This window comes from Apodemus sylvaticus, chromosome 7, assembly GCF_947179515.1.
Source record: "Apodemus sylvaticus chromosome 7, mApoSyl1.1, whole genome shotgun sequence".
Classification (NCBI taxonomy): domain Eukaryota; kingdom Metazoa; phylum Chordata; class Mammalia; order Rodentia; family Muridae; genus Apodemus; species Apodemus sylvaticus.
In genome coordinates, this window is record NC_067478.1 from 89,763,545 (window position 1) to 89,835,633 (window position 72,089).

At 36.8% G+C, this 72,089-nt stretch overlaps 2 protein-coding genes and 1 non-coding gene across 3 annotated transcripts; all 3 read left to right on the plus strand.

Annotated features, from left to right (window-relative positions):
• The first annotated feature begins 18,531 nt into the window (after positions 1 to 18,531).
• LOC127689749 (olfactory receptor 958) lies at positions 18,532 to 19,470 on the plus strand. The gene has a single exon (XM_052189367.1). The coding sequence runs from the start codon at positions 18,532 to 18,534 to the stop codon at positions 19,468 to 19,470; it is 939 nt and encodes a 312-aa protein (XP_052045327.1).
• Positions 19,471 to 31,873: 12,403 nt separating this feature from the next.
• On the plus strand, positions 31,874 to 32,000 carry LOC127690389 (small nucleolar RNA SNORA17). Its single transcript, XR_007979102.1, has one exon. It is a non-coding gene; the product is annotated as a small nucleolar RNA SNORA17 (small nucleolar RNA).
• Positions 32,001 to 52,620: 20,620 nt separating this feature from the next.
• Positions 52,621 to 53,556, plus strand: LOC127689967 (olfactory receptor 150-like). Its single transcript, XM_052189541.1, has one exon. It carries the CDS (start codon positions 52,621 to 52,623, stop codon positions 53,554 to 53,556), a length of 936 nt encoding a protein of 311 aa, XP_052045501.1.
• Positions 53,557 to 72,089: the final 18,533 nt, after the last annotated feature.

Sequence of the window (72,089 nt, forward strand, 5' to 3'; positions counted from 1 at the left end):
CTCCATGTAGAATATGAGCTGCTTCTTTATGCAAACAAACCACTCTAGAAAGATCTTTAAAAACAATATATTTTTCAGATACTAAAACAGGAAATATTGTCAATGAAAACTCTATTAAGTATAAAGAACTATGCTGACATATATGTAGTCCTCTACCTACAAAGGGAAAACATTAACTAGTGAATTTCCCACCAGAACTACTCTCATCTCATATCTTTAATTCACCCCAAAATCACCTTTCTTACTCTCTCTATTTTTATTTTTTATTTTTACCATATGTTTATTTACCTAAATATCATATCACAAGACTTTTATGTTATTATATTGAAATTTTCTTTCTTTGATGTACTATTCTTTCTTTGATTTAGTGTTCCTCTTTGGATTTCTATATAGTTATGTATGTCTGGAAATATTTTCTATTACCAAAGTATGGTAGCCCAAAATAAAGGTATGCTAACTTTGTCTCTGTGTAGTATCCTGCTATGTGTCTGCCAGTATTTGTTCATTTTACTCATACATAAAGAAGTTCCTAAAATCTGAGTCCTTTTTTAAATTGCTATACTATTTTGATAAGTTAGTTATGCTTATCCTGTGTGCACATAAAACATGGGGAGACAACCTCCAACCTCTTCTTACTCAATTGCTTCCATCAGGGAAGAAGTAAAATTGGTCATTTTACTTCATTTGGACTTTCCAATAATTTACACTGGAATGAGATTTAGGTATAGGTAATTCATTTGGAAGATTCTTTCAGGAAGTAGAGCAATAGAGTGGCAATGTAAGATAAGATGAGATAAGTAAATGTCTGTGGCTTAACACTGTGGGGAACTAGCTCTCGAGTCCATTGGGAATCTGCTGAGAGATGGTCTGGAATAACCGGCAAGTTGTTCCACTAGTCCAAATTTTCTAGTGAGTGTTAATTATGTGACATTTTAAATTGTATATGTACTTGGAGTGATAATTATGTGACATTTTAAGTTGTTTATGGACTGAAAAAAACTTCCTTTGTCAGAAACTGTTCTCAGGTAAATGGTGTGGGGGCCCCTCAGTACACATAGATACTGTTTTTCATTTTGCTCTGAATCGGCTAAAGCAATGCAGATATATTCTAGGGAAGTGCTTCCTAATGCAGGTGGCAGGACTACAACAGGCTAACTGCATTAGTTACTTTTTGTTGCTGTGCCAAAGCTCCATGACCAAAATTGACATCTGAAAGTGTTTACATTGGCTTATGATTGCAACAGGGTAAGAGTCCTTTAGGGCAAGAATGCATAGCAGCAAGTGCCAGTCATGGCCCCAGAAGCAATTAGCTGAAAATTCATACTTTCAGCTCTACCTGGAAACCAGAGAGAGTGACATGGAAGTAAGGCAGGAGATCTGTGCCTAATGATGTATGTCTTCTAGTAAATATCCACATCTCAAAGGGTTCAGGTCTCTCCAGTTAGCACCACCAAGAGGAAATCAAGTGTTTAAGTATGTGATCCTATAGGGGACAGTTCTCATTCAAGTCACTACATTTCATTCCCTGTCTTCGAAAAGATCATGGCGCTACAAAACAGCAAAAGATACTTAGCCCATCTTTAAAGCTCCCCATAGTCTTTCACAATCTCCACGCTATTTCAAGATCCAAAGCTCCTCTTAAGGTAAAAGGCAATCTCTTAACTCTGTGCCCTTGTTTTAAAAAGTTGCAAAGCAAATTATATACTTCCTACATAAATAACACAGAATATACATTTCTATCCCAAAGGGAAAAATAGCCATACTGAGGAAATACTGGACCCAAATAAAACTGAAACCAACAAGGTAAATATTAAAGCTCAATTTCTCTTGTCTGAGACTTTGGTTTCAAAAGGCTTAGATTGGTTTGCTTCTTCAATTCTATGGCCTGCAACATATATTAACCATTTGGGTGGTGCAGCTCTCTGTATCTAACTCTGATTGGTTCATGACTCATGGCTTTTGGGGTCACTACTACAATCCAGGTTTTGTTCTTACAGCTTCACATGATTTCCTCTCAGGGACTTCTTATTGATGTCCCTGCAACCTTGTCATGTAGAGTCTGTCCTTAGCAGCTCTCTGGAACTCCAGAGGAAGAGATCAAGACTCTCTTACTCATCATTGCATTTTTCATGCCATTTGTGTCATTACTATGAAGACAACATGCTAAATTCAGCTGTGATATTAAGATGGATCCTTGTTCTCTTCAACCTCATTAGTAGAAACTTTCAAATTTTAGAGAAATTGCTTTCTAAGCCCAAACTGCTTCTTAGAATTTCCTTTTGTACAAGCTGTAAGATTACCTGAGTGGGGTCTTGTCTTCAAATGATTCTATTTAAAGTGTGTCTTCCAATCCTTCCCATGAAGAACAGGGGGCAATAATGGTGCTAATCTCCCTAACAATTACAGCTTCTCTTTCAGCAGAGCCTTGGTTCCAGCATTGAATTTCTTAGTGCTCTTCTGTCTCTAAACTGTACAAATTATATTTTATTTTGCTTCTGTTACATTTTTTTGGTTGTAGACCTAAATAAAAATTATAAGTTGTAACTATTCCATGAACTCAATGTTACAGTGTCTTCAACTTTCCTCTGCAATACATACATACACACATACAGAGAGAGACAGAGAGAGAGAGAGGCGGGGGGAGAGGGAGTGAGAGAGTCATGGACACACACACAAACAAAAAGAAAAACAAAAATGTATCAGTCACATTTTCATTTTACTTCGAGAAATTTCTGAAGACATGTACAGAGGGAAGCCTGAGTCTTTGTCAAAATAGCCTAGTAATTTCCTGTCCCTCAGTTGCAAATAGAGATTGCCCCACCCTTTCTCAAGCTTCATGAACTAGCCCTCAATTTCTTCCACTACTCTCAGCACCACTGTGTTCCAGGCTCATACTCAAACAGACTGTTATGTTCATTTTATAGTATTCAATTACTTTTCTAGTCCAAAGTTTCAAGGTGTCCTACTTTCATATAAAAACAGCAAAAAAAAAAAATCACCACACAAAAATAAAAACCCAGCATGGCTAAGTTACTCACAGCAATACCCCATTTGTCTGGTACAACCTTCTGTATTAGTTATTTTGTTCTTTGACAAAACACCATACCTGAAAACAGAATATACAAAAAGGAGTTCATTTTGGCTTAGTTCCAGAGCAATACATTTGTAATGGGAGAGAGGCATGCCAGCAAGTAACAGACATGGCAGAAGGAGCAAGAAGTTGAGTAACCACATCTCCACTAATACTCAAAAGACAGAGAAAATGAACTGGAAATGAAGCAAAACTTTAAACTCTCAAAAACCCTTTCCTGGTGACATACTTCCTTCAGCATGACTCTGTAGTCCAAAGGTTCTTTAACTTCAAACAAAGCCAACAATATGTAAGCAACTGTTCAATGCATAGAAAATGGAAGACAGTTCTCACTCAAACCATTATAGTAACTGACCTCTTTCTGACTGGAATAGAGGCCTACTCCAAAGATTTCTTATCTGGACTGTAATCCTACTCAAAAGTCCCTGGTTTGGGAAACCAAGGGTCTTTAAACAGAATTTGCTATTGTCCTGTTGAATGGTCACATTGCCAAATTGTCTTCTTAATATTTATTCTTATATCCATTTACCTGAGCTACTCTCCATGTTGGTCAGATATGCATCTTTTTGTCAGGGACCAGAAGTCTGTGGTGAAAGGAACAAATTGTCAAAGGACTGACAATAAAAGATTGAGTATTCCTAATAAGGCAAAATTTTCTAACCTATCGCTATGACCAACAATGATTAGGAAACATTATAAATGATGAGTGAGAAAGAGTGTAAAGGCTGGAGGATCTGGAAGAAAGGTGTGAAATTTAATTTTCTGGACATGACAAGGCCATCACACTTATAACATTAGAATTGTGTGTTCACTTGCACAGCCAAAATTTAGCATAAACTGTGAAGGTCCTTCAGTGTCCACCACTTACTGAAGAGCTATTGATAGTTAATATGTCATGGAGGAGAAGGAGAATTTTTTTACTTTAAATAAGTGACTACTGGTAGATTTTCCATGCTCTGGGGTAGGGCCCACAACTCTTTGCATTTGGACATCACTAATTAGGTTCAGTGTATCATAAAGGAAAAGAAGACTAGAAAAAGTAGAGTGGGAGAAAATATTTACCCACTATACATCACCATTTAGAATAGACAAAGAACTAAAAATGTATAACTACTAAGAAAGCAAATGCTATAATAAAGTATTGATATTAACTGTGATACACAATTTAGACTTGGTTAGAAAGAAAGGACACACAATTTGTTATGTAGAGATAGGGATGTATATGTGGGAAGAGTTGGAAGAGGATGACGAGCATGTTCAAAACATATGCAAACATTCTCAAAGAATTAGTACGTTAAAAAAAGACTCATACGTATAAAAATGTGATAGAATCTAACATGTGGAAAATAAACACTTTAAAATATGTTTAACATTACTAACCATTAATGAAATGCAAACCAAGAGTGCTTTATGATTCCATCTTACCTCAACTAGAATGGTTTTAGAAAATAAATGGTATTTAACGCTGGTGAGAATTTGACCAAAAAGGAACCTTTATATATATAGTTTATTGGAGCATAAATTTATTCACTCACTATGGAAACCAGTGTGGAGTTGCCACAAAAGGTGAAAAATATATGTATCATTTGATGCACCTCTACCACTCTTGGGCATATACCCAAAGGAGTTTATACTTTATGATGAAGATACATACAGCCCATAGTCACTTTGTTCCATTTGCAGTATCTAAGAAATTAAGTCATACTGCATGGTTACCAACAAATAAGTGGAAAACAAAAATGTAAAAAATTCACATAGTAGAATTATATCAGGCACTAAAGAAAAATCAAATTATGAAAATTTCAGATAAATGTATGGAACTGAAAACAATTATACTGAATGAAATAATATAGGCCCAGAAAAATAATTGCTGAATGTTTGCTCTCAGATAACCACCATTGCTTTAATCATAGAATTCCAATTTGATTTATTGAACTGGGATGTTAGTAGAGACCAGGAAGATAGCCAGAGAAGACAGAAGATGTTATGATAGTGGAGGTGCTGAAAATGTGGGGAACTGAAAAGAGAAGGAGAACTATTTGAGTGTAACATTTAATCAGGGAAAAGTTTAAAGGAATCGAAGAGAGGAGAATGAGTGGGGAGAACTAAGGGTGTGAGAATAAAATATTGACACATTACTATATAATTCATTTAAAAAGACATTAAAAAGAATTTGTACAGAAGATTTCTACATAGTAGATAACATCAGTTCTTGGAGTCACGGGTAAGCAAATGAAATCCCAGTACTGGTATACAGTAACTTCCTATGAGTTATTGGTCAGTGAGGTCCTAGAGTTTAAAGAACAACACAGGTTATTGGCATTGTTCTTGGCTGTCCAGAAGAAGTAAATGGAAGACTCTGTTGATGAAAACATACCTTGGTTATGGACAAAAATAGACCTGGAACTGGCCTGGAAGGTTCTTCTTGTTAGTTAGTATATAATGCTAGAAGCTACCAAAGGTTGTTAAGGGAGGGAATTCATCAATGATTTCACCCAGATATAAACGTTTGATGATACAATAGCAACCAGTCAGGCACAATGTGTTTATTGGTATGTAATGCTGAGACTGTTACAGTGGTAACCAACCGTTCTTTGTTTAGATTTCAGGGCCACTTCACACAAAGAAAATCATGTCTACTGCTGTAAATCTGAAGGCATAATTGTAAATCACAGCTGAGTGTGAGAACAAGAAATATAGATTCTATTTTGAGAATTTCAAAGAAGATAGAATTTTAAGAGTATGAAATCAAATTTGAGAACCAGAGAACTATGGGCAACCTCAGCCTATCAGACCCTTAAGGTTCTTAGTGCTTATGTTCTACTTAAGCCTCAGCAAAGTAGCAGGGGGCTCCCAACACAGTAAGGGTAATCACTGCCTCACTTGTTGAAATGTCAATCTCATTAATAACAATTTCAGACTCATATTCAGAATAATGTTTGCCCAGGTATCTAAAAACTTTATGACTCAATAACTGACACACTCAGTTAACTATCCTAAATAATGCTGTATATTGTGAAGCATTTACATTCAATTAATCATAAAATATTTGATTAGATTATTATCACATATATTACATATACATACAAAATATTAGAAAGAAGCAAAATTGGGTGAGCTTTTTTCATTGTATTTCTACTAATTTTGCTTCAGGTAAGGACAGTGAAATGCCAAACTTAGGAGCATATAATCCAATAAAAGTAATAGAAATTAATTTTGCAATTGTGTATTTTATGTCACCAGGACATACATTGGTCTTAGAGTTAAAATTAGCAAATTATAAGCAGTATATAAAAATCCTTAACCAAAAACCAACCAACCAACCAACAACAAAACATAGTAAAGAAACTTTTCATTTGCCCAAATTTCTCATTAAATATTAGAAAAGGCAGTGTGTTCACTAGTAACTGCTATTACAGATTAAGAATCTTTCAAAGTGACCTATTATAGCAAAACTGTAAGATTAAGTTTTACACTAAGATTAATAGGATTTAAATCATGTGAGTAAGCCTTGTTAAAATAAGCTTATTTAAAATTAAAAATGTATATAGAAAAGAATAAGCTAAAGCTACCATCAAAAAACACTAAGATAACACAAAAATGGTATTTTATTTTGATTTGGCTAAGAATACAATGAAATCAGTGCTATAATGAGTCTTCTGTATGCATATTTTATTTACTGTAACACTAAACCTGTGATGTCAGTGGCTACTATCTCCCTGTTTCTCAGCTTTTGACTGACAGGCTGGGCGGCATGCTCAGCATCACTCATATGGTGCTGCTCTCAATGACCACGAGCTTGTCCTCTCTGCTACAATGGAGGACATGTGTGTCCTGAAATAATGTCTATTGCTCTCATTTGTTAGCCTTCAGAAGATGGGCCTTCGTTTTAATTAGGTAACCAAAAGTTCGTCACAGAAATTTCTCTCACCACTTTCACCAACTTGCAGTGTCTCTCAAAGGGATTCACAGAAGATAACTTTTTGAAAATAATTAATCTCCAGAGTGTCATACCTGAGATGTGCCTAGTGCTCATTATAAGTTTAACTTTTTCCCCACTAGTTTTGATTCTCATGTGTCAAGGAGTCATGGGGCAAGGACGATTAATCAGCGTGGGGGTTGGTTTTAAGTAAGGCAAATGCTTGTTAAAGTGTTTATGCCTTAGTTACTTTCTGGAATGTGTCTCAAAGGAAAATTTTTTTGAATGTAACATGCACATCCAAACACACAGCTTCCTCCACCCCACTAATTAGTGGAATTTTAATGGGAAATTAGTAGGATTATAATGCTCATTCAATTTTGCTTCAATCTGTTATATATAAGTACAAATATAGCTTTATAAATAACATGTTTATGATTAATTAAATTTAAATGTTTTATCATATATGTATATCATTAAAACAGAGAAGTAGCATTTTGATTATAATGTATAGCCATTGTTTTATATGTGATAAATCAATGGAATACTGAGATGTCAAACAATGTACAAAACACAGAAAACATGAGAGAAAAATGAGGAACGTGCATATCTCAGGAGGCTTAGTATGCAAACAAGTTTATTGACTCCTATTTTTTCTGCATTTCTATAATGAGGCTGGTTGTTTCTAAACTACTGTATTAGAAATGATTACTAATATTTCCCTTTAAAGGAACTAATGATAAAATTTTCTCTTGCAACTTACTATACTACTGAATAGTTTTTATCTGCAATTAAAAATATTTAGTGATCAGTTAGAATTTTTAGCACAGCTCCAAATTGTTGAGTAGTCTCCATGTTTGTCTCCTCTCACCACTTAAGAAGAATCAGCAGCATTTATCAATCACATTTCAGTAGACAGAATCGGCTTTGGCCAGCACATCTCATAACGAAAAATTAAGACTAGACAGTTTAACTATGCAACAGGATCAGGGTAAGAATTTTGAGACTTGAGAAGGCCCAACTTAAAAACCATGGCACTATATCTGGTTTAAATTAAGCAGCTAGCTGATAATTTATAGTAGTGCATGCTTTTAAAGCATATTCTATCACTATCCACTTCTGAAAATACAAGGTTAGATCTAGTTCACATTGATAGATGTTTTCATGTAAATAAGGCACATTTATTATTTTATATATGTTCACAAACAACACACACATAGGTTTACAAACAAAATAATCAATGTAAATAAAAAATCATATTCTTGAAACCCAATAGAAGAGAAACTACTTTTCTCTTTTTCTCAGATTCTTATTAAAACATAAATAAAGGTTGGCTAAACTAATGCATTAGATCTTTAAGATGGGTAGGAAACTTCTGACGCTTTAGATCTCTAAGTGGAACACAGAACTCCTTCATGGGTTCATAAGATTATGCAGTCATTTCACGGTGTAAAGATTCCCCTCATCTTTAGAAAGTGCTTTTTGAATTAGCCGTAATGGAGCTCCTTTCTAGTTGAAATTCCTGTTTAAGAGTCAAGGATTTTACAAAAGACAATTATAGTGCAGCGCAATAAGAGAAAGATTTTTAATACCTTCAAATCATTCAGGACCCATGATAAAAATCTGTCTTGTGATAGACTGATAAACACTATGTTCTTTCTGAAGTTGTTAGAGACAAGTAGCATTTTAATATTATCCGAAGCAATTTTTTATGTATAATAAATCAGTAGGACACTGAAAGGTCAAACTATTTCTCTATCTCTCTATTTCAATCTCTATCTCTATCTATCTATCTATCTATCTATCTATCTATCTATCTATCTATCTATCTATCTAATATACCTCTCTATCTGTAACATAAAAAATGTGAGAGAAAGAGGAGGAACTCTGGTATCACAGGGATGGCTTGGTTTCAGATTCAGGATTTAAATGTAGTACTGTAGATGACTATAGGTACAATTGCAGATACTGTTTGCTTTAGAATAAGATTTTATATTTATCTTGTTGCTTGTTTTATCACTGTGTCTGTTGAAATTTCCAGTGGACAGGGACTGCATACCTTTATGCATCTAATGCAACCAATTCTTTTCTCAGTCCTCCCCCCCGAGCCCCGACAGTGGCTCAGTGTCAGAGGGTAAGCACAGCTGAGAGTCTTTAGCAATTTGTAACATGGGACTGGATATTTCCTTGTAAATGATACCCTTGTGTAGTTGCCCCACCACCTGTGCCAATTTAGAGCAATGACTAAGTACTTGGAACTCAATGGCTATTGAAGCTAAACAGAAACATTTAGACCAGATCCACACAGATGCACTGTAATTGTCTTACTTTTTAAATTCTTGGCTCTTGAAAAGGAATTTCACCTAGATAGGAACTCCATTATGGCAAACGAGTAAACTTATGTACCGGTAAAGTAGTTCTGTGTTCCACTTAGGGGTCTCAGATATTAATGGAATATATAATAGTCCCATTCATTTTAACGAACTAATGCATTCATTTAGCCAACTTTTACTTATGATTTAATAAGTATGTGTGAAGAAAACTACAGAGAATAAAAACTATGATTCAGATTTTCACTGAAACTATGAAACAAATTGCATACAAGTGATCATAAGATTGGTTTACTTAAAATATGAAGTAGATCCAGATAAGAGAAGTCAATTTGACCTAGAAATTTCAGGTAAGCTTGAAGAAGGAAATGACACATTAATCCTGTTTATTAGCTGAGAGGATCTGACATTTTGGAAAAATTAGAAATAGAGAAGATTGGAGCACAAGAAAAAATGTAGGAGGGGCAAAGGCAGAGGAATCACAAGATGAAAAAAAAATTCAAAAAACAAAATTGACTCTTCTTTTCCTTTAGATTAAAAACACAAAACTAAACAAAAACTAACCTAACCAAACCAAACCAAAACCAAAAAGCATAAAATAGAGCCAGCAAGACTGTTTACTATGTAAGGGTACCTGGCGCTTAGCCTGACAGCTTGAGTTCAGTCCTCAGGATCCATACAGTGAAAGGAAAGAATCAATTCCTGTAAGTTATCCTCCAAAGTTTATATAACTTTGATTGGCATACACATCCATCCATAAAAATAAATAAAATATAAAAAATAAAAATCTGTAATGCAGAGTATTATGTGGCTTATTATTATTATTATTAATTATTATTATTAAACATTAAATACCACTTACAGTCATTCTCAGTTAATGATAGACCACACATGGGATGCTGGCCTCATAAGATAATAATGAGGCACTGGAAAGATGATAGCTTAGAGAATAGAAGCACTTGCTGCTCTTGTAGAGGACCTGGGTTTTATTCCCAGCACCAATGTGGTGGCTCACAACCATATGTAACTGTACTTCCAGGTGATCTGACATCTTCTTATGGCCTCTGCAGGTACCAGGCACACATGTGGTACACACACATACTTGCACACAGACACTCATACACATAAAATATAAATAAATCCTAAAACAAAAACCTAATTTATAAGCTATATTAAAAGATAATAAAACTTGGAAGATTAGATCTACTTTGTGACAGTTAAATCCAACATTACTCTTGTTACATCAGTGGTAGGGCAGGTGTTAAGGAGCCTACTGTACTGCCCTTCATGTAAATGTACAGCACAAACAATACTATTTGGTAAAAAAAAAATTGGTAGTGATAGTGAACAGTTTATAAATATATGAGAGTGTACGCCTACTTTGGCTTTCTACAAAACAGAATGTCCTATTCCGCTGATGACACCCTGATTCACCTTGTGTTTATGGCTTCTAAGAATTACATCTAGGTTGGTACAAATTTACTCAGCGATTTTCCATGCTAACATAATTGTCTCATTATGTTTTGGGGGCTATGTTCTCTTTGTTGGTTAACACATGACTATGCATTTATTTTGCTTTATGCTATTAACACAGGACAGTGTTTCTAGCATTTACCTTAATGACAGCACATAATAAATTTATAAATTTTTGGCATTCCCCATGCCAGAAACATTTGAACAGGGCCAAAGAAAAAGATACAGTAGACTTAAAATCAATGTTAATCTGTTTCTGTGTGTGCCTCCCTTTGTCTCTGCATTTGGTTTCCATGGATACCATTCTGAGAAGAGCCTGTGAATCAGCAGCAGATGAAGGCTGGTTCTCAGGGATCTGTGAAAGCAGACCTGAGGCGTTGATGAGATCAGTGAAAATGTAGCCAGTGAAAATTGCATTGGCCAGATGATTGTCAAAGTTCATTAAAGCTAAAGGAGGTGATTATCTGGCAGCCATAATTCTCCAGTATAGCGTCCAATCAGGTTCACAGTTTACAGAGATATGAAATAGTAAAGCTGATAGCCCTGTTGTAACTCCAAGGAAGCCATATTTAATGTGTATCATCCATATCTACCTCTGTGGCTTCTGAGACTCCTCTCTCTCTGCTGCAGTCTTCACATTATCCCATGGAACATTTCTCATCACCGCCTCACTTTGAATTGACAGTTTTTCTTTGAAGTAAATATATTTACTTCAAAATTTAATTGTTTGCCCAATAAAGTCCAGTTTTTTAAATTTAAAAGTAATTTTAAAAATTAAAATCTAAGGCTCACAAATATCCTATTGATTCATTCAACCTTGTATCACCTTTATTATCAAGTATAATTTGATTTTTCTAATCAATACAATTTGTTCAAATTAGTCTTTTTATTAGAATCCTGTGTGTTCGATAGCTATTTCATTTTCCACTAGTTCATTTTGTTTTATTGCGGCAGAGATGTTATGAACAAGACTTACTCATATGCAGTTTTGTTTAAGAAAAGTAACACCTAAGAAAATCCAGTCAGCCCATTTTTTTTTTTGCTTTGTAAATTCAATGGTTTGGTTGTTGGTTGTTGGCTTGTCTTAGGGCTATTATTGCTGCTATGAAAAACCATGGTTAAAAGCAACTTGTGGAGGAATGGGACTATTTGCTTTACAGACCTTGAATCACAATTTTATGAGAAAAGACAAGGTAGAAAATCAAACCAGGCACGGAGCTTGAAGCAGGAGCTGATACAGAGATCATGGTGGAGAGCTGCTTCGAAACTACTCCTGATGGTCTCCTCAGCTTCTTTTCTCACAGCTTCTAGAACAATCAGCCTACAACAGCTCAGGAATACAGTGCTTGAACTTGCTGAAGGTTCCCAGGCTGCTACTTATACCAAAACAAAGGAACAAACTGTGGTGGCTAGTGTAATAGTCAACTTGACACACTAGAGTCATCTCACACAAGGAAACCTCAGTTGAGACAATGCTTATGTAAGATTGGACTACAGTCAAGTCTATAAGATATTTTCTTAATTCGTGACTGATATGGAAGAACCCAGCCCGTTGTCATTCAGGATTTGTAAACACATTATTCATTTCCTCTGTAAGGACCTCCATCAATCTTCATATAGTTGCTTTTAAAGCACTTTCCCTCAGCTATGTTGTAATGCTCAGGGCCTGCTGCAGTAGGATAGCTGGTCTCTGGTGACAATGTATTCTCCTGGCTGTTACTGATTATATTGTGACATTGGCACCTAGGCATCTAGGTTTGGGTGACTATAGGTCTAGGCACCTGGTTTTGAGTTTGTCTTTGTTGGTCAGGTGTTTGGTTTCTCTTTCCTCTCTCAATTTTCATATACGGCAATGGCTGTGTGGTGCCTGTTTTATTGAACTGGTTGGCTGGTGTTTTCACAGGGAATGATGCTCTTGTTGGAGACTGGGTTACAGTGACAAGTAGGGGAGGAATGTTAGGGGGAATGGTTCTGATCTCTGGGATCCACAGGAGACTTGGGCCATGGGGGATGGAGACCTCAGTTAGAGTTCTGCTGAAGTGTTAGAGACATGTCTGAGGTACTGGTTCTGTGCATTGGCAGTGAGAGTAGAGAAGGTCTGTGTAAAACCTTCCTGGTCTTCTGGCAGGTATGGCCTGTGGTTGAGTAAGGGTTGTCTGCCTGAGACCGGGGTCTGTGACACTTTGAAAGGTTAGGCAAGGGAGGCCAGGAGGGCATGGTTTGTAAGATCCACAGGAGATGTGGACAGGGAGGAAAAGAGGCTGCAGCTGGTGTTCTGTTTCAGTGCTAGTGAAAGCCTGATTGATTGGGTAAGGGTAGTGCGGGACAGAGAAAGTAGAGAAGGTCTATGGGAAGGTTACCTGGTGTTCTCATTTTTTTTTTCATGTGGAGCTGGCACTTGGGGTAGGAGTGCTAGCATGGAAAACAAATAAATAACACTTATGCAAGGAATTCACACAATGAGGAAAATGCATTCATTCACTCATTTATTAATTCACTCACTCACTCATTCAGTCTTTCACAGATATCTGAGAATAGTTTCATGTCCCAGGTTCATCCTAGACCTCATTACACATGGGACATTAGCTTCAAGACTAAAACTATCTTTTCCAAGACTGACACCTTGAAATGATAAATGACTAGGAATCCAAAGAAATTTAATCTATGAAGAAGAGAATAAGAGAAATGTTTATAGAAAGATGTCTGATGCAAACACATGTTTGATTTGTCACAGTGGAAAACACAAAAGTAAAAACATTTTCTTGGAAAAATGGGAAAGGGATTTTGAATCCAAAAAGATGGTTATGAATGGAATGGCCTGTCTTACAAGGGTGTCTTCAGTTCTGAATGCTATATAAGGGGCTAAAAATGTGGATAATAGCAGTGCCAAACTGGTGCTTTGAAAGAACCTAAAGGGAGCTTCCACTATATCATCCAAAGGTCCAAAGTAGCAACAATGGTCTTTATTTTATTTATTTTTTATTTATTTTATTTTTTATTTTATTTTTATTTTTTGGTTTTTTGAGACAGGGTTTCTCTGTGTAGCTCTGGCTGTCCTGGAACTCACTCCGTGGACCAGGCTGGTCTCAAACTCAGAAACCCGCCTGCATCTGCCTCCAAAATGGTGTTATTAAAGACATGTGCCACCACTGCCTGGCTGATCTTTTCTTTTGATAAGATTTGACATACTTGAGAAAATGTTTTCCCCTACTACAAATGTCTGATAGTTGTAAAATGTCTGTACTTCATAGATAGAATGAACAATTATATTTGAGGTCCTGGGCGAAAACCAGCTTATAGTTTAGTCATTGATTTGGTGGTAGTGTAAAACAACATAACTTCGTAGGTTAACTGATACAGTTATTACATAAGCTTTATAAATATATTTACTAGTGCTTAAACTAGGAATCATAAAATGTTAGCAAGATTAAAATTAATAGGTAATAAATAGACATTCATAATAGTCCATGTTCATTTACATTGATTTAAGGAATCGTCTTCTTGTCATCACATGTTGGTATTTCCAAATGTTAAATGTATTATGGTAATTACATTTTTGTAAAAATGATACTACAAATGAAAGTACAAAATTTTAGTTTTATAATATAACTATTATGTCTACATTTTTTATTCATGTTATATTTGGATGTTTTTATATCTTTACCATTTTTATCCTTAATTGGCCCTTAATTTTTATGGCTTTATTTCTCAGTTTTAAATCTTTAATCTATGTAAAATTGTGTTCTGTTTGTGATAACATAAAAAATTATTTCCATTTTGATCTTGAAAAGTACGAATATCTGGTTGTCCCAAGGTAGTCAGTTATTACTAGATTGCGGTCTCCTCTGGTGTTCTACATTGCTGTTTTCTGCTTGGATTTAGCATATTAGCTCTAACAATAGAAGGTGGCAGGGGTGGTTGATTGTCACCATGATGTTAGATTGTAAACAGTTGTGCCTTCCATCCATCTAGATGGTATTCTCCACTTTGTAGTATTTTGGTTTGATTGCCTTAGAGACGGCAGTTCTCATGTTCCGGAGCCATACTGTTGCAGGTCTCAGTTGGATAGTAGCCCAGGGGTCTTCCCTAGTGGGCACTTCAGGTATGACTGAAGTCCCAGTTCCCAACCGGCAGCTTCACAGCAACCTCATAAGATTTCCTGGCAGAACTCGTGATATGCAATTAGGTAATGCCTGGATTTCCAACCCATAAAACTGGAAGATAACAAATGCCTTTTACCCACTAAGACTTTACTTAGCTAACTGCACAGTTAAAATAGAAAGTATTTTATGTGAATGTCCATATTTTATGTCTATTAGTCAGTTTTTATAAATATTTGCTACCTTTTTAATAACTTATTTTTATTGAGCGCTTAATATTTAGCTACTTGATATATCATTCTGTCTACTTTCCTGCACATTATTTGGGTAAGTTTCTTTTTTATTCAGAAGTCATCATCAGAAAGTAATATTTTTCAGTATTTTTTCCAAATAGATAAATTTTGGTAGTTAATCTTTGTTTTTTTTCTATTTTAATATCTTATGTTTTATTTATTTTCAGTTATTTGAGAATATGAAGTTTGTGGGTTTTGGAAAAGATCAGATTATAAATATATGAAATTCATGCAAAAGAGGGTAGGGTTAGGTTTATAGCATTTTTTTCTTATTTATTGCTGATCTTAATACATTTTGACTAATGTGTATACATATTTAATTCTGAAAAAGTCACGTGGAGTTCTATTTCTGTTATGGAAGTCAATTTTTTCAGTTGAAAAACATGTTTATTGGGAAGTCAGTAAGTGGAAATGTGTTTCCAAATCAAACTAATGGAAAATTAGGAGTATTTAGTCAATTACAATTATCATGAAGGCCTGCCACAAACACTTAGCATAGACAACCATCTAAGAAAAAGTGAAGGCTTGTATCCGGTTGGTTTAGGAAGCTGGCACAGTCATGGTATCACTGGGTCCTTAGGTGGTGAAACATGGGGAGTGAGAAATGGGAGAGAAAGCAATCTGGTGTTCTTCCTTGTATATAATAAGAACATTGCTTCTTTTGGATCAATCACCCTTATACCCTTACTTAACTTTAATCAAGTTTCCTCTCAACAATATAATCTAATGGTTTGAGGCATTTTATGCTTATATTTTTGGAAGACGTAATTGAGTCCAGAGCAAGTATAATAATTTTACACTAAAATATTTGGAATTGGACATTTAAAAAAAGACCAAGGTTTATGACTGACACTTGACAACTTAATAGTATGTACTTATGCTAAGGGATGATATCTATATGGGTCACAGACTGAATTAAATCCATTATATATTTCTCTTTTCCTAGGTCGGTCACAGAAATAGTATGTCTGGAAATGGCTTTATCCTTTTAGCTTTCATTTTATTATTTAAAATAATTTCAAAGTAATGCCACTAGATGAGGCATTATCAGAAATACCTTAGTTGGATTTATTACTAGTATCTGATTAGTCTTTTTTCAGAAACTGTTGGAATAGCAAACATTCTCTGGTTCTGAAGGACTCCAAAAACATTTAAATTTCTGTATATGAGAAAATAATGAAGTTGCCTAGAAGACATTTTTGTGGAAGACAGAGGCACATTTAGGTTTTTTTTTTTTTAATCATTTTCCCTGATTCTTGTCAAAGAAGAGTTTAGTGAGCATGAGAGAAGATTCCCTCAGTGGTTTCGTCAGAGATTTCCAATTTCAATGTGAATTAACAGTCAGAAAGACCAATGGACAGAAGCTTAAAGAGCAAACTTCCTTCTTGTAAGTCATGTAAGTGTGATGTTCATATCTGCTCATAGTGCATATTATCAATAGAAGAGAATTTGAAATGCTTGTTTACAAGTGATCTCAAAATCCAGGATTTATATAATCATTCACTGATAAAAAAATATAATATAGCAATTGTGTTCTCTCTTTTTTTATCTTGCTTGAAAATAATCTCACAGATACAATTCTTTTTTTTCTTTTCTTTTTTTTAAATTTATTGATATATTTATTTACATTTCAAATGATTTCCCCTTTTCTGGACCCCCACTCCTCGAAAGTCCCATCAGTCCCCTTCCTTCCCCCTGTTTTCCCACCCAACCCTTCCCACTTCCCTGTTCTGATTTTGTTCTATACTGCTTCACTGAGTCTTTCCAGAACAAGGGGCCACTCCTCCATTCTTCTTGTACCTCATTTGATGTGTGGATTATGTTTTGGATATTCCAGTTTTCTAGGTTAATATCCACTTATTAGTGAGTGCATACCATGATTCATCTTTTGAGTCTGGGTTACCTCACTTAGTATGATGTTCTCCAGCTCCATCCATTCTTAATATTTCCCTTTACAAAGAATTTGTACTTGATTCAAAATGCTTAATGAAATAAAAATTGTAATAAGCCTGTATTTAGATAGCTTTATTTGCATTTCTATTAAATGGATGACAGACATTTGGAATAGATATTATAAATGCATGTGTAGATTTGTTTGTAGCCTATTTCTTTTCTCTCCCTCTCTCTCTCTCTTTCTTTCTTTCTCTTTCTCTCTCTCTTTCTTTCTTTCTTTCTTTCTTTCTTTCTTTCTTTCTTTCTTTCTTTCTTTCTTTCTTTCATTCATTCACCTGTAGAACAATAGCAAGTGTTCTCCAGTTATGAGAGCCAAGTAAGTAAATATTTAGTGGAATGTAGTTAAAGCACAGGTAGATAGTATCAACTGCTTTACAAGGAAGATAGCTACCTGATCTTTCACATAAGTATGTGTAAAGTAAAACAATTTATCCAGTTCTTCCTAGGCACTGAACAATTTTAGCTTGAGATCTTTAATTTCTCAGCATTTAATAATACCAATTATTATACTTTCCACCATAGGTATAGTTATACATGATACAATGTACTCCTAGACCTCACAATTCTGTGTATGTGCATGTGTGCTTGTGTGCATAGTCAGAAAGACACATTAATCTTTCACTGCTTTCTATGGGGGCACAAACACAAATAATGTTTGTGTCTGGTCCAACAGGTGCAGCAATATGATCCACTCCATCACAGATGTCATAAAGTGGAAAGACTGATATCTACAAAAAATAATTTAGATCATAATTTCTCCTATTACCCTGGATTTGGCTGAGTTGCTTATCCCAGCCAATGCTTCAGTATTAACTTTATTCAAAATGTAAAGCGTGGACATTCTATAAGAATTAAGTGAACCGAGATTAAACAAACCCATTTTGAAGTGTCAAGTAGTGATCAGTTAATCTTGCTTCATGAACAAAGGGGTAAAACATAAGGCTGCTCTTAATAGTAAATTGCATATACAATGGTGTTGAAATTGTAGTTCCTAACTCTAGGGATGTGAAAATTTTAAAATTATTTTGAGATTTGATATCTCTCTGCTATAGTGAAGGACCAGCATATATTTATGTGGATATTTTCCTTACTTTCTCAAACATGATCTTTGCTCAGCGTTAACTTAACAAGGAACATCTGCATTTGCAATCAATACAGCAAAACTATTTTGTGGATAAAGCATTCAGTTGGCAACAGCAAGCATTTTTTGTACTAACATTTTCTAAATTGGATTATGAGCAGTCTTTCTGTGGCATAGGACCAAAACACTGCCACATGCATTTCATTTTCTTGTCATGTGTACTCTGTGGATTTTGAGCCAAGACATTCTCCACCACCTCTGTTTCTTCTTCCTCTCCCAGAGCTGCCTCTTATGGAGATAAAAAACTGCTCAGTGGTGACGGAGTTCGTCCTCCTGGGAATCCCACACACAGAGGGCTGGGAGACTATGCTTTTTGTGTTATTCCTGCCCTTCTATGCCTGCACCCTGGTGGGAAATGTGTCGATCCTTGTGGCTGTTATTTCCTCTACTCGCCTTCATACACCCATGTATTTTTTCCTGGGGAACTTGTCCGTATTTGATATGGGTTTCTCTTCTGTGACCTGTCCAAAAATGCTCTTTTACCTTATGGGACTTAGCAGACTTATCTCCTATCAAGACTGTGTCTCCCAGCTCTTCTTCTTTCATTTCCTTGGGAGCATTGAGTGCTTTCTGTATACAGTGATGGCCTATGACCGCTTTGCTGCTATTTGTCACCCCCTACGGTACTCAGTCATCATGAATTCTAGGATCTGTGTGGCGCTAGCTGTGGGCACGTGGCTTTTAGGATGCCTCCATTCCACTGTCTTAACTTCCCTTACCTTCACTTTGCCTTACTGTGGTCCCAATGAAGTAGATCACTTCTTCTGTGACATACCAGCCATCTTACCCTTGGCCTCTGCTGATACGTCCTTAGCACAGAGAGTGAGCTTCACTAATGTTGGTCTAGTGTCCCTTGTCTGCTTTCTCCTGATCCTTTTGTCCTATACGCGAATCACAATCTCCATCTTGAGCATTCATTCAACTGAGGGGCGTCAGCGTGCCTTCTCGACCTGCAGTGCCCATCTCATTGCTATCCTCTGTGCCTATGGACCTATAATCACTGTATACCTACAGCCTACACCAAATCCCATGCTGGGAACTGTAGTGCAAATTCTGATGAACTTGGTAGGACCAATGCTGAACCCTTTGATCTATACTTTGAGGAATAAGGAAGTAAAGATAGCCCTGAAAAAGATACTGCATGGGAAGGGACCAGTTTCTGAGGATTAGGAAGAAAAATAAATAATAACAATAACAATAATAATAATAAATCACTTGTGTGATATAGCATTGATATTGCCATGGGCTTCTGCTGATAGATCCTTAGCACAGGGTGAACATAGCTTCACTAATGTTGGTCTTTTACTAGCTTAGTCTTAGTTGTTGTTATTCGCCTTTTTTGGGAAGTAATAGTCACTCAGAAAAGAAGGTTTCTCTCATACAAGATTCATCTACTATATGTGAGATAATCTTAAGCATAAAGACAAAAATTACAAAAAGGAAAAAAGGACAATAATTGAACAAGAGTATTCACTTATCTCTAAAGAGTATTGGCACTTTCTCTCATATATGCATATATGTATATACATTTTTCTTGGGTAATGGTTTTAAATACAACCATAATAGTTGAGAAATTTAGTTATGATATTTAAAATTAATGTTTTTTCTATTTAAAATTTTTAGATAATAATGTAATTACATTTCTCCCTTGCCTTTCTTCACTCCAAAACCTCCTACATAACTCTTCCAATCTTTCCTACATAAATCTTTCCTTCAGATTTACAGCCTCTGGTTACTCTAATTGTTATTGCATGTACACATGTATCTGTATATACACATCTACTCCTAATTATAACTTCATCTATATAACATTACTTGTGTATTCCTGATCATTTGGCACTGGAAAACCAATTGGCTATGCCATTCCCTGGGGAAGAACCTCTTTCTTGCTGCCAGCTTCCCTCAGTTGCCCATACTTCTTCATGTCTTGCAACTCTACATACACAAAGAACTAAGCTCTGCTTTGTGCACAAAAATATGTTTTGACTTACATGCATATTGTAGACTCCTTAAACCCAGCTAATTTACACATATATTATCTTGCTCATATTTTGTGATGAAAAAGCTGACAATACATTATAAGTACTCTTCAAAGATATAGTACATCATCACTAACTATAGTCACCATGCTATAAAATAAATCTCTTGAAATAATTTCTTCACTATAATGAAATTTTTATTCCTTAAAAATCATTTTTCCAAATACAAGCACCTTATTCTAGTTCCTAAATTTTCCCATGTGTTTTTGGGAATTGGAGAATTTTGGATTCCATAATTGGTGTTGTATGTTGAACATTTGTTTTCTAGTCTGGCAGTGTTCACTTTATAACACTGCAGATGGATTCCTGTGCTTCCCAATTACCTGACATCCTGCATTGTAAGGTTGAATACACTTCATTATCCACATGAGATATATTTTCATTACCCATTAATCTATTGAAGGACACTTAAGTGAATCTCAGAATCTGTTACAAATAATGATAAAATGAACATAATAGTGCACACATTTTTAGCATATCCTTTATATCTTGTTATTAATCTGATAATGGGATTTAATGGGGATTTGGGGGGGCATATGGTAATTTTACTTTGGGTTTTTGGAAGAAACTTACCAGTGTTTTCAGAAACGGATGCTTCTTTTAATTTGCATTCCTACTGTGTAGTTGTTGCTTTTCCTTCTCCACATGTGTTACCTTTCACTTTTTAACCTAATGACTTTTGTCATTATAGCTATTCTCCAAGGTAGGGCATGATGACTCATTGTGATTCTGATTTGTATTTCTTACTGTTATTAGATTTACATTATAGTACTAGAAAAAAAGCAGTTGCCCTTGCCTTCAATTTAGCATATGATGAGTATTATTTTTGAATGTGTAATGCTTACAAGAACTCCTTTGATTGTGTGAAGTACTTGCATTGATGCTATCTCATTCTATACAAGGGGAGATTAAAAACAGAATAAATATGCTATATCTTTGGATAATAACCTGTACAACTGGAATTAAATAGACTGTAGACTGACTCCAGAGCTCTTGTTATTAGTATCTTCTTCATATAGGCATCATTAATACAAAGAAACCTCAAGAAAAAGAAGTAACTGATTGTGCTTGGGGTGTGTCATTGATGAGGGCGTTGGGAGGCAAAGTCCTGCGTGAGATAAGTAGATGTGGAAGATCTCTCTCTTCTCTCTCCCTCTCTTCTCTCTCCCTCTCCCTCATCCCTCTCCCTCTCTCTCCCTCTCTCTCCCTCTCTCTCTCTCTCTCTCTCTCTCTCTCTCTCTCTCTCTCTCTCTCTCTCATTTGCTTGCAGCTTTACGCTGCACACACACCGCATTCCCCTGTGCGCTCTGCTTTTCTCCTGTATGCTTTTCTTGAACTCTCATGCTCATACATGTGAGTTCCCCTTCACTCTCACATACACCACATACACTATCCTTTCTCCCTCCTCTCCCTACACACCTCACATTCTCTCTTCACTCACTCTTCACAAGCTCTTCTCATGCTCTCCTCATTCGCTCTCTCACTTACCCTTCACATGCTCACTACTCACTCTCTACATGCTGTCTACATGCTGTCTACGTGCTGTCTACCCGCTGTCTACATGCTGTGTACATGCTGTCTACATGCTCTCTACATGCTCTCTACATGCTGTCTACATGCTCTCTACATGCTCTCTACATGCTGTCTACATGCTCTCTAGCCCTTTTCTTGCCCCAGTCTTTTATTGATACTCCAAAAGCAGATAGAAAAAAAGACATTTTATAATCATTGCCAAATCAAATTCAAAAGAATAACCATGTCCCACAAAGAATCAAGAATTAAAATTGTTCCCGGAAGTTTGAAGCTTCCCTATACCCAGGCCGATAGCCAAAGAAATACTAATTGCAAACTTATTATTTAAACTTTAACTTTATCTTATTATATTTCAGAGCTCAGAGCTCTGAGGCCAGCTACTTGCATTTTCTTATGAAACTCTAATGATAAATGACATGGGCAAAGCTGCCAGGCAAGGCCAGAAAGAGTCAAGTTAACCCTTAACTCCGTAGTTCCCCTAGCTTTCTGCTTCTACACATTGCATACAATGACTCTCCTTAGAGTCCCAGTGTTTTGAGTTAGTTTTACTTATGTAAGATTTTACATATTCTATACTTGCTTATCCAGGAACCACTCTCAAGGTTGTGCAAAACTAATTTCATAACTTTAATAGGTTTTTTTCTTTCTCGGGGTCCCAATGTTGGCTCTAATTTATTTTCTAATAATTTCATCAAACTTTCTTTGCAAGTCAAGGATTAATCTGGAATTACCATTGTGCAGTTATTACCTTGTTTCCAAGATGAGAACACATAGCATGTACTTGGGACATTAGGGCTGTGCTGTGCTGTGCCCCATGCCTCAATTTTTAATTGCTTAAGAATCATTACATCAGGGAACATCTGGTTTCACAGAATTTGCCAGAGCAGAAGGAGAAGGAAGTAAGAAAGTCAGATATAATAGAATAATTATTCACACCAAGCCAACTGAAAAGCAGTCACGCACAAATGAAATCTATACAGCCCTTGTCCAGGGCTAAGGTTAGGAGAAATGGGAACAAGTGTTTTTTACAAAGAGCTTCTGCAGGCTACTGAGATGTCTCCATCCTGGCCCACTGCAGGCAGTCCCTTATTTCAGATGGTAGGTCCCCTGGAGGGGTGTGTCTACTGCTTCTCAGGGTCCCAGATACCATCCTTTTCTACAAGGAGCCGCGGTGGGCTTCTAAGATGTTTCCATCCTGGCCTACTACAGGCAGTCCCTGTCATTGTATGTTGTCCCCAGCAGAATAGGATGTGTTTGATTCTCAGAATTTTAAGATAAGTAAACCAAGAAGATGCTGGAAATGTGTGTCACAGATCTGGGTGATTATTGCCACTGAGTTTAATCTACTAACATTTCATCTCTAGTCAGTGCTCTGAATCCTCATGGTACTTGATCTTTCCTGCATGGTGATGGCTAGTTGATGTTAATAACCTGGGAAGGGATAATTCTAGAGTAGTTTGGTCTGTGGCAATGCCTGTGAGAGATTTTCTCAATTGAGTTGATTGAATTGGGGAAACTCACCATGAAAATGGGTGGCACATTGGCAGGGCCCTAGAATTAAAACAAAATCAAACAAAAACTAGAACCGGGGGTCAACTGGCATACTTGCTTTATTTATTCGCTCTCTGCTATTGGCTGAATATAATATGACTAGCTTCTTAATTTGCCTGCCAAGATCAATAGTGATTTTGAATTGTAACCCAAAGCTTTTTTTTCTTACATTGCTTTTGTTGAGAATATAGTATACCAGCTGTGGAAATGAAATCAAGATGTCACCCTTCAAAGAAATTAAAACAAATATTTCTTCTACTCCTGATAATTACTCAGGTTCTGTGCTCATTGACCGAGGGATAATATAGCTTAACATTTAAGAACTATATTATAAGTGATATTTATTTGTTTACGAAAATTGAAAAAAAGTCCAAGATTCCATTATTTGTATTAATCTAATGTTCTACATTATTTTTCAGAGCCATTTTGGGTTTTAAACATTTTATGTATCTTGTCAATCTCATCCATGTAAATAATGAAATATGATCATATTTATCCTACATGTAGTTCTATTCTCAAACTCCTTAAATATTTCCTCATCACATGACCTCCAAATTTCATGTCTTATTTCAACTTCAGAAACAAAATGAAAAGCAAACAGACAAACAAAATTCTAATATGCCATGCAGTGCTTCTCAGAGTCATGGGAAAATCTGCCAGTGGCTACATCTTCATTAAAGAATGATACTCCCCACCCCACCCCACCCCACACACCAAAAATGAAACATAACAAAACAAAATAAAACAAACAAATAAATAAAACCTAACCACTGACTGTATGAATTGATGCCAATTGCTATTTGTGCTAGGATTTATGATGATGTGACCTTTGCAAGTGTTGTGCATATAACCACAGCATTTCACAGCACTCATCTATAGTCTTATGTTTTTATAGTCTATCTATTCTTGCTGCAAAATTCCCTGAGCCTTTGTGGTTGTTGGTTTATATATATATTACATTGGGACTGATCTCTGAGCCTCTTTTTCTGAACCCCTATACACCTTTCTATTGATTGCTATTAACTGCATAAGATGCTCTGATGAACATGGTTGAGAGTAGCTCAGGTCTATGGGTATAAACATAAATGTTTAGAAGGCAATGTGACAGCATTGATATTCAGCAAAATAATAATAGCATCTTTTTCCCATAGGTTCTATGAGCTCTTCAACCTTTTGTCAAGGCTTAGAGTAACAGGTATGAATTTCTGTCTTTGAAGCATGCCTTAAATATAACTGAAAACTAATTGGTTACACTACAGCAATTGTGCCACTATTGCACTAGTAGGTTTACCTTACCTAGAAGGTCAGTATTGTAGTATTCAAAGTCCAATGCTGGGTAAGACTAGGAATATTTTTCTTTCCCAAATAGCCTGCATAGCACTTTCCAATAATATAATAGCCAGCCAATACGAAGCTTCCTGGTTGTTTAAAATTAACTTTTCTGTGTTCTTCAGCAAAATTTTGTCATGTCTTCAGAAATAGGTCCTTAACAAATGGTCATGATGGGTAATCAATGCAAATGGAAATGCCCTGTGCTGTTTTAGAGATTTCTAGGGCTTCCTTGACTAATAACTCTTAAGACGGTACCCTATATCTTGTATTTTCATCTAATAACTCAAGCCTCTGGGAACACCATTGTCTACTCTTCTGGAACAGCTATCCCCTATCCCCTCTCTTTTAAGAATTACACTTAAAATGGATTACTAATTAGAAGGATTTCATTAGGTGTTTATATATACTGTTAGTTTTGGTTACCCCATCTACCATCCCTTACTGTTCTCCATCCTTCATTAATTTTTTAATTCTCAGTGTTCCCACCCATTTTATCTTTTCATGTGTGTTCTACTACATTTGAGTTTACCTTTTAAATTGGACTATAAGTTAACAAGCTTCCGTACACCTTTTCTTTGGATTCTTCCCTCTCCTCTACTCCTTAATTTTCTGTTTGTTCATATTTCCCTTTCTAATTATGAATTTCTGTCATGAGTATTCCACTTCAGCACTTTTGTTTTATTGATAATTTTTATTCTCCATTAAATTACCCTCTAAGCCCTCTTTCTAGTTTTTGACATCTCCCTTTGCTCTAAGTTAAATACACAAAGATTTGAAGCTAGTAATCTACATATGAGAGAGAACATGTGGCATTTGTTTTTCTGAACCTATGTTCCCTCCTCATCCAGTATAATTTTTCTAGCTTCACCCTTTTAACTTCAAATTTCATTTTTCTTTGAAGCAGTGAAATATTTCATTAAGTATAAATGCCACATTTTTTTCCTTGTCCACTCATCTCTCCTTGGATATCCAGGTTTATTCCACTTCATAGATGCCAATAGAACAGCAGTGAACATGGAAGTGTAAATATCTCTGAAGGAGTAATCTTTTTACTTTACTGATGTGTTGAAAATGCTGAGTCAAGAAAGTCTAATAAGACACTTACCAGAGTCCCTGGTACATATTAAAATCTTAAGCAATATTGTATGAGTTCTTATTTGTTTTAGTAGACTCTAATATTCTTCAACTACATATGATAACTCCTCTTCCCTTTTAAATGTGGAATTAAAAACTAGAGGAAATGGTATAGAAACTCAAATATTTGTCATACAAAATGTATCTATTAAATTTATCTTTGAGCTACTCATATTTTACAAAGTGTAATTTAATTTATAAATTAGTGTATGTTGTAAATTAAAACCTTTTCTAATATGAATTTTTCTTTTGCCTCATCAGAAACATTTATCAGTAAATTAAGAGACAATAATTAATTTAAAAAGAAAGAGGCCATGGTTTTGAAAGAGTGAAGATGGTATGTGGGAAGGTTTGGAGATAAGAAACAATGGAATTATATATCAAAAGTAAAACATTTTAGGAAAGATATATTTTTGGTAAACGCCATCTATGAAAACTTAACTTTCCACCCCTGCAGCTTCAGAAGCTCACCTCCTCTGTTTCCTCTACCTTGAGCTTCCATTCCAGGCACTGAATGCACACTCCTCAAACCCTCCTGTGTCAGTTTCTGTTATCTTCAGCTTAGCTTTTCTCTTAGCACATAAGATTGCTTTACAGGATCTGTGGGACTGATCCTGGTGACAGCATTAGCATATTCTCTTCTTTTTTTTCCCCTCTGCTTTTTTTAAACCTTGTTTCCCCTACATTCTTTGTTTGCATTCCAAATGATTTCCCCTTTCCCGGTTTCCCCCTCCCCATAAGGCCCATAAGCCCTCTTCCCTCTGCCCATTCTCCAATCAACCTGCTCCCAATACTCTGTCCTGGTAATCCCCTATAATGCTGGATCAAGCCTTTCCAGGACCAGGGCCTTCTCTTTCTTTCTTCTTGGGAATCATTTGATATGTTAATTTTGTCTTGGGTATTCAGAGCTTCTGGGCTAATAACCATTTATCAGTGACTGCATTACATGTCTGTTCTTTTGTGATTCGGTTACCTCACTTAGGATATTTTCCATTTCCAACCATTTGCCTAAGAATTTCATGAATTCATTGTTTTTAATTGCTGAGTAGTATTCCATTGTATAAATATACCACATTTTCTGTATCCATTCCTCCACTGAGGGACATCTGGGTTCTTTCTGGCTTCTGGCTATTTTAAATAAAGCTGCTATGAACATAGTGGAGCGTGTATCCTTATTACATGCCGGGGAATCCTCTGGGTATATGACCAGGAGTGGTATAATAGGGTCTTCCGGAAGTGTCATGCTCAGTTTTCTGAGGAAGTGCCAGATTGATTTCCAGAGTGGTTGTACCACTCTGGAATCCCATCAGCAGTAGAGGAGTGTTCCTCTTTCTCCACATCCTTGCCAAGACCTGCTGTCTCCTGAGTTTTTAATCTTCGCCATTCTGAGTGGTGTGTTCCCTCTGCTTTTAATTTAAACTAATGATGTGAAAACTTGTACATTGAGGTTTTCTAACTTTCCCCTCTTTTTTATTGGTTATTTTGTTTATTTACATTTCAAATGTTATCCCTCGTAAGCAGGGAGGAAGGGAGATAGGATAGGGGGATTGCAGAAGGGAAACCAGAAAGTGGGGGATAACATTTGAAATGTAAATAAATAACCAATCAATTTGTAATTTAGGCATTTATAAAAAAAAGAATTAAACATTTATAGAAAATTCTAAGTCCAGGTATAGATGCTTATGACTATAATCTCAGATCTCAGAAAGCCATGATATTATCACAGTGAGTTCAAAGTTCCTCTTGGGGTATTTAGTAAGTTCCAAAACAACACAACCTGAGCTATAACAGGAAACCCTTATTGAGTGAGTGTGTGTGTGTGTGTGTGTGTGTGTGTGAGAGAGAGAGAGAGAGAGAGAGAGAGAGAGAGCTCAATATCTATGACCTATTAAGTATACAAAATGGAGACTAATATGGGCAAAATAAAAGACCCTAGATTCAAGTATGGTTATGCATTGTATTGTATAGGACATTTTAAAATTGTGACACATAGAATTATCAAACCTTTTGGATTTATTCTTAAATTTTCAGTTGGTAAAGTTTAAAAGAAATCTTTTATCATTTTTTAATGTAGATATTATAGAAAAATATTTTTAAATAACTTGGGGAAATACAGAAAATTTGCTCCAAGAATATTTTATAACTAATTCACTGTATTTCACTGTAGAAATACAGATACAATAATGTTAAGGAACCCAATAGATTCTTATCCTGCAGGAGTTAACAGTAATCCCAGGAAATGCATGCAGTTTTTCCAAGCTGTAACATGTAAATCAGAAAGTTTGTAGAGGGCATGTATAGGGTGTGCAGCTACAGAACCATATAAAACAGTGAAAACTTGGAGGTATTTATGATTAAATGTACTATATGCAACAAATAAACTAAACAAATGAATTGATAAATGAAAACATTTAATTCTCAGAGTAAAGCTTATCCGGATGTAGAGAGGAATAACAGTTGTAGAAATTACTCTATATGTTTTCAGAACATGTGAATTTATTTATATTCAGATATCAGTAATAAATGCAGTCAAAATTTAAAGTGCTATGTGAAGTGAGTTCCTGATATTGGTCTAGTGGATGGGGTGAATGTGACAAAATTTTCACTGATCAGAAACCTGACTTCTTTAAATGGAAAAAAGTTACTTGTCCCTGGAATTTTATGTTCCTGGCTCTGTCTATATATTGTAGTCCTAGTGTTAAATGCATTATTACATTCTATTATCAAAACAAAGAATGTTTAATGATATATCCCATCCTAATTCAATGTTCTTTTTTAGTTCATAAATAGAAGGCAAGACCATAAAGAACCAGGATTCTATTAAGTATAACACATTATTATTATTATTATTATTATTATTATTAGGCTTCCTTTATCCCTATGCTGAGCACTGAAGTCTGAAACAAATTTCCATTTCGTGTGATAAATTGGAATTTTGATCTTCAGACTTCCTGTGTATATCAGAATATTTCTCAAGCAGTTGTATATATCCTGGATTAATGGTAAATTAATAAAGTGAGGTTTTATATGCCTAAAGGCAGCATGCTTGTTTATTGTTAAATCTGGTTTTTCAGAGGTGGGTTTTCTGTATGCTGAGAAAATTAAGTTTCCAAGACAACAGAGCTGAAGGTCAGATGTCTAGACAGACTAATTCACTAGTTTCATTAACATCATCCTGTCATCTCTTGGAACCTCTGCTTGGTTTCTGCTGCACCTGTGTCAATAGTGTGGAATGAAGGATGCTACATTACCATGCTGATACTACTGGTGAAAAAAAGATATAACTCAAGTATATTAAACCTGAAAGGAGCGGGGCTAGTTTTTAAAGGGCAAATCCAAGCCGATGTTCCTTATCTGGAGCGTATCTCATTAGCAACTAAAGGACTTTATAGGAAGAGAAAACAAAATGCTGGGGAATGGTATAGATTTCATCCCTCTCTAGAGGGATGATAATTAATTAGAAATAAGCTGCAGTAGGAATCTTGTATTTCTATTTTATATCAGGGATTAAATAAAATAATATGTCTTTTGATTTAAATTCCATGACAAGCCCATTTTCTTGTCTTAAAATATTTAGTATCTAATAACTTTGTCTTACTTCCAACAGATAAACTATATTAATTCTGCTGCATCAGTAATCCAATACACACCTCAGGCTAACCATCGCCTAATATTTTAGAAAGTGTAACTATACACTCTGTTGTTTCTGCTTAAGTTAGTGATTTTGGATTTTACTTCTCCTCTAGCTCCCATTCTCCATCTCAAAAGAATCTATTATGTGACATAGTCTTAAGAAATTAAAGAGTAGGTAGACCAAGAATAAGCAGAATTCTTTAGGAGAACAAAAGGACCAGCAGGATAGCATGACGTCACCAGAGGAAGAAAGGCTGAAGGAGTGTATATAATAAAATGATACACACGGGAAAATGTCATAATGAAACCCATTATTTCATGTACTAACTTAAAAACCAATAAACAAAACTAACTAAGCGTAACAGCAGCAGCAGAAACAACAACACACACTGGTCTTTGAAGACAATATTTTGCCTGAGATGGTCTTAGGAGGTCAGGGCAGTCTCTGACCTGAAAGTTTGAAAGAGCCATTCAGCTAGATGTTGGTAGACATCGAGCCCAAACGCTTGTTTGTAATTTGCTTATTTGTGTCTTGTCCATGTCTGCCCTTTGGAGCAGAAAAGGCTAACGTCAGCTCCCATCTTCAGTAGCGAGCCCAGCTCTGTGTTTTGGCACATTTGCACTCTTCATGATAGAGATTATCACGATGGCTACTATCTGCATTCAAACTCTTGACACAAAAGAGTCACGTCACGCTGAGATTCCAATCATTTTTGCCCTCTCCCTGAACACTGCCATCGTTTTTTTTTTTTTAAAAAAAACAATGTTTTTATTTATTTTTGCTTTGTTTTCCAAGGGAAATGCTTTATGTCTTATCATTTATTTGTTCATCTCATACTGCTTTTCTGTGAGGCTATGTCTTCTTTCTTCTCTCTTTTACCTATCTTCATTCTCATTACTTACTAATACTTTTTTATTGCTAAATACTTAAACAAGATAAAATTATTTGTAGTTCCACAAATCCCTTCCCCTTTGTCTCTCTCTCTCCCCTAGTTGGTCTCGTCTAGACTCTCTCTAGACTCTCTCTCTCTCTCTCTCTCTCTCTCTCTCTCTCTTTCTCTCTCTGTCTGTCTCTGCTACCTTCTCAACTTCCCTTGCCATGCCCTAAATAAACTCTATTCTACACTATACTCATTGTATGTCTGGTACCTCAGGAGGAAAGGGTGTTTCAACAGGAGCCTGCCGACGCATCCCTTCCACCTCACCATACCTGGCTCTACAAAACTTATCCATTGCTCCATTTTATAAAACCCAACAAGTGGTGCTTAATTTATTAATCAGGAAAGCTAATTGTGCACCAAGAGTTACTTCACTGCTGAAAATTATGAAAAATACTTAATTTAATTTTAAACAGTTCTGGGAGATATTACAAGAAGAATATGTTTCAGTAAAGCGAGTAAAGGGAAATCACTTAAAAGGCTTATTCAAGGTTGTCAAGTATAAGAATAATTAGGATTTAGTCACATGTCACTTTTGATTAAATTAGAACTGATAATTACAAGTAGTAAAAAATAGATACAGGGCATTTCCTTTATTTTTTTACTTTTTATTTTTTACTTTTTTTTATTTATTTTTGTTTTTGTTTTTGATTTGTTTGTTTGTTTTTGGTTTTCTTGTTTTGTTTTTTGGTTTTTTGGATTTGGTTTTTTTGAGACAGGATTTTTCTGTATATCCCTGACTGTCCTGGAACTCACTCTGTAGACCAGGCTGAGTGAACCTCAAACTCAGAAATCTGCCTGCCTCTGCCTCCCAGAATGCTGGGATTACAGGCGTGGGACACCACCACCCAGCTTTGGTTTTGTTTTTTGAGATAAGGTTTCTCTGTGAAGCCCTGGCTGTCCTGGAACTCAATCCGTAGATCAGGCTGGCCTCAAACTCAGAAATCTGCCTGCCTCTTTCTCCCAAGTGCTGGAATTAAAGGTGTGCACCACTACTGCCCATATTTTCTTTTTTATGATATAATTATTTTTATTGGTTATTTTATTTATTTACATTTCAAATGTTATATCCCTTCCCAGTTTTCCCTCCATGAACCCCCTATCCCCTGCCCCTCCACCTGCCTCTATGAGAGTGCTCCCCTACCTGACGACCCACTTCTGCCTTAGCGCCCTAGCATTTCCCTACCTTGTGTCATCAAGCCTCCATTGGACTGAGAAACTTCCCTCCCAGTGATGCCAGATAAGGACATGTATACCCTTTGGTTGGTGGTTTAGTTCCTGGGAGCATTCAGGGGGTCTGGTTGGTTTATATTGTTGATATTCTTATGGGGTTGCAAACCTCTTCAGCTCCTCCAGGCCTTGCCCTAACAGCACTTTCTAATACAATATTGACATTAAGAATTAACAAGTCTTTCTTCTCTTATAGGCATTGCAGGCTGCTGTGCCACATGTGAACCAGTAAGTTACAGTAAGGAGAGAGGCTATGTCTATGCTTAGTGTTATGACCTATGACCATCTGAATGATTAGTAGCCTAACTTTCTCTGTAAAAGACAAGCCTGCGATGACTTCCATTGTAGCCCTAGGGTTCCTAGAGAGATATATAGCCTGAGATAGCCACCAGTCCAGTGACAAGCAGACTTAGATGGGTTCCCAGAATGGGAAGGGAGCCAAAGACTAGAAGTGCCCTACCTGGGACCAGGTTCCTGGACAGGAGTGCGTCAGAGACAGATAACTCTCACAAGGGGTTGCTCGAGCAGGCCTGTCCAGGAAAGAACCCAAGACAACCAACAGATAGGAACTATGCAGCCTGGACAGGGAGCTGGCCTGAGATGAGCACCAATCCAGCATAGTACAGGCCTATGGGCAGACCATGTCTGAGATGACCCCTGCCCTGTGGACTCCTGAGACTCTATAGATGACTCAGATACTCAGAGACTCTTAGTGACACTAAGAGGAGCCAGTAAGTGGTGGAAAAGTGGAAGACAAGGAGAATCAGAAGAATGTGGGCACAATGAAGAAAGGCAAAACTGGAGACTCAAGGGTAGTGGGGAGCAGCCTGGGGTGAGTAGCTGGTTATGCCATCTGGGGAGTTCTAGCCTAAGCTGCCACCAAGGACCATATCTGGTCTTTCACACTGCATTAATAAGGATTTTTTGCCAATAAAAGAACAGCTGTCTGTCCCTTATCTGGGCTGCTACCTGGGGAACATATTGATATCTGAGAGCTGTGTAGAATTAGCTATATACCTCACTTAAGCACTGTGGGAAAGCTGGCCCTGGAGGCATGAGAGCAGGAGAGCTGACCCTGTCCCTAACCAGCTGCAGTATTCAGGAGAGAAGGCTCCACACATTGTGGTACTTGCTGATGAGCCAGTCCAAGGATATTAGAGTGGAAGACTTACCCCTATCTCTCCTCTCCCAAGTGGTGGTGTGAGAGGAGAAGTCATCCTTCTCTTCTTTAAACCCTCCCCAGCTGCTGCCGGCAGGAGAATTGTCCCTGGGGTCATGGGCACAGGAGAGCTGAGCCTTCCCTGAACCAGTGGCATCCTTGGGAGATGCCTAGGCAGCAAAGTAGAGTTGACCCTGGGGATAGGGGTACTAGTGAGCTGGCTCCAAGGGTGTGAACATGGGATAGCAGGAATTACTATTTGTCTGCTGTGCTGTGTCCAGGGGTGAGGGAGAGATACACCCACCTCTTCATCTATGGCGGGCAGGAGAGCTACTCCTGCCCCTCACCTCCCCCTGCACTTTGTACTATGCATTCTAGAAAGCAGTCCCTGCACCTCATTTGGGAAGCATATCAGAGCTGGTCCTGGATGTGGGGCCGGTGGGTAAGCCAGTCCCAAGGGTGTGACTGTGTGGGATACATTTTGGTGTCCAACTTTGGTTCTGCATCCTCTGCTTCCTCCCTCTCAGGGTGTCCAGATGTCGCTGCAACTGGGCAGGAAACATGAAGAGGATTCTCCAGAAGAGGTGGTGTTATGCAGGATCTAATTTGGGCTGGGATTGAGCTCTGAGGTGAGGTAGGGTCAAGAGAAGAATGAAGGCCTTCTCTGAGGATATTAGTTTTACAGATTTTTAAGGCCTTCTCTGAGAATCTTCAATGGAAGAGCTCTCTTCAACAATCAGCTTTTATACTTGCTTTCATTTGGGGTAGGCATGTATGAATACACTTTATTAGGAATGAACCAGGCCTATGTATAGACTTTAAAGAGAAGGAAGTTGTTTTCAGGGTAAATGAAAAACATTGGCTAGAGTTTTAAAGTTCTATGAATATCTCATTTCCATGGAAAGGCATTCCAGAAATCCCAGGATTCCTTGCTAGGCTGGTTCTTATGGGGCCTAGGGGCAGAGGTTTGTAGCTCTACTAAATACTACTCAACTTTCCCCAGGTAGAAGTTGTGGGGAGTTAGGTTCCTAAGACAACTTAAGAGAAAGTGAAGCTCTGCTGGTAAAGGGAGTCCTTCATTTTGCACTGAGTTCAGATGAACTATCCAGTCCTGATAAACTTTGACCTTAATTAGCAGGGTTTCCCATATAAGTGTGAAAGAGTCATCCCTGCCTCTCCTGGGCATCTCCTGGCCAGTGGCATAGATTAGGGATGGGGGAGAAGTGGCAGACAAAAGAGCTGGTCCTGGGGTCATGGGAATGGAAGAACTGGCTATATCCCTCACCAGCTACAACACTGGGGAGAGCAGGCCCCTGCACATGGCCTGAGCAGCAGGGTAGAGCTGACCCTGGCTGCAGGAATCTCCTGACCCAACCCCAAGGGCATAAGAGCAGAAGAGACAGCAGGCTGACCAGCTCAGATCCAGTGCTTTGAGTTAATCTACCCCAATATCTATCCCATCAGTGACATGCTGGTCTTCATGAAGGGGATGGTACTACAGACCTCCATGATACAGGGCAACAAAAAGTTTATCTGAGAGGAGTCCCACTAAGGTTCCAGTATTGATAGAATAGCAGAAGCCAGAGGCCTCATACCAGACCAAGGAGTCACTGCAATGAGTATTTACAAGCAAAGAAGTATGGAGAAAGGGGTATACTATATACACACTATGACATACTAGTTTCCACAATGAGAATTGTTTTACCTGTTAAGGGAGAGGATGCAAGGGTGGAGGGCAGGCAGTAGGGAAGAGGAAGATGAGTGAGGTTGAGGCACATGATGTGAAATTCACGAAGAACCAATAGTTTATTTTTAACTAAGAAAATTTAAAAAAATTAACATGCCAATGTAATGGAATAATTTAAGAAATATATGTGATTAAATACTAATATAGAGCAAAAAAATACCTGTATAATCTCTAAGTTTAGAATAGATCATTGTTCTTGCTAAGAACATGTAGACAATTTACAAACAAAATTTAAAATTTTGTTGCCATCAGAGATCTAGGAGACAAAAATGCTCTACACAAATTAGTTTACTGTTTCAAAAGTAATCCTTTGATGCATAATTCTACAATAGGTGTAATTCTGTGTTCTCCTAAAATAAGCAAAGGGACCATAGAGATCAGAATACGGTTTTAAAGCCATTATACCAAAAGAGATAAAAATAAATGTTTATACTCCATGAAGAATAAAGAACTCAAGAGAATTCAGAAGGGATCTTTAAGGGATAGAGCATGGAGGTATGTCTAAGGTCAGGACAGAGACCCAGCTTCAGCAAGACTGATTGGCTCTTGTCAGCTCAGACTCTGATGGGGTCTGGGTCTACATCCCTAATGTAACTGCTGATAAAGCAAAGGGTGATCTATGCTAGAAGAATAATGATGACATAAAATGCATGCTGGGTTTTTAATGACATGATCTGACATGTATATTACTATTTGAATTAAAGGCAGCACAAGAAATGTAGAGACAACACAAAGCTACACAGTCCTCCATCTTATTTGAGACACTTGTATCACACACCTCTCCTGAAGGCTCAGGGTTCTTCACAGTAGAGAGGATGGGAATATTATAAAAGCAACAGTGTGTGAAGGACTGATGTGAGTTGTTTTCTGGGCATCGCAAGGCTGATGCACACATGAGCTTACAAGGGTTTGACTGCGTGAAAAAAGCCTGAAGAAGACCAAGTAAGTCAAATCTCCAAATTGGATCAGGAAATATCTCCCCGACTGCCATTCCGGTTTAGGAACTGTTGTCATTTGTGGCTCCTGGCACAGGGTCAGTCAGTTAAATTTAGGGATTCAGTGGGCCCTAGTAGGTTGCCCATGCTTCAGTGGACAATTGTACACATAAACACACTGGTAGTACTAGGTGTACTCAGTATGTTAATAATAGAATACATGAACTTGGGAGGGAAAAGTAGAGAGGGCAATATGGGCGTAAGTGGAAGGGAGGAGGTAAGGGGTTATTTTTATCTAAAGGTATTATATTAATGCATGAAAATTTCAAACAAAAGATTTACCCATCTTAAAAAAGCCAAAGTAGAAAAAAGAAATAACACTAATAGATGCAAACACAAGCCAAATAATAGATCTACTGTGATAGACTATATATAAAATAAATTAATATCATCAAATTGAATAGCAAATATGAGAGTAACTTTTCCCAGGTATAGCCTGAAGAGGTTTCTTGCAGATATGAAAGGGAAAACATACAGAGGAAAATGGAATGGTCCAGATTGGAGTGGGAAATGTGAGGAGAGGAGTCAGAGAGGAGGTGAGAAGAAAGGAAGAGATAAGATGAGATGAGAAAGAGAGGGGGGTGCAGTGTACATGGGTACCCAGAGATCAAGAGCCAAAACAGCTGAGATTATATAGGGATCAGAGGCTGGAGACAGGCAAGTCTAGTAGCTGTGCTGGTTTAGGTAAGGTAGAGGTGAGATGTTGAGAAGTTCTCACAGAATCCAAAGATACTGAGTGACACTTGTCCAGGGTTTCTTTGATGCCAACCAAATCATAGAAGGCAGACAGAATTTTATTTGAAAACTAATATATATATATATGAGACAATTCCATAAGTTTCAAAACACCCATGACTGAAATTAATACCAAACCAGTTTATGTTTAAGAACTTTGAGCACAGCTGAAGATAATATACAAGTGGAAGATTGTTTTCAATGAAATAAGCAGAATGAAACACTGAGCTATAAAGCAGAAGTAGAATATACTTGAATCTACATAGCTCGTGGGCCCTAGGAGAAAACAGTATTATTATCCTGCTAAAGAAACATAGTAATAAGATGATTGCTAATGACACTATTTTATACCCATAGAGAAATCTACCCCATCCTCATCAGAGAAGTGTCTTCCTGTAGTACATGGTAATTAAGAGACTCTTAACTGGACAACTTATGGAGAGAAAGACTTTGAAATGCTCAACCCTAAGTCAGATATCACAGTACTATTTCAAGGCTCAGATGTCTGTGCATAAGATGGAGGGAGCAGAAGGTTTATAAGAGCCAGAGGTGGTAAATGATTTCCAGGAAACAGTGTTTTCCAGACCTTTGGACATATACCTACATGAACTGACAGCCACAGGTAGCATGCACTAGATATGTACAGGTTCATTAGCAGACAAACAAGCATGGAGTTGGGGAAAGAGTACAGATATGCCAAGTTTAGAAGCTATTTACATCTGATAGCTGCTAGCAGAGGAAAAATTCAGTTTTCCCGGGAGATAGACACTAGGTATATGAAAACACAGTCTAGGGCAGGCCTCATGCTCAGGAGTTGCTGGCCTACACAAAAAGGACCGCACGTCTTTGGTGTTGTCATTCTCTCTCTTTCTCTCTTTTTAATAGAGAGAAAAAACACGAAGTTGGGTGGATTGGGGAGCAAAGGATCTGAGGGGAGTTGGGAAGGGGAAAGAATATGATCAAAATATATTGTGTGGAATTTTCAATGAATAAAATAATTTTAAAAATTAAAAAAAAGACACATGTGCTAACTTGGAGAAATGAAGAATTATATTAATTAATTTTCAACCTACCAAGAATCTCAGAATGATGAGAAGACAGATGAGATGAAAATAAAGCTTTATGCCTCTGAAAGACTGTAAAAAGCAATTGAAGAAAAAGGTTATAAAAAACTTCCAAAATATGATTTTTATTCTAAAGGAACAAAAATGTAATTCATGTTTAAATTATTTAAGAAATAAAGGTAGCAATACAATCATATTTTTAGAAGTGTTGGATTAAATAATGGACAATTTAAAATTCTATACTCAATGGAAACATTTAAAATGTAGGGGTCAAGCTGGGCAGTGGTGGCTCATACCTTTAATCCAAGCACTTGGGAGGTAGAGGCAGGTGGATTTCTGAGTTCAAGGCCATCCTGCTCTACAGACTGAGTTCCAGGACAGCCAGGGCTAGACAGTGAAAGCTTGTCTTGAAAAAAAAAATCAAAGAAACCAAAAAAATAAAAAATAAAATAAAATGTAGGGGGGGGCTACTATTCATCAGGCCCATTGTGTGTATGTGTGTGTATGTGTGTGTGTGTGTGTGTGTGTGTGTGACAGAGAGAGAGAGAGAGAGAGAGAGAGAGAGAGAGTGAATAAATTCTAATTTTTAAAATATTATTCATATTTACATTGTAAAAGGTTCAATATTCAAGTTAGAAATGATTGCTATCTGTGAGCACCACGAATTCATGTTTCATGCTTCAATTTCTTTTATTCATGAAATTTGTTCTTAGATAAGTTCACACATGTACACAGGGCCTGCTGACCATTCTCGCCCAAATTTCTTCCCATTTCCCTACCACCTCTCACTATACCCCTCTTTCCTCAAAAACTTTCTGTTATGTTCATGTCTAGTTGCTTTCATTCCTCAGCTTTAAACCTGAAAGGCTGAGTTCATGACGTGGAACTCAGAAAGGTGGAGAGAACACACTTCCAAAAATCTCCTATTTACAAATTCACACTCAATAATATATATATGTAATTTATTATATGTTTATGATTTATTCTTTGAATATTTCATTCATACAATGAATTTTTCACATTCATCCTCCACTCTTCACCATCTCTTTCTAGGTAGGCATATATATATATATATATACATATGTTTAAATTATGAATATATATAAGATACTATATATATATGTACATATGTATATACTACTAAGTCCAATTACTGCTGTCTATATTTACTTGGGTGTGGTGCTGACTACTGTGATTTGGGGACTACTGGAGACTATACATCTAAGGAAAAGTAACTCTCTTTACCCCAGCAGCCATTAACACTATGGTTTCTCAGCCAATGGTAGGGTCTCAGGATGCCTTCCCCAGCTTGTGGTGGAATATTATCTTGTGTCAGTCCTGTGTATCTAACCATAGGTCCATGGGTTCTTACGTGCAACTTCCATGCCATCTCCAAAAGACAACACTGAGAACCAAGAAAAAGTAAGACACACTATGTAGAAAATATAAAACACTTCATGAATTGGCTTTAATCAAAGATACATTTTCTATCCTAGTGTTACTAACCAAGCATCACATTTTCCATCTGTGTAGATCCATCCGTTCTTTAAACTTCTTCCTTGACAATTTCCTTAGTTGGTGCATACATATATTCTCTTGAATAAATATGTCTGGCTGTTGTCATTCACACTTAAGTGTGACTTTCTCACCTAGGGCCTCAAGAACCAAGCAGCTGTGTGCTGCTGCCACTTGTCCTGGCTCCTTTCCTCTGGCTGCAGCACAGCTTTTTCCATTCTGACCGCCTTGCCCTAGGCTTTTAACTTTTACCATCTATTAATAACTGGCTAGGGTTGCTTGATCCTTTGCTAATCTCCCAGTTGATGACTGTGCTAGATACCATTCTCGTGGGTTGTTGCTTTAAACAACCATTAGGTCTTAGATAACAATTGCCAGTCAGAAATATACCGGCACCCTTGGCTAGGTTTAAAACCATATACAAGAAGAAAAACTGCTAGCTTTTTTAAAATCATTGTTTCCAGGTCTTGGGATAGGACAGACTCATGGATTAGGTAACAAAATTATTTTGACTTTTGCTAATTAAATGCAGATTTGTTTAATTTTGTTTCACAAAAATCCCTTTTCTGGAAAGATATCTGTTGGTGAAATGAACAGTTTATCATGACAATACGTTCAGACATAGATTTACCATAATATCTTATTGAAATGGGCATTTATACGTTTCAAACTGGTGTCAAACTCAATCACTATAAAATCGTCGATGACATATACCCAGTGCTAAATTCTACCATGTCCAGTTTATACAGTGCATAGTCTTGAAACCAGGGCTATGTGCATGCTAGGAAGGTACTCTGTGGGCTGAACTAAATCTCCAGCCCAATTTCCTGCAGGTATAAAGAAGAAACACTGGTCTGAAATTAAGTTCAAAGAAGGTATGCCCAGGCCTAATGATGCCAAATAACTGATTGATGGCAGGCAACAACTGAAGTGTCAGTTACTAAAAGAAACTGCTTGGGAAGACTGACTGAGAGCCTGCTGATTATCTCTGTGACAATGTTCAACATTTTTGCCCTGGAGAACTCTAGTAATGTTGGAACTGGATAGCACAGCAGGCAAGAGGCCCATCAGCTGGCATGATAGGCACGGTAGATCTCCTCAAAGATACAATGTTCTAATACTGGAACCAGTGACCATATTTGGCTGCACAGCAAGGGAGAATTACTGATGAATATGGAGATTGCTAACCAGCTTAACTAATGAGGTTATACCAGGTTATGTTAGATATTTGTGATACAATCAAATATTCTTTTAAATATAGTAGAAGACAGAGGCCATAGAGAAATGAACTGAGATCACAACACTGTCGACATTAACATTTAGTATAATGAGACCCACTAGACTAATCTCTAGTATGCTAAGCTAATAAGTTGGTAAGTTTGAAAGCCTTTACATCTATGGTAATTTGTCACAGCAATAAAGTTAAACTAGTAAAGTTACACTGATGGTCTGGAACTCTCCTGGGGCTCTCCTTTCCTCAGCAGAGGTATGCATACTGGGGCTCTAGGAAGGACAGCCCAGAGCCTGTGAGTTTAAACCTTAGGAAACAGATTAGCATCTCTGACTAGAGATGCGAAGAGCGTAGCAGGTGCTCACAGGGACATGACAAGTCTTGTACAGATATCAGGTTTACTGCTCTCTACCCATCTGCTCTATGTGGGTCTCAAACAGACATACCTTCCTCTCATGAAGCAATGAACAACCAAAGCTACTGCTAAGGGCTCTTTGAAACTAATATTTTAATCAAGAATTGCATACTTTTAACATGTTCAGAAGATCACAGTATTATTCCTCAAAAACAGAGATAATAAATGAGTTGTTTAATGAAAATTATCACGATAAATTATTTGAACAAAGATTCATAGTTATAGCATGCGCGCGCGCACACACACACACACACACATACACACACACACTACAATTAGTATTCACCGTACTTTCCCACTCATTCCTGTAAGTTGTGATAGCTTTAGGGGTCAAATGACCCTTTCACAGTGGTGGCTTATCAGAGAGTTACATTATGATTCATTACAGCAGCAAAAGTATAGTTATGAAGTAGCAATGAGATAATATGGTTGGGGGTCACTAGGACACGACAAATTCTATTAAAGGGTGGCAGCATTAGGAAGGCTGAGAATGATTACAGCCGTTATGCAACATGTCTAGAATGGGTTTAATTTGCTATTGTATGAAACATTATAAAGCCACATGTGTTCTGTTTCTATTTTAGAGAAATACAAATAAAACTAAAGTTTGTGGAGAAGTTGATATACTTTATGCCTGACATAATCTATACTGTAAATTTATGACAAATAAAAAATACTAAAAATGAATCTTGCCGGGAATTTTTAAAAGTAGAAGCATATATCAAAGTAAATGTTTAAAAGAGTTCAATTATCACAAAGTAAAGGATAACACAAAGAAACAAAAAAATCTTTGAGCCAGCTAAGTAAATTCACTTGTACACATTTACTAATCAATTTTACAAGAAAAGAATGAGCTGACGATGTAGAAATTCATTCAAATTATCACAAGTGAGCATCCGTGATGGAAGGGTAGGCTCATCTATGTAACTGACATATTTTATAACACATAACACAAAACAACAATCTTGTCCGATTTGTTTTTGAAAATAGAAGCATCAGTGTATCTTTATGTATTTTATGCATTTCCTTTCCTGAAGATATCCACAGTGAGGTCTAGGGATGATGTTACAGTATTTGATTTCAGCTCCTTGTTAAGCCCACTGGCAACTGTAGCCCAGAGCAACTGTGTAGCTCTCTAATCTCATTTGGAATATTTTCCGAACAAAGTACTTGGTGCCCTTTCTAGAATGAATCCAGTTGTAGCTTTATAAATCAATTATAAAATTATATTCAGTCCATTTCCCTTTCTAGAAACTTGAAGCTGAAGTCTATGGAAATCTTCGAATGCTTCTGTGACCTGATATTCTTCATTCTCAAATTTCAGGAGGATTAAAAATTGTCTCTTGAGAAAAGATTCAACTGCCATTTTGTTTTACTTAAGAAGATTGATATTTGTTTTTTCTGGGATCTAACTTCTTGAGTTCTTTGTATATATTGGATATGAGTCCTCTATCTGATGTAGGGTTTGCAAAGATCTTTTTCCAAATTGTTGGTTGCTGATTTGTCCTTTTGATGGTGTCCTTTGCCTTACAGAAACTTTGTAATTTTATGAGGTCCCATTTGTCAATTCTTGATCTTAGAGCATATGCTATTTGTGTTCAGTTTAGGAACTTTCCCCCTGTACTGATGTCCTCAAGGGTCTTCCCCAGCTTCTTTTCTATTAGCTTCAGAGTGTCTGGCTTTATGTGGAGGTCCTCGATCCATTTGGAGTTGAGTTTAGTACAAGGAGACACGGATGGATCAATTCACATTCTTCTGCATACTGACCTCCAGTTGAACCAGCACCATTTGTTGAAAATGCTATCTTTTTTCCATTGGATGTTTTCAGCCCCTTTGTCAAGGATCAAATGGCCATAGGTGTGTGGGTTTATTTCTGGATCTTCAATCCTATTCCACTGATCTTCCTGTCTGTCACTGTACCAATACCATGCAGTTTTTAACACTATTGCTCTGCAGTATTACTTGAGGTCAGGGATAATGATTCCCCCAGAATTTCATTTGGTGCTGAGAATAGTTTTAGCTCTCCTGGGTTTTTTGTTGTTCCAGATGAATTTGAGAATTGCTCTTTCTAACTCTATGAAGAATTGAGTTGGGATTTTGATGGGTATTGCGTTGAATCTGTATATTGCTTTTGGCAAAATGGCCATTTTAACTATATTAATCCTGCCGATCCATGAGCATGGGAGGTTTTTCCATTTTTTAGGTCTTCCTCTATTTCCTTCTTCAGAGTCTTGAAGTTCTTGTCATACAGATCTTTCACATGTTTGGTAAGAGTTACCCCAAGCTACTTTATACTGTTTGTGGCTATTGTGAAGGGTGTCATTTCCCTAATTTCTTTCTCAGCCTGCTTATCCTTTGAGTATAGGAAGGCTACTGATTTGCTTGAGTTGAGTTTATAACCTGCCACTTTGCTGAAGTTGTTTATCAGCTGTAGGAGTTCTCTAGTGGAGTTTATTGGGTCACTTAGTTAGACTATCATACAAAGAATTTTCACCTGAAGAACTTTGGATGGCGGAGAAGCATCTTAAAAAATGCTCAACTTCATTAGTCATTAGGGAAATGCAAATCAAAACAACCCTGAGATTTCACCTTACACCAGTCAGAATGGCTAAGATTAAAAATTCAGGAGACAGCAGGTGTTGGCAAGAATGTGGAAAAAGAGGAACACTCCTCCACTGCTGGTGGGGTTGCAAATTGGTACAACAACTCTGGAAATCAGTCTGGCGGTTCCTCAGAAAACTGGGCACCTCTCTTCCAGAAGATCCTGCTATAGCACTCCTGGGCATATGCCCAAAAGATTCCCCAGCATGTAATAAGGATACATGCCCCACTCTGTTCATAGCAGCCCTATTTATAATAGCCAGAAGCTGGAAAAAACCCAGGTATCCCTCAACAGAAGAATGGATGCAAAAAATGTGGTATATATACACAATGGAGTACTATTCAGCCATTAGAAACAATGAATTCATGAAATTCTTAGGCAAATGGATGGAGCTGGAGAACATCATACTAAGTGAGGTAACCCAGTCTCAAAAGATCAATCGTGGTATGCTCTCACTGATAAGTGGATATTAGCCTAGAAAACTGGAATTCCGAACACATAATCCACATATCAAATGAGGTAGAAGAAGAACAGAGGAGTGACCCCTTGTTCTGGAAAGACTCAGTGTAGCAGTGTAGGGCAAAACCAGAACAGGGAACTGGGAAAGGGTGGGTGGGAGAACAGGGGCAGGGAAGGGGGCTTATGGGTCTTTCGGGGAGTGGGGGACCAGGAAAGGGGAAATCATTTGAAATGTAAACAAAAAATATATTGAATAAAAAAATAAAATAAAATAAAATTTAGCCAAAAAAAGAAATATCTTCAAAAAAAAAGATTGATATTCATAGTAGTAAAAAAGTAATTTTGATGCAGTATGAAAAATAAAGAAAAGAAATGGGGATCCAGAAACACTATTTTTAATAAACTGTACCAACTGGCAATGGATACATTCTTTAACTCACATGTTGATCACAAGCTGCCTTGATTTTGCTCTTATACTTACTCGATCTCCCCCACAGCTCACCCCACCCCAGCCCCAGGCCAAACGTCTACTATGTCCAACAGTTCATTGCTTATTTATAGTCTGGACATTTCAGTTTAATTCTTTTATTTTTGGTTGTGAGCCTGCCTTTAACAGCTGAGCCATCTCTCCAGATCAGTTCAGTTCTAATACAACTATTCTTATCTCCCTGGTGATTCATATTTTACACATGAACCTGATTCATGGAACGTGAATTATGGGGCAAGTCTTACATATATCCTGTCTTGGTCTTGTCGTTTATGCTCTGGACATTTGTGTCATTCATTTCTGTGTGTCCAAGTCACATTTATAGAATAAGAATACCATCTAAACTTCCTCCCTCCCTCCCTCCTTTCCTCTCCCTTCTATCCTTCTTTTCTGTTTCTACTCTCTCTGCCTGTATCTCTCTTTCTGTCTCTTTCTCTCTGTCTCTCTTGGTATGAGCATGGATTACATTGTCTTAAATACAGTGTTTCCTCTTTAAACCAGCCTAGACTTGCCTCACATTCATTGTCTTTCTACACTCCTATGCTAGCCACTCAAGTGATAAGCGTACAGTGTAGACCAGCGCCTACCTTGGGATATCCTTTTCTTTGGGGGAGTTAGATTACTTCTAGCAATTAAAAATTAGAAGAAAAAAATAAGTTTATAAAAATGAAGCAGCAAAGAGTATTTTTATTTGTGTATTTAGTTATATTTTATGTGTAAGTGCTTGTGTGAATGGCATGTGACCAGTTACCCACGGAGGTCAGAAGAGAGCATCGAATATTATGTATATTGATCTGAAATAAGAAAATCAGAAAAGATATAGCAAATTAGCTACTGTACAGTTTCAACAAAATTCAAGAAGCATTTGATGCCTGCTCAAAAACTCTCATAACCAGCTATATTTGCAATGCAACGGAAAGTAAGCACTTTATTGGTTAATGAACTAAAGTAGCCATGAAAACTATGAAGTCAGCATTCCCCACCAGAATGTACTTGTGTTCATTATGGTCTAAATGAGTATTTCATTTTAGAGAACAGTAATCCTCATAATTTTACTAAGTTCTACTTATATTTCTGCATATGTGAAAGAAGTCATCCATGTATAGATTGCAGAATGTATACAGTACATTTGAAGTTTGTAATAAAACAGAAATTCTCTCATGGTTCCAATTCTTGGTCATAAGATATTTTTTATGCTTTGTTTCTTAGTAACAAGGAGAGCAGAGGAGCTTGGAATGTCTCTTTGACAGGCACGCCAGGATTTAATCCTTTCTACACTGGAGTCCTGTTCCTGTAACACGAGAAGATGCATGCTTGCACTGGGCTCTTTCTCCTGCCAGCTTTTCCATAACCCATTTTATCATGATAAAGGAATGCAAAAAGCAAAAGGACAGATCTCTAGTGGCTATAGTAACTCCCACATGTGACCTTCCAACCTAAATCAAACAAATTCAATGCATTCACCATTCATGTGCTCCCATGACACTTCCGACATTCAGGGAAGAGATCGGAGAGAACAGACATCTTAGTTTCTCCTTTACTTCTCTTTTGTCTTTTGTTTAAAAAGAATAGTGTCAATAGGTTTTGAGTCACTTCAAATCATTCCTGGGTCCTCTGATTTGTCTCCTGCTATCTGTCTCTGCAATAGCAGATAAATATGGTAATCCTCCTTCCTTTGGCTTAACTTAACAAATAGTTTTTCTCCCTGTGAATGTGAGTTATGATGCAGTCTATTAGATCAATAGCACACAAAAAGCTGAGCTTTGCCCCAGATTCTGCTCTAGGACACATATTCTATAAATCCTGCTCTATCCTATTCTTGTTGATGTAGAAACAACTCCCATCTTAAAGGGTCAAAAAAATAATTCACATATATATTCACAAATATTTTTCCTTGACTATGTTATTTATAATATTTGCATTTAATAAAAGTTAAACGATTGAAAATAATTGCATATATTTAGTTAGTGAATGAGCACTTTCTCACAAATTTTAAACAAAATGAAATGAATAGGTCGTATAACATTAACCAGAGAAACTATGTGTAAATTAGATGATGAGGTGACTGAACAAAATTAAATATTTTAATAAGTATATTTTAATTATTTGTAAATATCTGCTGATATTTCTTTCATGCATTAAAATTTGTATCTACCAATTAACTGTAGAGAAAAATAAAAATTTAAATGCAGTAGACAGTGATTCTTACAATGTGACTAAATGTTATGCCTAGTACCGTGGCTACATCTACTTTTTCCATCAATTTTACTGTTCTGTAATACACGACGTACCTGTTAGCTTACAAAATCTACTATCAAATTTCAGTAATTTTGGACATGTTGTGCTAGAATGCATTTTTTTGGTGTGTCAAAGTTTCCCTAAATACTACCTGATTGTATTCATATAAGAAGAGATAGATTATATTCTGTGTTCAAATTCCAGATGGATTGATGGTTAATATTCGATTATGTAGGTAGGAATCAGTCAGAAGACATGTCTCTGAGTGTGTTTGAAGGTGATACAGAAAGCCTTTCCTTGTCAATTATTTTGTCACAACTAGAAAAACACCTAATGAAGAGGGTAAATATGATGATACTACCACCCACAGAATTATATAGTCATAGGCATTCAGTGAAATTAGCTATTATAGCGAAATTGTTTGCACAGCACAAAATCTCTAAATAATTGAAAATATTGGAAGAAAGAGAATTAGAAAACTTTGTGGAAAGAGAGTACTTTCTGAGAATATTTGATTCTGTCACAGTGCGATGATCATGAAATGTAGTTTCACATGGTAAGATGCCTTCCAAATCATTAAGCCTCACAATCTTAAGAGACCATAACAGAACATGCTTGCAGGCCTCATGAGTATATGCACTGTTTGTGTGATTACAGGTTTCACATTTTCCCAGCAGGGCCTATTTCTAAGCATAGTGTTTTTGTGTGAATGTGTGCTAAGAGGTTGCCCTGTAGTCTGTGTGACAACAAAGGTCAGCTTTACAACTAGAATGACCACCTGACTAAGACGAGTAATGTAAAGGGTCCACCTTTCTATTAATACCAGGAAGAACAGGAAGACCAGGTGCTGGTGAGTGGATCACATTTGTAGACTGATATGGCAGCATTTGCTCAAACTGCTTGAAAATTAAACTGATTCAAGAACTGTAAAGGAATCAAAGTTAAAACAGCATTGCCCTGTAATAAGTACTAAAATATATTAGGCTTGATATAAATGGACTCTCTGAATTTGATCATATACCCTGGACAATTTAGACTCTATAATTAATATTTTCCTGATTTTAGTATGTTTCTATTTTGAGATAAATAAAATCTAAAATGTTTATTCTTAAAAATGATTCAAATTGTTTTCTCTTATCCCTGAATTTGTTATCTCTTAAGGATTTGAAAGGCATCAAATTCATTTTGCAGTGTATGAACATATAAAACAGTAAACATTTTAAAAATCAAGCAGTGAAAATGAAAACAAAACTCCATTATTCCATTCTCAGAGAACCTTTATTTATTTTTACCAAATAATGAGGTACAAGAAGAAAGGAGGAGTGGCCCCTTGTTCTGGAAAGACTCAGTGAAGCAGTATTCGGCAAAACCAGAACGGGGAAGTGGGAAGGTGTGGGTGGGAGGACAGGGGAAGAGAAGGGGGCTTACAGGACTTTCGGGGAGTGGGGGGCTAGAAAAGAGGAAATCATTTGAAATGTAAATAAAAAATTATATCGAATAAAAAAAAGGAGGAAAAAAAAACAACATAAAGCAACTTAAATATTGTTTCTTATTCATTTGTTCTGCAGAATAGGATTTTAAGTGTATGTTACTAATTGCTTGTCTATGATATATAAACACGTACTCTTCCTTATACATTAATATCGCTATAACTTAATATGTATGAACAGATTGAGACACATTGGTTTGCATGGAGATTTCTATTTTCATTAGGTGAGATAAAATTTAAATTTGATACCTCTCATTGTTTATATGTAATTTTTAATAATAACTTAGAACAAAGTCTGAGCCATTAACATCTACAACTATATTACAGTGTCTATGTTGTCCACATTGGTTTTAGTCCTAAGATTTCTTCTTTTTTCCAAGTTCTTTAAGTCAGGATGCTCACCAACATCCCATTCAATTTATTTGTGCCAAAGCATACTGAATCCTAGCATGTGGGAGGCAGAAGCAAGGAGTTCTCTGAGGGCAAGGCGAGCTCAGGCTACAAAGGAAGTTCTAGGACAGACAGGGCTACACAGAAAATCCCTGTTTCCAAAAATCACAAGAAAAAAAAAACCAAAAAAAAAAAAAAAAAAAAACAAACAAATACCTCACACAATCAAAAAAGAAAATTAGGAAATAATTAAAATGGGGAAACTCGATAAAAATGATAAGACATAAATTCTCCAGGAAGATGGCAAGAATAGAAAGATTAGCTTTAAACATCTAAATTATTCTTAGATGGTAAGTTGTCATCAGAAAGATATTTGCGAACTATACTTGATAGCTTTAATTGCTAGCCTATAAGGATTGATTTAGTTTACAACACACAGCATATTATACACAAGGGAGGTAATGAGTGTCACACAAAGCAAAAAAAGCAACTTTTAATTACTTCTACTTTGCACCAGCTCATCCCCGATGAAAGCATTTCTTCAGGGAGGCACCTTCTAAAAATGGTGATGACATTGCTTATATATCAACAATTCTGTGTACAGTACATAATGTCATTTTGGTGGGTTCTTTGGGTTGAAGCATGAGGAAACTCTTAGATGAATCATAACATTTGGCTTGTAATGTATATGTGAGTCATGCAGAGACTAAGATCTGGAATCCGATGCTGAAAACAAGGCCAGCCAGAAGTCTGCTTTGAATCACCAACATCAGCATTATCCAGAGCTCTTGGCTGTAGAAAGCACTTAGTTTAGCTTACATCTGATCTGGACAGCGCATTCTAAGCAGAGAAAGAGTGAGTACCTGGATTCTATTTGTCCCAATGCTTTTCAACCTCCACACAACGTAAGACCCTCATACAAATTAGGGTTCCACAACCACGGATATTTACTGACATTACCTGAAAGCCTACACTTACATTCTGCCACAACATATGACACTATGTTCTCCAATTATCTGAGTGCTTTTAATTGGCCTGTTCATTTAGTCTTTAATACTTAAGAGTGCTTTGTATTGTAATTGAATCCTTAATCAGGAAAGTGCATAAAAAACATTAAACTACTTTATATACAGTCTGTTTCATTTTCTAGATGATGTTGCTGAATATCTAGACCTAGATATACACTGGTTTTTAAAAAAATATTTTTATTAATTTTTAATTCATCAATTTGTTCTATTAAAGCTGATAATTTGACATCTTATCTAAGATATCATTATGAAAGATAAAAAAGATACAGGTTTTTAATAAGACTACATTATGTTAGCATTTTATGGAAGTCTATGTTTGAATGAAGCTTTGTGGTTGGTTTAAGGAAATGATCTAAGAAATTATTTCCCATGCAGCTATTTTAATTATTCTAGTACTGTTTGTTTAAAAATTAGTTTTTCATTGAATTTTATGATTAACTTTTAAGGCACAATCATTGGGACAACACAAGGAATTATTGTCAATTCAAGTTTTCTACTCTGTGTTGCCTACTCTATGTAATTATGAAAATGGCTTATAATCTTGATAAAAAACCTTTTTGATGGAGAAATGCAATATGTCTAACTCTTTCAAACTTCTGTTGATTATTCCAGGTTGAGTATATTCTCATGAGCATTTTAGGATCATCTTGTCAATATATGTAATTACAAGAGCAGGATTCATGTAGGCAATCCATTGAACTGGAAAATTTGAGGACAGCCAAACACATGAAGTGAATGCATTTGACTCCTCAACATAGACTACCTTCCCATTTATGTAAAAAAAAAACCTTTACTCCTGTCAACAACATCTTATGCCTTTTTATTGAAAATAGATTTTTTCATACACTATATTCTGATTAGTTATCCCTCAACCAATTCCTCTTAGATCCTTCCAATCCTCCCAAATCTATACCATATCTTTCTCTCTTTATCAGAATACAGAAACATTTCTAAAAACAATACAAAGCAGATCATACAAGAATGAAATAATGGGAAAAAAGCACAAAGAACACATACAAACACAGAGACATACACATACATATATACACAGAAAACCTACAAAACAAAATAGGAAATAATAATCTATAAGTAAAAGATATGTACAGTGGAGGGAAAAGTCCAAACAAAGCATTACAAAATGAAATATATAAAAATAAAATAAAATAACTGAAAATCTCAAAAAAAATACCATCAAGTTCATTTTGTGTTAGCCTGTAGCTTCTGGCTTGCCCTTAAGCATAGTTTGTACAACCTGTGAGATTTCATTGGAGAAAACTAAAATTTCCTCTCCTAGTGCTTATCATTTTGAAGTAGTTAGGGATAGGGATTATGTCCTCCTCTCCATATAAGGCTGGGACATCTTATGGTTTAGAGTTGTGTAATATATGTGAATGATGACACAAGATCTGTGAACTCATATGTTCATGAGTCCTAATGTGTTTAAAAGGCCATGTTTCCTTGGTGTCCTCCACTTCTGGTTCTCACATTCTTCCCGACTCCTCTTCTGCCATTTCCTGAGCACCAAGGCAAAGGAAAGACTGTATAGAGATATTCCATTTAGGATTGAGACGTCCAAGGTCTCTCATCTCTGTATGTTGTCTAACTCTGGGTTTCTGTTTTTGTTTTCATCTACTACAGAAGGAAGCTTTTGTGATAGTGGTTGAGCAAGACACTGAAATATGAGTCTAGCAGAATGCTGTTAGGAATAACATATAGTTTCCCCTCGGTTCCTGGCCTAAATATTTCCAGGTTGTTGTCCTACTAAGTTAGTTAGGCATGGGTTTCATTTCATGGAATGGAGCAAGAAGATAGTGGTTAGTTACTCCTACCACTTTTGTGCCACTATTGTACCTGAATATCTTGCAGGCAGATCATCATTGTATTTCACAAGATTGGTCTTCACACTTCCCATTAGGTAATGTGCAGAGTACCTTCCAGGATCATCTACATTAGTCAGTAGGTGTAACGGTTCTAGTTAGACATCAACTTGAGTTCTTCATGTCCAATGAGTTTTATAGGTTTTGTCTTCAGTGAGAAAGCCATGTTATCAATTGTGGAGGGAACATCCAATAGTCTTGGTAATAGCCTGGGTTTGTTGAAAGTGAACATGGGATGTTTTGGTTTAACAACCTGATTAGCTGTAACCCATTCTGAACACTAGAGGTTTCATTTGGTGGAAGGAGATAGCTAAGTGGGACTTTGTCTTCTCTGTTATTTTGTTATTCCAACTTTAGATTTCTTTCATATATGCATACATTTGAGAAAGCTTATACTGTATTAGATTTCCTTAAATTCTTACATAAAGGTCAAACAGGGAAGGAAAATAAAGAATGAGTATGGAACAGCTAAAATGTCTTAAAATTGTAAGTGCATACATATCCTTTCATTATTTTCTTTATTTTTCCTATGTAGGTCATTACTTTAATGTTATTTGAATTGGGTTGTTTTGTTCATTGTTGCAAGTTTGTAGAAATATAACTTACTTCTCGATGGTTTTGTGTTTTGTGACCTTACATAACTCTAATTGTAAGTAGTAGTTATTATTTGTTGTTGGAGTTTAATACATATAAATATATACAAGACTACATAATTTACAAAGAAATTTTTTTCAGTCCTAACATGTTGCATAAAACTACATCTTGTCTCTCCATTGCTGAAAGTAGGATTTATATCTTGAAACTGAGTAAATAAGAGTAGGGTATAACGGCTTTTTGTTTTGTTTTGTTTTGTTTTGTTTTGTTTTGTTTTGTTTTGTTTTGGTTTGGTTTGGTTTGGTTTGGTTTGGTTTGGTTTTTTGCGAGACAGGCTTTCTTTGTATAATGCTGGCTGTCTTGGAACTCACTCTGTAGACCAGGCTGTTCTTGAACTCAGAAATCTGCCTTCCTCTGCCTCCCAAGTGCTGGGATTAAAGGCGTGTGCCACCACTGCCCAGCACTAGAAAGACTTTTTTTCTTGTTGTTGCTGTTGTTTTGTTTTTTCCCCCTATGGAAGTATGATATTAGTCATTCATTTTTATTGGTGTTGTCATTATGTCAGTACCTCAAAGTTTATTTTTCTTTTGGAGACCTAATATGATTACAAATTGTGCATGGAACCCAATTGAAACAGCCAAATCAAGTTTTCAAAGTAATAACTGTGTGATTCACACTTAGATAGTACATGCTAGCACTCACAGAGTCTAGAATGTCCTGTCTGATATTTGATTACATGCCTCATATATTTGGGACCCAAGGCTCTGACTAAATATATTGATAAGGAAGGGGAGATCTATAACAGAAAAAACTTGAGTTCTATTTGAAACTTTGTAATGTAAAAATACATTAAGCATTTGTTTTAACAAACTTAAATCTCTTTCAGCATAAGAGCTCAGAAGAAAATGGCAGAAGGAAATTACTCCATTGTGACTGAATTTGTCCTCACTGGATTAACAGAGAAGCCAGGGCTACAGTTGCCCCTGTTCTTTCTCTTCCTAGGAATCTATGTGGTCACAGTCCTAGGAAACCTGGGCATGGTCATTCTAATTCTGTTCAGTCCCCACCTGCACACACCCATGTACTTCTTCCTCAGTAATCTGTCTTTCGTTGACCTCTGCCAATCCAGTGTCATCATTCCCAAAATGCTGGAGAAGTTTGTAATGGTGAAGAGTGTCATTTCACATGCAGAGTGCATGGCTCAGTTTTACTTATTTGATGTTTTTGCTGTTTCAGAGTGTCACATGCTAGCTGCCATGGCATTTGACCGCTATGTTGCCATATGTAACCCCTTGCTGTATAATGTGACTATGTCTTTCAAAGTGTGTTCCTGGATGGTCATGGGGGTGTATAGTGTAGGCTTGGTTTGTGCCACAGGGGAAACAGTCTGCCTTCTTAGACTGCTTTTCTGCAAAGCTGGTGAAATAAACCACTACTTCTGTGATCTCTTACCACTACTGGAACAATCCTGCTCCAGTACATTTATCAATGAAATACTAGGACTGTCCTTCAGTTCATTTAATATTAGTGTCCCAGCTCTGACCATCCTCAGTTCTTACATCTTCATCATTGCCAGCATCCTCCGCATTCGCTCCACAGAAGGCAGGTCCAAAGCCTTCAGTACCTGCAGCTCCCACATCTTGGCTGTTGCTGTCTTCTTTGGATCTTTAGCATTCATGTATCTTCAGCCATCATCAGTCACCTCCATGGACCAAGGGAAAGTGTCCTCTGTGTTTTATACCATTGTTGTGCCCATGCTGAACCCCTTGATCTATAGCCTGAGGAATAAGGATGTCAGTATTGCCTTATATAAGATTGTAGGAAGAAGACAATTCATGTGAAATGAACTTGGTTAAGCAAAACTTTACAACCCAAGAGTTTTTTGAAGTATACAGTAAAGACATGCAGTGCATCCTTATGAGTCATTAGGTTTTATGAATGCTTTGTTATTTTGAATGAAATGCCAAGGGCAGTATTAGACTATGTGGATGAAGTCCACTGCCTCTATGGGTGCCCCACAATCTACTTGTTTGGAAGTACCTATATTACCTTTAAATAGGCTTTTAAATAGCAAACACATTCATATAGTTATTTTGCTTCATAGGTCTGGAACACTGTTCTTTGTAAGTGAAATTTATTTTTGTGAAATCAGAGTACATTTTCAGTAACATTTGAAATGCTTAATATTTGGGCTTCTTGAATTTTTAAATTAAATGTACTGGTAGTCACAATTTTGAAACTATGTCTTTTAAGTGAAAAATTGTAACCACTTGAAATATAAATGTTAAATCTTACTTTTTACTGTATTCATAGAAATGTGATTGACTATATATGCATAATTAACAAGAGATTTTTTTTTTTACTTGCAATGATAGACTGTATTAAAAGAGATTGTATTCATTATGCACAAGGTGGTGGGAGTTGCCGTGACATTCCTTCTGACACAGTTTCAAGGTTATATCATAATCTTTGCTTCCTAATCCATTTTTGTATATTTTTCATGCTCCAAGGAAATTTGATCCATTTTTCCTCATGATGTTTTTGTGCTGAAGACACAGCTCAGAATTGAATGCAAACTGTTCTTGCAGAAGATCCAATGGTGATTCCCACTCGTCCTGTTGTGCAGGTCACAGACATCTGTAATTCTAGTGCCATTGGATCCTCTAGCACTGTCCCCAAGTGTATAACATAAACCCATATTTGCGCACACATGCACATATAATTAAAAATAAACCAAAATATTTTAAAATGATGTTCTTTTACAGTTACATTCATATCAGCCGCTAATTTACATAAAAATGGTAAAATGGTGGGACCTCATAAAATTACAGTTTCTGTAAGGCAAAGGACACTGTCAATCAGACAAAATGGCAACTAACAAAGTGGGAAACGATCTTTACCAACCCTACATCTGACAGAGGACTAATAACTAATGTTGTATTCTGTAGTTGCCTGCAGCTACTAAGAACAGGGTTGCTGGAACAGAAGCTGAGGGATAAATGGGGAAGGGGGTAAAAGAATGAGGCCAGGATGATAGTTTACTGATCGAGGCCCTACCTTTAATTGAGGTCAGACCTTTTAACAGTTTGGGCAAGCCCCTCCCCCCAGGCTGAGTTCTGGGAAAGTCTTCTGGTGGTCCTTGGTACTACTGTTTAGGCAGCTGGGTGGGTCACCTGCTTAATTCAGGAATTTGTAGACCTGGAGGAACAATGAATTTAACCTTCACTCTGAGCTTCTCCCCTAGGTGGAGCAGGATCCTGACTGTGTTCAACAAAGGCTGGGAGAAGTTCACCTTGACCAATGTCAAGTACACTCTTAGCACTCCATGCTAGGATAAAAATTCCTGTTGTAACCTACTTCCCTATTATGCACTGTCAGATTCCTGCCCAAAGCCCTTGTCCTTGGCTAAGGTCAAGTTCCTCCCATGTGGCATGACACTCCAACATGGCTCTGTACAATCCAATATATACAAAGAACTCAAGAAGTTAGAGTCCAGAGAGCAAAATAACCTTATTAAAAAATGGGGTACAGAGCTAAACAAAGAATTTTCACCTGAAGAATTTCGAATGGCTGAGAATTGTCTTAAGAAATGTTCGACATCATTAGTGATTAGGGAAATGCAAATCAAAACAACCCTGATATTTCACCTCACACCTGTCAAAATGGCTAAGATTAAAAACTCAGGAGAAAGCAGGTGTTGGCAAGGATGTGGAGAAAGAGGAACACTCCACTGCTGGTGGGATTGCAAAGTTGGTACAACCACTCTGGAAATCAGTCTGGCATTTCCTCAGAAACCTGGGCATGACAGTTCTGGTGGACCCTGTTATACCACTCCTGGGCATATACCCAGAGCATTCCCTGGCATGCAATAAGGACACATGCTCCACCATGTTCATAGCAGCTTTAATTATAATATCCAGAAGCTGGGAAGAACCCAGATGTCCCTCAATAGAGGAATGGATACAGAAAATGTGGTATATTTACACAATGGAATACTACTCAGCAATTAAGAACAATGAATTCATGAAATTCTTAGGCAAATGTTTGGAAATGGAAAATATCATCCTAAGTGAGGTAACCCAATCACAAAAGATACATATGGAATCCAATCACTGATAAGTGAATATTAATTAGCCCAGAAGCTCTGAATACTCAAGACACAATTAACATATCAAATGATTCCCAAGAAGAAGGAAGGAGAGGGCCTTGGTCCTGGAAAGGCTTGATCCAGCATTGTAGGGGAGTACCAGGACACAGAAATGGGAGGGGGTGATTGGGGAATGGGAGGGAAGAGGGCTTATGGGACTTATGGGGGGGGGGACCGGGAAAGGGGAAATAATTTGGAATGTAAACAAAGAATATTGGAAAAAAAACGGTAACATGTGAACATTGTTTTCTGACTAATGACCTCTGAACTTACTGCCTTTTTGAAATAAAAAAAAAAAATTGATGCTTTGAGGAATCTGGAAACAGTTTTCTAGTGGTGAAATCCCTCCCTTCTCCTTAGTTAATGAATTGGATGGATGTGTGATTTTTCTTCTTCTTCTTTTTTTTTAAATTGAGTATCTTCTTCATTTAAATTGCCAATGGTAAAACCTTTCCCAATTTCCCTCTTCCAGAAGCCACCCTCCCCAACGATTCCCTACCCCTCCTCCCTCCCCCTGCCTCCATGTATATGCCCCTCTACCCAACACAGTCCCACCTCCCCCCAACTTCCCCCCCCCATCTGTTTCCCTTTGTTGTGGCCTCTATTGAGCTTTTACCTGACCAAAGACCACTCCTCCCACTGATGCCCAAAAAGTCATTCCTCTGCTACATTTTTGGCTGGAACCATGTATACCCCTTGGTTGATGATTCAGTCCCTGGGAGTCTTGGGGTATCTGGGTGTCCGGAGTCATTGTTTTTCCCAAAGGGCTATATACCTCTTCAGCTCCTCTGGACAACCCTCCAGATCCTCCATTGGGGAATCCAAGCTCAGTCCAAGCTTGGTTGCTAGTTTCTGCTTCTGAATTCGTAAGACTCTGGCAGGGCCCCTCTGGAGACAGCCATGCTCCTTTTGGTACATGCTTCTCATCGTAGTGTCAGGGTTTGCTGACTATTTATAGGATGAATCCCTAGGTAGGGCACTCACTGGGTGGCCTTTACTTCAGACTCTGCTCCACACATTGCCTCCCTTGTTGCTCCTGCAAGCATTTTATTCCTTTTCTCAGAGGAATCATAGCTCCCTCACTTAAGTCATTCTTCTGGAGCTTCCTGTGCTGGGTGAAATGCAACTTGTTTATTTTGAGCTTTTGAACTAGCATCCACTTATTAGTGAGTGCATACCATGTGCTTTCTTTTATGACTGGGATACCTCGCTCAGGATGACACTATCTAGTTCCATTCATTTGCCTAAGGCTTTCATGAATTCATTGTTTTTAATAGCTCAATAGTACTCCATTGTGTATATATACCACAGTTTCTGTATCCGTTCCTCTGTTGAGGGACATTTGGGATCTTTCCAGCTTCTGGCTATTATAAATAAGGCATCTATGAACATAGTGGAGCATGTAGGAGCACTTTCTGGGTATATGCCCAGAAGTGATATAGCTGGTCCAATTTTCTAAGGAATCGCCAAACTGATTTCCAGAGTGGTTTTACAAGCTTGCAATCCCTCCAACAATGGAGAAGTGTTCTTCTCTTCCCACATCCTCTCCAGCATCTGCTGTCACCTGAGTTTTTCATCTTAGCCATTCTGACTGGTATAAGGTGGAATCTCAGTGTTGTTTTGATTTGCGTTTCCCTGATAACTAAGGATGCTGAACATTTCTTTAGGTACTTTAGAGCCATTTGATTTTCCTCAGTTGAGAATTCCCTGTTTAGCTCTGTACCCCATTTTTAATAGGGTTATTTAATTCTCTGGAGACCAACTTCTTGAGTTCTTTGTATACATTGGATATTAGTCCTCTATCAGATGTAGGGTTAGTAAAGATCTTTTCCCAATTTGTTGGTTGCCATTTTGTCCTATTGACTATATCCTTTGCCTTACAGAAGCTTTGCAGTTTTATGAGGTCCCATTTGTCAATTCTTGTTCTTAGAGCATAAGCCATTGGTATTCTGTTCAGAAACTTTTCCCCTGTGCCCATGTGTTCAAGGTTTGTGCCCACTTTGTCCTCTATAAGCTTCAGAGTGTCTTATTTTATGTGTAAATCTTTGATCCACTTGGACTTGAGCTTTGTACAAAGCGATAAGAATGGATTGATTTGCATTTTTCTGCATGCAGACCTCCAGTTGATCCAGCACCATTTGTTAAAAATGCTGTCTCTTTTTCCACTGGATTTTTTATTAGCTCCTTTGTCAAATATCAAGTGACTGTACATGTGTGGGTTTTTTTCTGGGTCTTCAATTCTATTCCATTGATCTTCCTGCCTGTCTGCATACCAATACCAAACAGTTTTTATCACTATCACTCTGTAGTAGAGCTTTAGGTCAGGGATGGTGATTCTCCCAGAATATCTTTTGTTGTGGAGACTAGTTTTTGCTATCCTGGGTTTTTTGTTATTCCAGATGAATTTGAGAATTGCTCTTTCTAGATCTATGTAGAATTGATTTGGGATTTTGATGGGGATTGCATTGAAGCTGTAGATTGGTTTTGGTAAGATGGCCATTTTTACTATATTGATCCTGCCAATCCATGAACATGGGAGATCTTTTCATCTTCTGAGACTTTCTTCGATTTCTTTCTTCAGAGGCTTAAAGCTCATGTCATATAGACCCTCCACTTGCTTTGTCAGGGTCACGCCTAGGTATGAAATATTATTTGGGACTATTGTAAAGGGTGTCATTTCCCTAATTTCTTTCTCATCTTGTTTATCCTTTGAGTAGAGGAAGGCTACTGATTTGCTTGAGTTAATTTTATATCCATCCACTTTGCTGAAGTTGTTTATCAGCTTTAGGAGTTCCTTGGTGGAAGTCTTGGGGTTGCTTAAGTATACTACCATATAATCTGCAAATAGTGATAGTTTGACTTTTTCCTTTCCAATTTGTATTCCTTTACCTCTTTTTGCTGCCTGATTGCTCTGGCTAGGACTTCAAGTACTATATTGAATAGATAGGGAGAAAATGGGCAGCCTTATCTGGTCCCCGATTTTAGTGGGATTGCCCCAAGTTTCTCTCCATTTAGTTTGATGCTGGCTACCGGTTTGTAGTATATTTCTTTCACTATGTTTAGGTATGGGCCTTGGATTCCCGATCTCTCCAAGACTTTTATCATGAAAGGATTCTGAATGTTGTCAAAAGCCTTTTCAGCATCTAATGAAATGACCATGTGTTTTTTTCCTTTAGTTTGTTTATGTAGTGAATTACAACAAGATAGATAAACCCTTAGCCAGACTAACCAGGGGACACAGAGACAGTATCCAAATTAATAAAATCAGAAATGAAAAGGGAGACATAACAACGGAAACTGTGGAAATTCAAAAAAATCATCAGATCCTACTACAAGAGTTTATAGTCAACAAAATTGGAAAACCTGGATGAAATGGACAACTTTCTAGATACATACCAGGTTCCAATGTTAAAACAGGATCCGAATAGTCCCATAAGCCATGAGGAAATAGAAGCAGCCATTAATAGTCTCCCTTCAAAAAAAAAAAAAAAAAAAAAAAAAAAAAAAAAAAAGCCCAGGACCAGATGAGTTTAGCGGGGAATTCTATCAGATCTTCAAAGAAGAGTTAATACTGATACTCTTCAAACTTTTCCATGAAATAGAAACTCAAGGAACACTACCCAACTCATTCTATGAAGCCACAATCACACTTATACCTAAACCAAACAAAGACTAAACAAGGAAGGAGAACTTCAGACCAATCTCCCTCATGAACATTGATGCAAAAATACTGAACAAAATCCTGACCAACTGAATCCAAGAATGCATCAGAACTATAATTCACCACGATCAGGTAGGCTTCATCCCAGGGATTGCAGGGATGGTTCAACATACGGAAATCTGTCAATGTAATTCACTACATTAACAAACTAAAGGATGTGTGATTTTTTTCAATGCTTAAGCTTACTTTTTCTTTTCTTTTTTTTGTCATTTTTTTATTCGATATATTTTTAATTTACATTTCAAATGATTTCCCTGAACAAATTGTGGTAGCATAGGGGCTACACTGGCCTCCGTATTCCACTTATTGTGCTGTATCGCCCCCTGGTGGTTAGTGACAATTTCCATCTGCGCATTAGGGAAAAAAACAAGAACAAAAAAAGCAAGAACATCAAAAAAAACAAGCCCTCTCTTGCCCAAGGATCATTGTTTTCTTTTTCTACATTCTTTGTTTACATTCCAAATGCTTTCCCCTTTCCTGGTTCCCCTTCCCCATAAGTCCCATAAGCCCTCTTCCCTCTGCCCATTCCCACCCTTCCATCAACCCCCACTCACTTCTGTCCTTGTTTTTTTTTCTTTTTCATTTTTTTATTCGACATAATTTTTTATTTACATTTCAAATGATTTCCCCTTTTCTAGCCCCCCCCCTCCCCGAAAGTCCCGTAAGCCCCCTTCTCTTCCCCTGTCCTCCCTCCTACCCCTTCCCACTTCCCCGTTCTGGTTTTGCAGAATACTGCTTCACTGAGTCTTTCCAGAACACACTCCTGTCCTTGTAATCCCCCACATTGCTGCATTAGCCTTTCCAGGACCAGGGCCCCCTCCTTCCTTCTTCTTGGGAATCGTTTGATATGTTAATTGTGTCATTGTGATTTTAATAATTTGACAAGAAGGCACAGGGAACGAAGTTGATATGCAGATTTCTTGGAAAAATTTAAAGTATCAATAGTCCTATGTAAATATTTATGAAGAACACTTAAAATTGTTTTCCAACTTGAAAATAAAAACACAGAGGTAACAGCTTTGTGTTTGAAAGACTCTACTGGATTTTTAAACGACAAAGTGATTTCTTCCACATCAAAGTCTTCCCCATCTAACTTCATCATTTACCCATGGGGTAAAATTTCATTTATTACTTTCTCCCTTATCCTAGCCCACACTGCTCTGTGCCATACATTGTCCACAATATTCTAATTTCACGTATCACTTATTCTAGGAGGTGACATTAAAGTCTTATACCTTCCCTTCCTGTCTTCTATAGTATACAATGACTGCTTTTATTGAGTGGTGTCAATTATTCTTCACTAGCACATAATCTTCCCTTTTCTGTATAATATTAATGAGGTACTTTTATCAGCCACCTTGGGTCATGGCTTTGAAATTAATAATATTTTTTATGCAATTCTTGTTGTAAATCAGGTTTGCTATGCAAGCTTGCCTTTCAGTGACTCAGTCTATGTCATTCCCATCCCTGCCAGGTGCAGAGCATTTCTACTAGAGATAGGCATCCATTCTGAAAGGCCCTGGTCATCCCAGATTGTGCTCTCTCCCTCCCTCCCTTCCTCTCTCTCTCTCTCTCTCTCTCTCTCTCTCTCTGTCTTCTCTCTCTCTCTCTCTCTCTCTCTCTCTCTCACACACACACACACACACACACACACACACACACACTCACACACACACACACACACATACACATGTCCCCATTTCAAAATGGTATTTTGGTTTCTTATCCCCCAATAAACCTCTTGAGTTAGGTCTGTTTCTAGGCGTGATGGTGATGTCTTAGTGGCACATCTTGACCCCCAATCTGCCAAGGTACCTTTCCATCCCTTTATCCTAAGACTTCTCATTTTAGTTGCAGAATATTAACCATGCAATTGAATAACTAGGTGATTTTTATACAGATAAGTGTGGAGTGAAATAACAATACTAAAAGAGTAAGTTTTGTCAGGAGGCCCTCATAAGGCTTGTATGGGAAACTGGCAGTGTATTTGAGACTTTTGCAGCGGCTTTCATTGGTTCTTGTTCTCAGCTTGAGAGGCAGAATCCTGGAAACTGAACAATAACCCTAGCTTATGCCAATGCACTGATTTGGGGTTCTTGCCTTCATAATTTGAATAAAGAAATCCAGGCATCCCTACAATAGTATCTAAAGGCAATAAATACTCACAAGAGATGAAGAAATAATCTTACCCAAAAATGAGCCCCCCCCCCCGTTTATCCAATACCTAAATCACCACTATTAGAAACAAACACTTGCCAGCAACATTGAATAGACTATGGGAGTTGTAGTTTAGTATTGACTTGCTTATATGTATATGTAACAATGGTTAAAAGCCAGGATGCTGCAAATTCTAGAGGTGTGGGACATCAGACATGGAGGGGTTGAAGGGAAAGTATATAATTATCTTTCAATTAAATAATAATAATATATAATAGATATAATAATATGTAATAAATATAATAATAAATAATAAATACATATAATGAAGATGATGATGATAAAAGAAATTCAGGGACCACTCAACAGAGGTGAGTTTTAGAATGAAACATTTTCCACCACATGGGGAGCTTTAGAGAGAATAACAAACTCAGAGCTCCTGTAGAGCAGACGGAATCTCCAGAAATGAGAGACTGTTGAGTCCAGGTTTTGCGTTAATAAGGCTTTATGGGATAAAGGTGTGGAGGGGAAAGGGCCTGATCATTCTCGTTCTCACTCTGGATGGGGGCAGACTGAATCCAGTGGTAACCTGCAGAATTTCTTCCCCTGATGCTTCCAGTGTCTGGTCTTGTGACGTTCACCTCTCTATCTCTCTGATTCCGTTTTCAGTGCAGGTGACAGTCAAGACCTGAGGTATACTATGTTTTTCTCTTTAAATAGCAGCCTTGTATCCCGAGTTTCAGAGTTTGTCTATAATGTCTGATCCAATGGATTTTCTCTGTTTTGACTTTATCACTCTTATTTCAGTGCTGAAGGAAGATCACTAGATGGCAGAGTTCTTTATTTTTATCTCCCAGTTTGAGAGAACCCAGTGTATTATTGCTTGCTGCATTGTTTCTAGGCTCTTGATGAAATAAAGCATCTTGTGGGTGGATAATCATTTGGGTAAGTCAGGAAGCAGACAGGAAGCAACAGAAGAGGATCCTATGCATTCTTCAAAGGAATATCTCTAATGACAGTCATGCCCCAGGTATCCACTGCCTCCTGGAGTGGTGAAACTGTCACAAACATTTTACACGTGAATTAAATTTTAATTCAAACTGTAACACAATCTTTCTTTATATCTTTGCTTATAGGATTTTGATCCACAGCAGTGATCTTATTAATGTATAACACAAGCACACACATTTGCACACATGGGGGCATTGTGTGCTTATTTCTCTGAGATTCTTTACAAGACTATGTGTTTGTTAACAAGTGATATTATTTTAACATTATTAATACTTTGAATTCTATTTTATACAGTGGAAAATATTGCAGTATAAAAATCTAATTTGCAGTAAAATGGTGTATTATGGCATCTATTAATGTAAGCAATACCAACAACTGTACTATTGGAAGAACAAAGCACCCAAGCAAAAACTTGCATTTTCTATGATAGTGAATTTTTATTTGAATCCAAAATATTTCAGAGACATAGGCATATAAAATATCTGAAAATTACTAACATTTAGGAACTTCAAGGATTAGTGAATATTTGCTTTTTAAAACATGAGTTACATTTCTTTGTTTAAGGGGTGAGGAGCACAGAAGATATTTTCCTAAGCAATCAGAAAATGCAGGTTAATGTGAGATTGAAATCTTCATTCTAAAATGAAAGTGGAAAAGATACTATAGACAGTTTAGAAACTCTTTCATCTACTGTCGTGTTTCTGAAAAAATATTAGCAGAGTAATTTCTAGTAGTTTAGTGAGACTGGGTTCTAATATTTATTACTGTACTATGGGCGAGGTTCCTGTTGACATTGAAACCAGAAATTTATCCTTATTATGTCAAACAATTGTGATTTCCTCCTTTAGAGACATTTATAGTGAAGCTAACATTTATTGAGCAGAGTGACATGTCAAAAAACAGGATATAAACTTTATGTACGTCTTTTTTGTTTGTTTGTTGATGTCATGACCAAATTAACTTTGGGAGAAAAAGGCTTATTTCATTTATGTGTTAAAGTCTATCTCTAAAGGAAGCCAGAACAGGTGATCAAGGCAGGAATCTGGAGGAAGAACATCACAATATAAAGCATTTTTAAAATTAAAATGTCCCAGAGTCTTTAAAACTGTTATTATTTATTTATTTATTTATTTATTTATCTTTAATTTGTTTTTACAGTCCAGTTGTTATTCCCCTCCAGGTCAGCCCTCTGACTATTCCTCATTCCATTCATTCTCCCTCCCAGTCTCCAAGAGGATGTCACCACCCATCCACACCCACCCCAACAAACTTCCCTACTTCCTGGTACCTCAAGTTTCTTGAGGGTTACTTGCATCTTCTCTCACTGAGTCAAGACCCAGTGGTCCTCTGCTGTATGTATTCTGGGGGCCTCATATCAACTCATGTATGCTGCCTGGTTCCTGGCTCAGTGTCAGAAATCTCGGGGGTCCAGATCAGTGGAGACAGCTGGTCTTCCTATGGGGTCACCCTCTTCTTCAACTTCTCCCAGCTTTCCCCTAATTTAACCACAGGGGTCCCCAGCTTCTTTCCATTGGTTGGGTGTAAGTATCTGTATCTGAGTCTTTCAGTTGCTTGTTGGACTTCTTGGAGGGCTTCCATGCTAGGCTCCTGTCTGTAAGCACACCACAGCATCAGTAATAGTATCAGACCTTGGAGCCTCCCCTTTAGCTGGATTCCAATTTGGGCCAGTCAGTGAACCTCCTTTCCTTCAGTCTCTTCTCTGTTTTTGTCCCTGCAGATCTTTTAGACAGGGACAATTCTGGGTCAATGTTTTGGACTGTGGGATGACAACCCTATCCTTTCACTCGATGCCCTGTCTTTCTACTGGAGGTGGACTCTGCAAGTTCCCTCTCCCCACTGTAGGTATTTCATCTAAGGTACCTCCATTTGACCCTGGAGCACCTCTCACCTCCCAGGTTTCTGAAACACCCTTAAAGGTCCCAACCTCCTATCAACCAAGGTTGCCTGTTTCCATTCTATCTGCTGGCCTCAGGGTTTCATTCCTGTTTCTCTCCACACCCCAATACCTGATCCCCACTTTTCTCCTCACCCTACTTTACCCCACCCACAACTTGTCTCAGAGGCTCCACTGCACACATGGCCCTGTCCATAGTGGTTCTCTAATGCTCCTGGCATCTCTAATAGCACAGCATTCCCATATCAACTGAGACTACAGCTTCTCCAATGGCTTCTTCTGCTTTATGGTTCCCTTTTACTTAGACCCCTTATCCCACTTTCCTCACAAACCCCTTCCCTTTTTTTCTTAGAAAGCTTTCATAGGAAAATTCTTTAAAACTTAGAAATAAAGGCTAAAATCACTTTTCAAAGTATCTTTTTGTCTTATCCTTTTTCTTCCTGTGACTTAACTAGCAGGCTAAAGGTAGAGCCTTGCAGTTCCCATGAATAGAACAAAGGCTACTTTAGTTAATTTCCTGTTGTTTTACAAAGAGGTGATAAACAGTTTCTAACCTTAGAGGAACACAGAAAGCAGGTCAGCTACTGAAGCAAAGTGACTTAAACTTTAGGCAGGTAAAAGTTTTATTATTATACTGCAATCCTAATATCTCATAAGAACAAGTCTTACCCTTGGAATCCTCTCTCTCCTCTGCTGCCTCAAGAAGAACCAAACAAGAAAGACAATCAGGGCTGGCCTCTGGAAAATTATTTTTACAAATGTTCATATGTAAACATTTGGTAGGTTTAGAAGCAATTTTATATGTGAGGAGATACTAGTGAATTGCCTGGACATTCCTTGATATTCACCTTATTCTTTTCTACCCTTCACTAGTGTACCCTAATAAGAACTTTACTATCTGAATTACACACATACACAGTCATACATAAATGCATACATAAATGCAAATATACATACATATGCACACACATTCATACATAAATGCAATACATAAATACTTATATACATACATACATATGCATATACACACACACACACACACAAAAGAACAACCACACACACACACACACACACACACACACACACACACACACTGGTTTGCTTTCTGTTGCTGTAGAAAACACCATGACCAAAAGCTATTTTGGGGAAGAAAGTGATTTTAATCATTAAACAGTTCCAAGTGATAGGTTGTCTATGTGCCAGTTCATGTCAGAAACTCAAGGCAGGAACGTAGAGCAGAGACCATGGAGAATAAGAGAACAGGTTACACCCTCTGTGCCACTTAACTAACTTTCATGTACAGTGCTGGCTTACCTTCATAATAATGGCGCTGCACACAGTGGACTAGGCATGCTTATAAATCAGTTAGCAGTTTAGAACATGCTTCATACATATAACCACAGACCAATCTAAGTTTTGAAATTCCCTCTTTCCAGGTGACCCTCAGTATGTGTCAAGTTGACAGCTGAAGCTAACTGTGACAGTCATATCAAAATGTGTTCAGTGCTTTGTTCTTTTGTCTTTTAGGAAACAACATTTAGAGCAACAAGAATACACAAATTCAATTGCGTCATCCTGCAACCATAAAATCATGAGCCAAAAAAAAAGTACATTTAAAAATATGTCTGGGAAAATAATTCGTTTGCTTAAAGTGTTTGCTTTATAAGAACCAGGACCTGAGTTGGATCTCAAAGTTTTATTTTAAAAAGTAGGCATGGTGTCAGGCAATTGTAAGCACATGACTTAGGAGATAGAGGTAGATAGATTGCTAGAGCTTGTTGGCCATCCAGACTATTCTACTTGGTTCACTCCAAGTCAGAGAGAATACCTGTGTCCAAAAAAAAAGATAGCCTAAGTAAGAACATGAGAGTTTGTCTCTGTCCTTCAGATGCTTGTGCATACGTGCACATGCGCCTTCATTTCAGTAATTATATATACGTATGAATAATAATTGCTTCTGGTTCCTAGATCAGTTCATCATAATGTTGGCTCGGACCAATAAAAATGTGTAGAAGCTAATCAGAAATGGAACTCTACTAAGATTTCCTTTCTTAAAATATTAGTTTTAGTACAGATGATCTCTGTATATAAATCATTACCACCAATGTATAAAGTCTGATAATAAAAAGAAATTAATCAGCTGGGAAATGGCATTTGCTTCTCTTTTCCGTAGTTTGTTCCATGAGAGTTGGTAATCCTTGGAGACTGTGCAGCCGTGATATTTGGAGCTGGCATATGTAAGTCCAGGGTATACCTTCGGGGAACAAGAGGGAGAACTGGTCAGGAGATTGTGAAAGGTGAGACGTTTGCTAACTCTAGAGCTGAAGAAGAGCATGGAGATGTCAGTTTATCATTAGATAAACTTGAAAAATAGCTTGGAGATTGAGGTCTTCTCTTGTCACCGATGACTATAGGGTGCTGAGCACATGTGACTATCACCCCCAACATCAGTATTAGTGATTTTGCAAGTGCCAGGTAAAATTTGGAACTGAGATTTTTGGAAAGATGTAGGAGTATATTCATCCAGAAATGTGAGTAAATGTGAATAAAAGTGATGAGAAGAACCACTGTGAAAAATCAGGAAAATCCTTCCAACTCTCTTTATTAATTCAATAATTCAGAAAGCAGTTTTTAATAGATATTTTCTTAATTTACATTTCAAATGTTATTCTGTTTCCTGGTTTCCCCTCCAAATGTACCTCCCACTTTTTAAGTTCCTAAAGGTACTGTCCATCACCTGTGTTCTGCTGTGGCTCACAAGTTATTTTTTTAGTGTTCACAAGGACATTCCAATCAATTATGATGAAATAGAGAATGTTTACATGTTTTAAATTTTAAAGGAGATTTAAAAATAAGTAAACGTTTATGAGAAAATTGAGAGGACAAATTGGAATAGTTTTGCCATCATCTCTGACTGAAAATATTTTATGCCCAGGAATCAGTTTCCAATTTCCACATTTTAATTAGTTTTTATGTAGTTAAATATCTTAAATGCAAAACTTAAAGTTGCTTTTCCTTTTGCTTCCTTAGAATATATTAAAATCCCAAAAAATCACTATGCTACTTAAAAAGAGTAATTTCTGGATGATTTTTATTCTGCTATCGTCTTTCCTTAAAAGGAGGCATCTACCATTGACTTCATCACATGGATGCCATGCGTCCATGTATAACAGTACTTCCTACTTATTGAACACATACATGATGGTATTATCATTATATCATAATGGGAGAGTAGTTGAGAGATGTTTCTAATAGGAACAAACAGGATTATACAACATCAAGGACAAAACTCAATAGCTCAGCAATTCTGAATCTTTCCTAATGGCATGATTGCATGTCTTTGAATTGTAATATATATTGCATAATTATATAAATCATTGTCACACTATGGCATATTTATAACTGATGACTCAGATGTCCATTTCCTTATGCATCATCTAAGGATATGTGGGCTTCACTGAGTGATGATTTATGTCTTGATGTTTTCATATGGATTGTATCAAATCACTTACCTTGGATGTGAAGAAATATTTTTCACATGAAAACTTACATAATTGTAGTTAAATTGTAAAATTTTAAAGAATTTTCTTGATATGTGGATCCATGTTTTTTACCTTTTTTGGTTGAAGTTGTAGTAAGTTTGAAGTCAGCTTGGTTATAAGAAGCACACCTTACCATGAGAAATGGGTGATGTCCAGCTCAATTGTATTTCAAAAAGGAAAACTGTTCATAATGTTAGACTCCTTACAACTCCTTTATCTGTAGTTTCTGTTATGACAAGTGTAAGGCAAGCAATTAATCTCAATTACAAGATTAGACCTTCTCTTCTACATTACAGAATTTATAGCCCCACTAAACTGGCCTTGGTTAGGGCCCTAATTTGCCAACAACTGTGCTTCATTATAACATTTGGTATTTTAGTTTATTTGATAGTCATAAAGTATTTTACAAGCAAAAGCAAATTTCAGAGAACGAACCATGCTAAGTCTATATAAATAGGACTATGTTGATAGTAAAATCCTCTTTATAAACAACTAAATATAAAAATAATTAGTATTATGTCTTTAAATTGAATACAGGTAATGATATTCAAATTTATGTGGTTGTGATTTTACTCAATTGTTTGCTCATTGTGTATCATTACTGTGAATATTGTTACATTATGTACTTAGTGTAAACCCATCAGAATGTGATAATATTCAATTCAATTACAAGTTTTATTGCTTTGTACTCCCAGCTTTATTTTTTCAGTAAATTTTATCACATATCTAGAGCCTAATTTTAAATATTGTATGCTAATATGGTAGAATTAAGTGGTGAGGTTTTTATTTTTTTTTAAAGCAGAATGAATGTCACTCTATATTTTACTGCTGCAGTAACATAAGGTCTTTGTCATTTCTTTTGTAATTCAGCAACATTTAGAGAAGAGAGAGAGAGAGAGAGAGAGAGAGAGAGAGAGAGAGAGAGAGAACAGAATGATGCCATAAACTGTCTTTGAAGCATGGCATTAGATTGATTTTACTTAATCTAATGGCTCCCAAATGTACAACTATTTGTTTTATGTTTTATAGGTTTACAGTTTTGTTCTTAATATTTTAGTCATTTTAGGTCTCTACATGCTACCTGAAAATATTCGTATGCATGAAATTTAGCCTAGGTTAGAAGCTCTATATTAAATACATTTTGAGAGGTGAATGAGAATTTGAGACTATTTTAATAGTTGTAAAGGCTACCAGTCTATCTACAATAAAACATAACTTCCAAATCTAATGTCTGAGGAGGTAATGACATTGGCTTAATGTAACTGAGTGCAGAATGTGGAAAGGCAATAAAATATTAAAAGTCAGTGAGCCTACAAATAGAATAGAAGCAAATTATTTACAGCTGTGCAGTTGGTCTTGAGAAAAGCTAGAAATTAAACTGGAGTTGTTCTGTGGAAATCCGGTTTTCTCATGGGGATAATGCTAAGAATATAAACAGAAAATATAATAATTTCTGACTTATTTCATCAGCATGTTTACATTTCTGCATCGGAAAATTTTTATTAATGCTGTAGTCATCTTAGGGGACTTTCATGAATAACAATAGTGGAAAATATGTAAATTAAATACATTTCATGTTCAGATGTGTTTTACATCTTATTAAAAAGTAACAATATGCATTACTCTCTTAGAAATTAAGGCACTAACTTGGAAATAATAATAATAATAATAATAATAATAATAATAATAACAACAACAATACAACATTTAAAAGACACTGAAGCACCTGCCAATAGTGTATGTATATGTTGAATACATAGATGTTCTTGAATAGAGCTTTGTTTTCAGCGTGATATATATCTAGAGTTTCTAGATTCCATTACTTGTAACCTTTAAGATGTATATATATATTTTTAATATTTTTATTTTCTATATTCTTTGTTTACATTCCAAATGATTTCCCCTTTCCCGGATCCCCCCTCCCCATACGTCCCATAAACCTTCTTCTCTCCATCCCTTCTCCAATCACCTCCCTCCTTTTTCAATGTCCTTATATTCCCCTCCAATGCTAGATCAATCCTTTCCAGGATCAGGACCCACTCCATACTTCTTCATGGGAGTCATTTGTTATGCGATTTGTTCCTTGGGTATTCAGGGCTTCTGGGCTAATTAATATCCACTTATCAGAGATTGCATTCAATGTGTATTCTTTTGTGATTGGGTTACCTCACTTAGGATGGTATTTTCCAAATCAAACCATTTGCCTAAAAATTTGGTGAATTCATTGTTTCTAATTGCTGAGTAGTATTCCATTGTGTAAATATATCACATTTTCTGTATCCATTCCTCCTTTGAGGGGCATCTGGGTTCTTTCCAGCTTCTGGCTATTATAAATAAGGCTGCTATGAACATAATGGAGCATGTGTCTTTATTGCATGCCGGGGAATCCTTTGGGTATTTTTAAACATCAGGTTATATTGATTTTTTTTGCTGTAAATTCTAAAATGATCCAATCAGTCAAAGATTGCTTTAATTATTATATGCTAAGTTTTAAAATCAATGACTTTATATGTGAAATTTACTAGCTGTATTTTTATAAACCTATCAATAAATCTGTGAGATTTGATTTCTTCAACACACAGAGTATTTAAAAACACTACTGTGGTGAGTTCTTCTCTCATTAAACTTTTCTTCAAGTTCTCTCAGGACTACTTAAGAGATCTAATATATGAGGAGCATTTATATTTTAGTAGACTCAATTCTGGATATTTGGCACTAATGTGCTCATATTTTGTGTTACTTGCATTTCATTTTTTAGTTTTAGAAATATCATTGAAATATGTTTTATTATAAAAACAGATAATAATAAAGGAATGAATAATTCATAGTTTGATATCCAAAGACTAGCAAATATAAAGCTCGTGATGAGGCCCTTACACAGGACAAAGCAGGCGTAAATCTGTATAGCAGCAAAACAAAAATACATCATAGCTTTGTGAGGAAAGGTGTGACTCAAGTTTGAAACATTAAGGTAAGAAAAAGTTATCAGAAGCAATCAGAATATTTAGTGCATGTACTACTGTGCTTTGCTTAATAGACACTACAACACCATTTACAAATTCATTATATATATGGAATTTCTATACAATTTAATTAAAAACTAAAGCAAAATGTATACAAAACACTTAGTATATATTTTAGGATATTTAACATGATTTGACAATATTTTTAAAAAGTAACAGGTCTTTGGTCTGTCAATAGTGTCAGTTATAGGTTTTATCCTGTGGCTAGAAAATTGTTCAATACTCCCATGATGTTCATGACCCCATTGTACCAAATGAGATTTTCTTCCAGTCCAGATGTTAATATATCTCACAGTGTTCAGAGCTGCATAAAGATTGTTGAGCACATTTTTTTCTAGTAGTGTCCAAAATAGTTTCCAGAAGTATGAAAGATAGTCATTAGTGATGAAACTTCTAGGCCAAGGCAGAATTGTTGATATTTCCACCTCTGTGATTCAAGTACAGGGTACCTTCAGCTACCATGTCATACCATTGAGCTATGTAACCAATGCCATTAAGAAGTGCCTTTTTGCAGGAGTTGAAGGGACCCCATTTGCCAACAAAGTCAAACATATAGTCCATTCACCCAAGATGGTGGATGACTAAAAGGGAATAAAGTCCTCCAGATACAAGAGGACAGCTGTACATGTGAACTCACAGTGATCATGACAATATACAAAACTCTTGTGTGAGCCCAATCCAGACCATGTCTTTGTATGGACAGGCAAGGTTAGCATGAATTTCCTCCTCTAGCTGAGAAGTTACTGGCAACTGATGACTTCTGGGAGAAGGAGATTAATTTTCTTTAGGAATGCTGTCCCTGGTAAGTCAGTCACACACTTGTAGAAGGTCACATATCTGAGAATAGAGAGGGTCGTC

Coding starts and splice junctions, on each gene's coding strand:
- LOC127689749 (XM_052189367.1), top strand. CDS start 18,532: ATGGAGATAAAAAACTGCTCAGTGGTGACGGAGTTCGTCCTCCTGGGA.
- LOC127689967 (XM_052189541.1), top strand. CDS start 52,621: ATGGCAGAAGGAAATTACTCCATTGTGACTGAATTTGTCCTCACTGGA.